The 72,089-nt window shown below is 38.7% G+C and overlaps 2 protein-coding genes across 3 annotated transcripts; both read left to right on the top strand.

The window, feature by feature from the left end:
* Positions 1 to 53,738: 53,738 nt before the first annotated feature.
* Positions 53,739 to 59,890, top strand: LOC145090325 (ethylene-insensitive protein 2.2-like). The gene is made up of 8 exons (XM_079028602.1): positions 53,739 to 53,986; positions 54,764 to 55,211; positions 55,298 to 55,384; positions 55,712 to 55,822; positions 55,918 to 56,130; positions 56,238 to 56,423; positions 56,532 to 59,033; positions 59,109 to 59,890. Exons 2-8 carry the CDS (start codon positions 54,960 to 54,962, stop codon positions 59,448 to 59,450), a joined length of 3,693 nt encoding a protein of 1,230 aa, XP_078884728.1. The 5' UTR covers positions 53,739 to 53,986; positions 54,764 to 54,959; the 3' UTR covers positions 59,451 to 59,890.
* Positions 59,891 to 63,631: 3,741 nt separating this feature from the next.
* Positions 63,632 to 69,590, top strand: LOC145090306 (CHD3-type chromatin-remodeling factor CHR7-like). 2 transcript variants are annotated; one of them, XM_079028597.1, is made up of 13 exons: positions 63,632 to 63,790; positions 63,908 to 64,032; positions 64,997 to 65,289; positions 65,455 to 65,521; positions 65,617 to 65,781; positions 65,878 to 66,135; positions 66,212 to 66,352; positions 66,466 to 66,762; positions 66,845 to 67,009; positions 67,583 to 68,519; positions 68,619 to 68,851; positions 68,936 to 69,128; positions 69,209 to 69,590. In XM_079028597.1, exons 3-13 carry the CDS (start codon positions 65,054 to 65,056, stop codon positions 69,373 to 69,375), a joined length of 2,859 nt encoding a protein of 952 aa, XP_078884723.1. In that variant the 5' UTR covers positions 63,632 to 63,790; positions 63,908 to 64,032; positions 64,997 to 65,053; the 3' UTR covers positions 69,376 to 69,590. The 2 variants fall into 2 exon arrangements, with proteins under 2 accessions (XP_078884723.1, XP_078884718.1); XM_079028592.1 differs by having other exon boundaries at positions 63,908 to 64,051.
* The last annotated feature ends 2,499 nt before the right edge of the window (positions 69,591 to 72,089 follow it).

Here is a 72,089-nt window from a genome sequence, read left to right as displayed (position 1 = left end):
AATCTTCATTGGGAGCTTGGCTTCAGCATTAATCTTTGATTTCTTAACAGCTTCAAGATGAACTTGATGAATCTTCATGAATGACTTCATCTCGAGCGGGTGGGCTTTTCTTCAAGATTTGACTCTGAACGCACATTGGGTGAGGAGGCTTGATGTATAGATTCTTGAAAGATAGCGCTTCAGCTTGAGAATCTACAGAGAGAACAAATCTTCTGGATCACTTCAGCAGGTACAAAGATAGCAGCAGATTGATTGAGGAGGCTTCAATGCAATCTGTGACATAATCTTCAAGTACAGCTTCACCATGCTTCTGCGGTTGACAGATTGAATGTCGAAAGAATAATCTTCATTTCTTGCTCCTTCGAATGTGAATTCTTTGATTCTCACAGACGAGGCTTTGGCTCAGAAATCTTCAACACAAACTCCATGAGTCTTATCTATACCTGAAATCACTTTTCAAGATAAAACAAAACTAAAAGAAAACTTAGCACACAAATGAAAACAGAAACAAAAAATATTTTTGGAATTTTGATTTTTTTGAACAAGAAATAAAACTATTTTTGGATTTTAAAACTTTTCTGATTTTTTTTTGAATTTTTTTGAATTTTTTTTTTAATTTTTAATTCTCCCCTAATATTTAAATTAGAAGAAACTATGACAAATTTAACAAAAATAAAAATGATATCTAACTTTAAGAATGATTTGGGATCAAAGTTTTTAGACAGCCTTTATCCACTTATCGGTACCTTTCATATTCACATCTTTGTCTGGTCGATCGTCGGTATTGTTGTCCACTTAAACACGAAAAATTGTGAAAAAATTAGGACATACTATAAGTGACAAGACAATGTGATCCTAAGTTCCTAGATATTATATCTGATCCTAAGTTTCTAGATACTATATCTTAAGGACCATTCAGCTGACGATGACCAGGGATATTGTTGTCCACCTAAATTGAGCAGCGAGATCTATAGACGATCTTTGAGTGTTCAATTTTAATTGTACTGGAACATGTTTCCCGCTTCCAGATATGCCCCAGCCATCAAGAACTTCCAGAGTACTCCTTACACCGGGTGAGCAGACAACCATTCAGAGAGAAGATAGATTCAGAATTCTATTACTTATTATTTATTTCTTCAGAGGGGTTGAGAAGTAGAAGGTTGCATATGCTGTTTACCAGGTCGGATTAGAAGTCGCGCAGAGGAGACAGCATATGGCTAACAGATAAGAAGTCTTTCACATATCCTACAGAGAAATAGAGTTGCATATGTTGTGTACCAGGTCGGATTGGAAGTCACGCAAAGGAGACAATATATGACTAACAGACGGAAAGAAAGAAAATGATATTCTACAGACCTAATTTATCGGAATTTACCAGTCGCCCCATCCAACCGGAATTAAGGACAGAATCCGCACATCGAGGAAAAGTTAAACCACGGTTCCAAGTACGGGTTCATTTAATGTGACGAGTAGATTCTCATATATATCTCCCTGCTCAACCTATCCAAGCGTCGTATTGTTAGTCTAAACGGAACTATCTAGGTCAAGATTTGTCAAGTCATTTGATTTCCTAAGTTCAATTCTCCCTAGTCAAGTCCATTTAAAAATTTTCGTGCCTACCGACGCATCAAACTAGAGCATAGACCCTTCAACTTCGGGTACGTTACGCAGACTCAGGTTGCCTGTTATCACTTTATCATATCACTTCCCAGAACATCTCCCTCAAGCAGCACATTTCATAACCAACAAATTTTTTTTTTGATTATCTGATTTTCTAATTTTTTTGGATTTTTAAAATTTTCTAATTTTTGTTTTGTTTTTATTTCTCCCCCTAAATTTGTGCATAAGAGAGAAACGAAAGTAAATGCGCAAATTTAAACTATCCTAAAAAAAAAATTAGTCTTTAAAGCGAATCAGGTTAAGAAAAACTCAGGAGTATAGAGAAGAAAACGCAAACCGTAAGTCACCGATTGAATTTGCATCCAGAAGGTCTGAGAATAGCACGCGTAAACTCAGAACAGTTCCGAAAATTCTTCATGTCGTTAAGCACAAACCCCGTTTGTGATCTCTTCCTTTCTTCCTTTCTCGCCAAGGACACATAGTCTCAACTAATGTCTAAATGTTGTACATTTGAGAGATGTCCCCTATCAAGTGCCAGGAACAGCCACTACCAACAAACCGAAGTCTGATGATATGTCTCCATAGCTGCTCCGACATAGAGCGGGATCAGTTGGTCTTTGGAACCCAGTCCATTTTGAAACTGGGTCGACCTTTGTCATCCTTGCACGGTACTCTCTCCCATGACATATCCTGTTTATCACAAACAGAAGATGAAGAAATATTAGAGTCATTAGTTGATTTGGGAGAGTGAGCCTTTGGAACCCATTTGTAGTTGGGTTTAACCCATTTCTTTTTCTATCTGATGGGTGGCTCAGCACTTGATTTTGAAGTTGATGTCGGCCGTTGAAATGACTTTGATTTTGACTTCATGGGAGCATCTCTTGGATTTGGTTTCTTGGCCGACATTCCCTTCTTGCCCTTGGGATTTTGATTCTTGGCCTTGTGGGATTGATTCTTGGCCTTCTGCGCATTCCAGTCATCATGGTCTGAACGCGACCTTGAGGGGTTTCTTTTGGAAATTCTCCATCTTGGCGTTTTCTGCCAGCCATGTGCATAGTAGGGAACGTATGCTCGATTAGGACAATTTCTGGCAATGTCTCCAGGTGTTCCACAGTGAAAACATGTCTTTTTCTTCACTGCGGAGTTGTTTCTTCCTGCCCCTGGTGGCGTGTCCATGCCTTGTCTCTTGTTGTTTCCACATGCACACTTGCAACAAGAACTTTGTTGCGTTGGAATTGGTGGCCTGTATTTCTCAACGGCAGGTTGATCAGAAGCAACTGAGTTCGAAGCAACAGATTCAGAGTTCAAGGAGATGTTGGTTTGTTCAATGGTTTTCTCCTTGTTCTCATCCTCTACTACTTTACCTGCACATGAAGTAGAAGCATTAGTATCGTTCAGCTCAGCACCCTCAGTTGGCCCTGATTGTTCAGTCTTAACTGAATCTGGAGCAGGGGTTTGGCCATACAGAGCAGACATTTCTTCCTCATTGGTCTCAAAGGGTGGGTTATAATTGTGATTAAAAGGAGGTGGCACACTGTGATACCCTAGACCCTTGGTTTGATTATCTTTAAAACTCAATTGATTTTCTACTAAGGACTCGACTGTCTTACTTGATGCAGTATAATTTTTGAATCTAACATCTGTTTTTCCACACTTTATTTTCAAAGCATCAAGTTCTTCAGTTACAGCAGCAAGTATGCGTTTAATGTGATCATAATTTTCACACTTGTTGTTGTACTCTTCTTGTAATTTCCTAAAGTCCTTAGTCTTGGCCTCTAATTGAGCTTTTAAAGGTTTCTGACCTTTCCTTAGAGTATAGCCTTCGTATTTGAGGTCCTCATTTTCTCTTTTTAATAAACCAATTTGTTCGCGAAGAAATTTAATCGTAGCTTCACAAGATGGAGTACACGTGTGTACAGCCGCACACCCTGTGTACGGCCGTACACAGGGTGTGCGGTTGTACACATGTGTATGGCTGGAGGTCCATATAAATTGAGGAGTGCATGTGGGAGAGAAAAAGAAGAGAGAAGGCTAGAGAAGAGAGAGAAAGTTAGAAAGAAGAAGTGTGTGTGTGTGTGTGAGAGAATCTATTGTAAGGAGCATAATTCATATTGAATACATCATAGATTCATCTTAATTCTTCTTCTCCTTCTCTTCTATATTTGATCTGACATCATCCAATTGATTGGGATTCCGCACCATCAATTGGATCTGATTGATACACAAGCAATTTTGGGGACTTATAATTGGTATCAGAGCAAATTTGGTATCAATTGAAGTTACTTTTTGAGTGTGAGAGTGCAAAATTTCACTGTTTTTTTAAGAATTTTGATCGAAGAACTGTTGAAGGTTTGCTGCTGACTATGAAGGTTTGCAGTTAAATTGAGTGTGCGGTGGACCGTGTCTAATTGAGTGTGTGCTGTTATTGTGTTTGCTGCCAATAGTGTGTGCGGTTAAAGTGTTTGCCGGTTAAAACTTCTGCTGTTGAGATTGTGTGCGGTTAAAAGCTATGTGCGGTTAAAAGTTTGTGTTGTGTGCGGTTAAGGTGTTATAATTATGTGCGGTTAAAGCGGGTGCTGTTCAATTTAGTGTGCGGTCAGCTTGGTGTGTACGGCTCAATTAAGTGTGCGGTCAGCTTGGTGTGTACGGCTCATTTCAGTGTGCGGTCAGCTTGGTGTGTGCGGCTCAATTCGGTGTGCAACTAGTTTAGTGTGCGACTGGCTTAGTGTGTACGGTTAAGGAGTGTGTGTTTAAGAGTGTTAGTGTGCAATTGAAAATTGCTCAAATGGAATCTCAAAACATGACTACTCATCAAGATTTGGATGCAATTACGGGAACAACTACTCATATTCCTAGATTGCTATCAGCTGAAGGATTTCCTGAATGGACATACTGAATTGAAAAATACATCAAAATGAAGGATTTCAAAATTTGGAGAAGCATTTTGAGAGGACCAATTCGGATTACTTCTACTCTAGAAGATGGAACGGTAATTGACAAACAGATTGAAAACTACACTGATGATGATTTTGAATGAGTTGAAGAACAAAAAAAGGCTCTTTCCACACTGACTATGGCGTTGTCTCCTGAAATTGCACAAGGATTTCGTGAGTATACATCAGCAAAAGCATTATGGGAAGCGCTTATAGAAGTTTATGAAGGAAATGAAGACATGAAGCAAAGTCGACAAGACATGCTCCGACAGAAATTCAACATGTTCAATTATGTCATGGGAGTGTACGGTTGAGAAAAAGAGAAGAGAGAAGGCTAGAGAAAGTTAGAGAGAAGAGTGTGTGTGTGTGTGTGCATGAATCTATTGTAAGGAGCATCATTCATATTGAATACATCATTAGATTCATAATCTTCTTCTTCTCCTTCTCTTCTTAATTTGATATGACATCATCCAACTGATTGGGATTCCGCACCATCAATTGGATCAGATTGATACACAAGCAATTTTGGGGACTTACATTCATATAACACATAACATATTTGCACATAATCACATATAACATTCAATTATCTATATACTTCATATCTATGTGTAAGATGAAAATAAATACACACTCACTTGTTAAAGTGGATGACTGAAAAGTTGGAAAACACCTCACTTTAGTACTTAGATTTTTTTCGATGTGACATAGGTTTATATCACTAAGTCTTAGTCTTATATTCCTGGTGACTAATGATAGTCTAGATTCCTCACTAATCCCAATGTCTACATTAATATCTATCAAGTAAGGAACAATCAGGTAGGATCATATCAGATGTAGAGTCTATTTGGTATATAAAGTATACTGTTTTGAAATCCCACTTTAAACACCTCACTAAATCCAGCCTAGACATCATCCTCGTAAGTAGTCAATCAGCACAATGACTGGTAATTACTGATAAATCTTTTTATAGGCTCATAGTAATGACGATGAACATTAATATAAGTTACACTGAAAGCGATATAAATGTAGCTTAACTTACAAAGATTTTCCTGACATAAGTCCAAAAACTATACTGGCAGAACTCCAGCCTGATAGATGCTAATGCTAGGCACTCAGGGGACTCACGGCTTCGTCGAAATCTTAAAAACTAAAGAAAACTTGGACTAAAGTTAAGAGAAACTCGAGAGAATGAGTCGGGATGGTGTGAATGTCGAATGAGGGGTTGCTACCTTTTATAGGCTGGAAATCGACTCTATGCAACACACATCTAATCGGGGCAGGTGACTTTGCTATAGTTATTGCTTGACATGTAGCGACTAACGGGTGGAGTTGCGTTACAATGTCGGTGCGCGTCGCACGCCTTGTTTGCACGCATGAACTTTTACAAAACTTCAAAACTTTGTATCTTCTTCATACAAATATCGTTCTTGATATTATTTATTTCCACACATAACTATCAATGAGATCTGCAACTTTTATTTAGACTCTGTTGGCTAATTTTACTTTATTTTTAAAGGTATATTTTTAACAGGCTTAAATTGTTAAAGTTTGGATAAAAATCAAAACTTTTTCATATGATATCCATTCTCGACTGTCTTTATATCGAAGAATAGGTATTAACGATACCTTCAACTCTCATTTAAATTGTTTTCCATAACAATCGACCGATTTCAATCTCGGTTTCTGTATCATACACCGTTATGCTGAAACTTTGAAAAATCATAACTTCTTCTCCAAAGTCAAATTTCAGAGTTCTTTATATGTACGAAATCCTTGTCACATATAATATAACTTTGGTTAGGATTATTTATCCTAAATAATCTTTTATGAAAATAACTTTTTATCGCTTATTATACCTTAACTGTCTATCCCAAAGTTACGGACGTCACATCATGGATCGCTATCATGTGTGATACTTGATTAAATGTACTATCTTTGTATCCTTGACACATTAGATCCATAGTGAGACTTATGTATAGGGAGTGTTGTTCTTTGATATGGTCAAATGTTATTCCTTAACTGGACAATTATAAAAGCTATTTTCAGGCATGGTGTGAACTATGGAAGAGACTTATATAGTCGAGATGGGATTTGTTCCTCTTATGTATTGAGAGTCAGACATCTAACACATGTTACTCAAAGTTGAACACCAAATGAGATTGATTGCGATACAAGTCTCATGTTCAACATGATGTATGTAACAAAGGGATAACTGATAAACTTACTGTAACACATGTTTTTGTTGGATTAGTGTCTAAGTCCATAACTATATTTGGTATGTACTTGACCTGGTTGTATCATCGTCCTTTTGGGTTACCTTCACAAGAGCAACTTGACTGGATGATTAGTGGAGAAAGAGGATGTTATGGTTTATTAATATATTATATGAATAATATACTAAAAGAGAAATCATATTAATTAATTAATATTGGTCAAGAATTAATTAAGAATTAATTTTGTGATCAAAAGATATTAAATAAACTTAGGGGACTGGAATTGCAATTATAAGATAATTGGATTTTGGGTTGTGGATCATATGGATAAAGGGGTGGACAAAATTAGGGTGTAAGCCCACCTTGAAATCGTTCAAGGCCTTATTCCAGAAGGTTCCATTGGACTGCTTAAGGCCTAAGTTATCCAATTAGGGTTTTGACTAAAACCCTAACAGCTCCAATATATAAGGACCCATAGGGCTTCAGAAATCGGCACCCATAAACCCTAAGAAGTCTTAGAGACAATTTTGAGCCTCTCATCCCCTCTCCTCCAAGACCATCCAATTTTCTTTGGTGTTTGTGATCCATTATAGGCATCACATTTGAGGTGCTAGGTTCTCATAAGCTAAAGATCTTCAAGCAACAATCAAAGTAACATTCTTATTGGTTATTTATGTTATTTTCAAGTTTTGTTGTATGCTAGATTAGGGTTTGTAAGCTTTGCATCATTTTCATGTACAATATAGAAACCTTGATCCAAAGCTTTAGGGTTTGCATGTGCACCATAGGACTGATGTATTGCTCAAAACCCATCCCTAGTATCAGAGCCTTGATTGGTTTCTATTGTATTTGATACATTGTATGATTATTCATTGCTTATAATCGAAATTTTTTCTTTCTGCCTGACAAACTCGTCGAGTCACCTGATGGACTCGACGAGTCAGATGAACTCGACGAGTCCGAATGGTGGCTCGACGAGTCGGAGAGTCGGACAGTGGAAATTTCAGGATTTTGGCCTATTTTGACTTGGGATAATTACCAAAAACGATTTTGATTGATAAAATCCGAATTTTATTATAATGATGCGATTATCCTTATCAAAATAGAAGATAATTGTAAATTAATTAGATAATTATTGTCTTATATGATAAACTTTAATTATTTGAATTATTTGAAAAAATTATCTTGCTATGGAATTGGATTAGGTCAAAATTAGATAATCACCAATTAATTCTTTAATTAAATTATTTGAATTTTGATCTGGAAAGTTTTGAAAAGTGTCAAAACTTGTCCTCAAGTTTTAAAATTTAAATTTTGATTAAAAAGTTTAATTTTGAAATATTTAAATTCTAAACCCTATAATTTTACAAGTTTAAAACTTAACCCTTATACTATTATAATATTATAAGAATAATGATTATATATATGTATAAAATTAATACTAGTCTTACCGTTAGTAGGCCTCATTCACGAAACCGATCTATAAAGGGGGTATAAGGTTGCTGCCTATAAAATGGCAGTTTAATGGCTGTCCACTTTCACCCATCGTTTCCTTGATTGGTGGAGGGTCATTAGCCGAACGGGTAGGATAGGGCAACTAATTCCTCATTAAAAGTATAAAGATTAATAAAGTAACTAAATGTTTTTTTATAAAACTCCCAATCTTAGTTACTTTAGAAAAAATGTGAAAATGATGCTATTCCATGAAATTACACTTTGTACCCTTGCCAAGACATTAGTGGAGTGTGTGTAGTTAACCAGAACACTAATTTGGGTCTAGCAAAGGTGGCAAACGGTGACTCGATGTTTGTCATAGATCAATGGAGCATGTGTGGCTAACCGGTACATTGATTAGGTGACTGTAACATTGAGGGCACCAGGTACATTTGTATGGTTATTCACACCTTATTTGTGATCCTCGGTATCCCAGTCACAAACTTGAAGGGCATATCGAGATTTAAACATGTCATTGATAAGTTCAATGAATCTCAAAAGATCTAGGAGTTTCAATACATTTAAAACTTAATCTTTTTTTCGTTTTTCATGGTGGAAATTAGTGAATCGTCATTCACTTACCTTCAAATTATTTACGATCTGATTACGGCATCCCTCTTCTAAATTGTGAATAATGTTGTTGGATCCTAGCCCTAATTTCTCATTTGGGTGTTTAATTGGGGATTGTTATCTAATCAAACTTTGACTCTCTTCTTTTTAAGATTTCTACCTCAAACAACAACAACGCTTCTGGCTCGAACTCTTCCGGCTCATTCTCACTCATGAATTTGTGTGTGAGGGTGATTTTCGATGGGTCCAATTTCAATGATTAGATCCGCAACATTCGAATGGTTACCTGCCACAAGGACAAGGAGTATGTCCTCGACAAGGAGCTGAAAGCAGTGAGTGTCAACACTGCTAGTCCCGAGGAGATCGTTGCCTTTGAGACTCATGAGCGCGATGCTACGAAAGTCCATTCCATCATGCTCGCGACTATGACTGTCAAACTCCAAAAGTCCTACGAGGACTACTACCCCTATGAGATGCATCAGGATTTACTGGACAGGTACCCCCAAAGTGCTAGGCATGAGAGGTACGAGATCATCACTTCGATGATCACTACCAAGATGAAGTACGGAGAGTCCGTCACGACCCACCTGCAGAAAATGTAGAGATATGTCGACCGCCTGCTGAAGTTAAATGTTAACTTCGATGAGGAGCTGGAGATTGATATCATTCTTCACTCCTTGCCTCCTTGTTATAACCAGTTCCGCATGACCTACCACATAAACAAGGAGGGGGTCATTTTGAGCAAGCTTCAAGGCCTGCTGAGAGCAACCTCAAGGATAAATCTGTTGCATTAACTCCTACTGTTGTTGCCCCTATCTTGGCTATTGGGAAGGGGAAGGTTAAGAAGAGGAAGGCTCCTTCCAAGAGACACCATAAGGGAAAGTCCCAATATGGCTCCTCTTCTAGTGTAACCAACGCTGGTCCCGCTGCACCCTCCTCCAACCCGAAGGATGCAAAGTGCTACTACTGCCATGAGAAAGGGCATTGGAAATGAAGTTGCCCGAAGTATCTGCAGGACATCAAGGATGGAAAGATAAAACCATTCCTTCACAGGTAGTTATGCTATTCAATCTAATAACTCATTACATGCTATTTCTTGGGTTCTCAATACAGGATGTGGTTTTCACATTTGTTCTGATTTACAAGGCCTAAGAAGAAGTAGGGATATGGAGCATGGGAAGATAAACTTGATCATGGGGAACAGAAGAGCGTCGTCTGTCACCAAGATTGGAGTTTACTCTTTAGTGGTTAGTAGTGGGTTAGGACAAGATTTGAATAATTGTTGCTATTCGCCATAAATGGAAAGAAACATCATTTCTTTTCATGGTTTATATAAACAAGGTTTTAGATTTTCGTTTAATGATGAAAAGCGTTCTATTAATGCTTTCTTTAATGGTGTTTTCTATTTTGAAGCATTACCTTGTAATGGAATATATGAAACTATGATGGTTGTAGACAACTTAGGAAATGATGTGTTGTATATCGATTCTTCCAATGATTTGGATAAAGCATGCTTGTGGCATTGTCGTCTAGGACATGTTAACAAGAAACGCATAGCCCAACTCCAAAAGGATGGAGTATTGGAGTCATTCGACCTTAGGGACGATGACGTGTGCGAGTATTGTTTACTTGGAAAGATGACCAAGTCACCCTTCACTGGTACTTGTGAAAGGGGTGAGGGTTTATTGGATCTCATACACACCGATGTGTGTCGCCCTTTAGATCCACCACAAGGGATACAAGTCGCTTCTATGTGACTTTCACCGATGATTATAGCGGATATGGGTATATATACTTAATCAAGCACAAGTCAGAAACCTTTGAAAAGTTCAAAGAGTTTAAGCAGGAAGTGGAGAATCAGCTGGGCAGGAAAATTAAGATGCTCCGATCCGATCGAGGTCGTGAGTACCTTAGTCTTGAATTCCATGACTACCACAAGGAATGCGAAATCGTTTCGCAATTGACGCCACCTAGGACACCGCAGTTGAATGGTGTGGTTGAGAGGCATAATCGAACCTTGTTGGACATGGTTCATTCCATGATGAGTCGTGCTTCGTTACCTATTTCATTCTGGGGGTAAGCATTAGAGATTTTCGCCCATATCCTTAACCTGGTCCCTACAAAGAAGGTTGCCAAAACACCTCACGAAATGTGGACAGGGAAAGTTCCCTCGTTGGCACATATCATGGTTTGGGGTTGCAAGGCTTTCGTACGACGAGAGACTCATGAAAAGCTCGAACCTTGTAGTAAGCGGTGTATTTTCATCGGCTATCCACATAAGTCCTTTGGATATCTCTTCTATAGACCGAGTGACAGTGTTGTCTTCGTTGCGAGAAGAGGGGTTTTCCAAGAGCAAGAACTCATAAGCCAAGGGGACAGTAGGAGGCAAATCGATCTTGAAGAGCTTCAAGAATCGAACGACGAAGGAACCTCTAACATTGGCATTCAACCAGAGGAGGAAACTCCTGTTGAACATGTTGATGAGTCCCTACCTCTTAGACGTTCCAGTAGAGTTAGTGTTCCACCATAGTTTTATGGTTTTCAAATCACTACTGAAGGTGATACGTTTATTAGTGATAGTACACTAGTAGATTTGGATGAACCTAGCAGCTACAAGGAAGCCATGGCAGGCCCGGAGTCTGTGAAATGGAAAAAGGCTATGAATAGTGAGATTCAGTCCATGTATGACAACCGAGTTTGGAATTTGGTTGACAATGTGCCAGGTCGTAAGACGGTCGGGTGCAAATGGATCTTCAAGAAGAAGACCGACATGGATGGGAAGGTACACACTTATAAGGCGCGATTGGTTGCGAAGGGATTTACTCAAACTCCTGGAGTTGACTATGATGAGACCTTCTCACCAATTGCGAAGATAAAATCCATTAGGGTTATGCTAGCCATAGCTGCGTTTCATAATTATGATATATGGTAGATGGATGTTAAAACCATTTTCCTTAATGGGAAGTTGGCTGAGGATGTTTACATGAGTTAGCCAGAGGGTTTTGTCAATGCGAAACATCCTAATAGAGTGTGTAAGCTTGAGAAATCCGTTTATTGATTGAAACAAGCATCTCGCAGATGGAATCTTTGTTTCAATGAGAAAGTCAAAGAGTATGGCTTCCTGCGAAGCGAGGATGAGTCATGTGTATATGTCAAATCCAGTGGGAGTATAGTTAGCTTCCTTGTATTCTATGTTGATGACATACTGCTCATAGGAAATGACATCCCAATCCTGCAGGAAGTTAAGTCATGGCTTGGGAAGTGCTTTGCTATGAAGATCCTCGGATAGGCTTCCTATATTCTGGGAATAAGGATAGTGAGAAACAGGAATAAAAGGATAATAGGACTTAGTCAAAATACTTACTTGGATAAGGTACAAAAACGTTTTAGTATGGATAATTTTCAGAAGAGGGAGTTGCCGATCCAAAGCAATACCAAGTTGAGTAAGACTCAAAGCCCGAGTACTGAAGCCGAGATAACAGAGATAAATCGAGTACCTTATGCTTTCATAGTTGGATCGATCATGTATGCTATGACTTGTACTCGCCCTGATGTGGCCTTCGCTTTAAGCATGGTCAGCAAATTTCAAAGGAACCCTGGTAGAGCGCATTGGACCGCGGTCAAGAATATTCTTAAGTACCTTCGGAGGACCAAGGAATGGTTTCTTATCCTCGATGGGAGTGATGGCTTAAGGGTACGAGGGTATACTGACACCAATTTTCAGACCGACCAAGACAACTTCTGCTCTCAATCGGGCTGGGTCTTTACCCTGAATGGAGGAGCAGTGACTTGGAAATGTTCCAAGCAAGAAACCGTGGCTGATTCAACGTGCGAATCAGAGTACATAGCAGCGAGCGAAGAATCGAAGGTGGCAATATGGTTGAAGAACTTCATCGGAGATCTTGGAGTTGTATCAGCCATAAAGGAGCCTATGGAATTTTTCTATGATAACGAAGGTGTGGTTGCCTAAACCAAGGAACCGAGGGATCATGGCAGATCCAGGCATATTGACAGGAAATATCACTTTATTAGACATCGGGTAGAATAGGGACTCCTCGTAGTAAATAGGGTATCGTCAAAAGAGAACCAAGCAGATCCCCTTACGAAGGGACTCAGTAGGGTTAAGCACTTGCAGCACACTAGGAGCATTGGGCCGAATGACGATATAAGTTTTAGTGATTAGATAGTTTTGAAACGTGTAATAGATAAATTGTAATTGACATTTGATGATTAAATAAAGGAGTATTATTTATAAGTAAAGTTACTGTCTTGTGTTAATTATTTACCTATTGTTTCACTTTACATGTTTTGACTTCCTGAATAATAAGATTATTCAAACAGTCCATAGTCATTCATATGTTGGAAGTAGATATGAAAGAAGACCGTCGTGAATTGGCTTGTAGACTATCTAAAGTGTATTAGACATAGTAAAAATTTGTTGCAACGTTCATGAATGCTTATGAAATAAGATTTGAGCATTGGATTAAACGCACGCTTACTTGTATCACTTCATGGAATTAATCATGAGTGATCGTAAGACGATAATATCATATAGTCTTTAAACCTAGATATATGGTTTATTATATGCGAGTTGGTTATGCACTGATAATGCGTAAACACATCAGTAACTTGATGTTATAAAACACATTGTTGTGTATGATTTGATGAGTGAATAGTAAATGCATATAAGTCAAAGTTTATCTGTTTCTTTTATCCTAAGAGGGTAAAAGCAATATTTGGGCCCCTCGATGATTTGGTTTGACTTATGTGTCGGGCCCGGTCAAGACTGAGTTGATGTGTTCAATTAAGTCCTATGTCATAAAAATCATAGATCAAGAAACAAATTGATCGACAATAAGTATAACTATGTTCCATGTAAATGTTCACACGATATCTTGAAAACGGAGGACTATATGATCCCTTATCTAAAGGATGAGTCAGAGTTCGACAGCGGCTTTTGAGAGCTACGATTGCTAATAGGATTTTGAAGTCATGCTTGCATCTATAGTTATTAGACTTATTCTGTCACACCCCAAAACCACGAACGGCGGAAACGTTCTGGGGTGGAGGACGTCATGTACAGTATCACAACAGTGTAATATAATAAACAAGCAACAACATCATCCATTGCATTATAAGTAGAGTTTTAATACATGTGTGTTCTTTCATAATGTACGACAATAAAATGAATAATCAAAATAAGGTGAGTCTTGTCTGTGCTCCATCTTCTCCGGTAACATGGCCATCGCACCTGTCTAACTGATGACCTGAGAATACAAGTTATTTTGAAAGTGAGTATCAGCTTTAAAGCTGGTGAATTCATAAGTATTTATGTGATATTGTCCTATTTTGGAATGTTGTTAAGAATGTCGTATAAATCCTTAAATAGAACAGTTGATATAAGTAGGAAATGCGGTCTTCTACAAAGACCCGAATGTTTTGTTATGGCCAAGTAAAATGATAGGTTTTCCCTTCTATTGACTAGTACTAAGAGTACTTAGTCTAACTCATTGTTTATGTGAATATATCACAAAATAAAGTAAAATAGGAAAATGATATGATAGTCTTCTACCAAGACCCTAATGTTCTATAAGTAAAATGATAGTTTTCCTTTCTATCGACTAGTACTAATAGTACTTAGTCTAACTCATCGTTTATGTGAATATCTCACAAAATAAAGTAAAATAGGAAAATGATATGATAGTCTTCTACCAAGACCCTAATGTTCTGTAAGTAAAATGATAGTTTTCCTTTCTATCGACTAGTACTAAGAGTACTTAGTCTAACTCATCGTTTATGTGAATATCTCACAAAATAAAGTAAAATAGGAAAATGATATGATAGTCTTCTACCAAGACCCTAATGTTCTGTTATGACTAAGTAGTCTTCTACCAAGACTCGAATGTTCTGTTATGACTAAGTAGTCTTCTACCAAGACTCGAATGTTCTGTTATGACTAAGTAGTCTTCTACCAAGACTCGAATGTTCTGTTATGGCTAAGTAGTCTTCTACCAAGACTCGAATGTTCTGTAAGTAATATGATAGCTTTTCCTTTCTATTGACTAGTACTAGAGTGCTTAGTCTAACTCATCGTTTATGTGAAAGTATCACAAAATAAAGTAAACATGAAAAATATAATCATGTAAGTGTTATTATCTTGGGTTACCAAGAAAAACACGACATCGCCGAAGCGAAAGATAGACCCTATGGACATCCGAAGAGTGTCCCCTCATCCTCTGTAGCGGCAGCAGGGTGGAGGGAGGGTTAGTCCCCGTATCGATCTCTTAATACAGATCGTCAACCTAATGATCCTCCGAAGATTCACATCTCATCCACTGTTGCAACAGTGGACAGAGGGATGGTTAGTCCCGTCACTGACTACTAAGTAAGTAACAACCTTAAACATCCGTAGATATTCATCGACCACTGGTGCTAATCAGTGGGATTCGGAATGGTAAGTCCTGCCGAATCATCCCATTGAACTGGGACAGGAAAGATAATTTACACAGTAAATACTAATAAATCATCCTCGTAATTCTAAGTACAAGTATCCAGGTAAGTAAATACAGGATAATGCACCTAAGTAACAGTGTTCCTGTATGGTATTCATGTAAGTGTGTTCATGTAACAGGTAAGTATATGTAACCATATTCATGTATCAGGTAATCCTAAGTAAGTGTACTCATGTATCATGTAAGGTATTGGTATAGACTCATGAATGAACTAACTCTTGTGTGATTCTTTGTAATAGTAATAATGTTTGATATCTTCTGACTATCCCTATGATAGCTAACTAGAAGGTAATTGGTTGTTTACGTAGGTTTATGCACTCTTGCTACCCAAGAGTATTGGAAACTAAATGAAGGGTGAAAACTATAATATCTAACATATATATGAACATATGCGCATAAGTATAGCTTGATTCAAGAAGGTAAAATAATGGTTTTGCAAGATATCTAGGAGTTTTGAACAATAATTAAGAGTGACTTGATGTCATTAAACATTTCAAAACTAATACTTTTGTTATCAAAGTATTTTAAGATAGAAAACCATTTCATGTGACACCTTTTGAAATATGTGAAATCTACCGAGTGAAAACTCAGTTATAAAATACATACGATTGATTTAATAACATACTGTTTTCTACTTGTATCCCCCCCCCCCCATTAAAGCATTTAAAATCATTTAAAACATTGATTAAGGGGTATGAACTCGCCTGTAGTTGGTGATTGGGATGAACTGAACGGTATAGGATTGCTAGGTGTCAAGTGAGGACTTGTACACACACTACGATCCTAATGAACATATAATCACACATATATGCATTCAATTAGTCTTAAATCACTAAATGATAAAGTTAAGACATCCTAGACATAATAAACACTTTATATAAGTGTTTTAAGCCCTAAGGATTGCATCTAAGCTATTGTGGGACAAGGTATTTGTGTTTAGGGTTCCAAAGGACCCCATATATGAGTTTACTCCTCATATACTAACACACATGGAGTTTACGGTTGTAAACTCTTGAGTTTACGGCCGTAAACTCCCAACCATGGGGTATTTGTGTGTTTTGAAGTCCCAAATGCTTTCTAGAATTATTCTAACTTGGTGGTTCCATCCTTGAAGGGGTTTAAAGTCTAGAAATACTCCAATTAGGAGTTTACAGCCCCAAGGCCATTCCCCTTGGAGTTTACAGCCGTAAACTCCCTTGGGGTGTTGTTTTTTGTTGTTTTCAAGCCTCATGCATTTGAAGGATAGGTTCTAGTCAATTGTTTAAAGCTAATGAGGACCCTAGGCACACTTTGGTGCCTTTGTTTGGTGTTTACGGCCTAGGATCATTACCAAGGCCGTAAACTCACTTCAAGAGGTGATTTTGATGCTTTCTAGTCTCTTGCACATGTGGTATAGGTTCTAGGCTTTTATTCCAAGCATATGAAGGCATTAGGCACACTTTGGTGCCCCTTTAGTGAGTTTACGGCCCATGAACCATGTCATGGCCGTAAAATCTCTTTGAAATGTGATTCTTATGTGTTTAAGGCCTTAGATTAAATGGGAAACAATTCTATGTAAAGGTATAGGGCTTTAGGTGTATTAATAACACCCTTTGGTCCATTTCCATGGAGTTTACGGCCTAAGATTGCTCTTGGGCCGTGAACTCCCATGTGTTTGTGTTATTTGATTGTTTTCTTGTGCTTAATACACCTACAATTGAGTCTAAGGCAGTAGCATAACATAAGGAACAAGCTAGGCTCGGTTTCGGGAGTTTACCGCCCAAGAACATCTTGGGGAGTAAACTCCTAGATCTAATGAATTAGCCATCTAAATCATGTTATAAGCACCTAATAAGCATTCTAACATTACTAGAAAGAGTTACTCACGTTTTGGTATAAAAACCCGAAGATCTGTGAGAGAGAAAATGGCTTTTTTCTAGTTGGAAATGTGAATAATGAATGAATTTGGTTCAGAAATCTATTTATGGTCCTGAAATATTTTTGGCAGAAAATATTTTTATTCCTGAACTGATCTCTAATATAATGGAGTGTTGGAATAACAGTGTTGCACAAAACCCTAGTGCACCCACTCTCCTGATATTTCCTGAAGTGTAAACCCTGAATTACTCAAACTTACGCGAAAAGTCTGAAAATTAACTGTGACTGCTATAAGTTCTATTTAAGTGATATAGTTTGTACAGAATGGAAATTTCGGGTTGTCACATCATCCCCCTGTTAAATGGAATTTCGTCCCGAAATTAGAATTCAGACAAGTAAGTACGTACGAATGATCGAGTCGTTATGTGAACTTCTTAGTCGATTGGTTCTCGCACTCCTAAGTGAAATCGGGTTCTCGGTTGGTATCCCAACGAACCTTCACTAACTGGCGACGGTGTTGCTTCGTCCGCTTGACCTCTCGGTCGAGGGTCACTACGGTTCTAATACGAAGGCAAGGATCTCGTAAATCTCGATCTCGTCGAGAGAAATTACGAAAGTCCTAATGGAAGGATACTGTTTCAAGTTCGAGACGCGAAGGGGAAAATGTACGTTACTGAGTTCGCGGAGTAGGTCTAGTTTGTGAAACGCATGACCGATTCTGGTAAGAATCTCAGAGGTCCTAACTATATTGGATTTTCGCTTTCTACGCTTTACGAAGCGTATTAAGCCGTTCCCAGAGTGAGGTTTCCTAAAGAATTTGGTCTCTCACTTGGAATTCCAAATGTTCTTTCTCTCGCTTACTTTCCAGTCAAGGGCCATCCCTTGCTGGGTCAAAGTCGAAAGGGTTCCTGAAGTTTACGGGGAGTTCCGAATGGACTATGATAGTAGGTCTGTAAGACCTAGAATTTGGCGAATTTTCCGTCGGTGACTATGGTGCCGACAAATTCCCAACGGTTTTGGATAATTTGACAGAGTACTCAAGAATTCCCACAACACTAAAAGTGTGTCTCAGGAAATTTGACTCTAAATTCCAAAACTCTTGTTCAGAGAACTGTGCGGAAAGTATCTCCGAGGGTAATGTTTCTATGGGTTCTTTCTAACTACGAGGGTAGATAAGTAAGTCATTACATGGAGAAATGACGAACTGATCCCAGTAAGAAAGGCGTACTCCACTCATTTAGCTCATGTATATTATGGACGTACTGATCCTATCCGAGGGGTATCACTACGGACTCGAAGTGTCCACATCGAGTTCGGAGGGTAGTCTTTAGGACATCCTTCCCTTACACTCGAACTGGTGATATTCTGATCTAAGGTCCATTTCTGAAGAAATTATTTCCCTATGTTTTCCCGATCAATTCGTCTATGCGAGGCAGAGACAACAATTTCTAAAGGAAATCTAAATGAAGTCTCCGGTCGTCGAGGTACATAAAATGCACTCCGTCGACTTCTGATAAGACTAAGGTCGGAGCTCTCAAGGGTGAGAAGCCTGGTCTTCTAATTCTATGGTTGAGTAGTTCGTTGTGTTGTCCGGGTTGTTCTTGTATCTTCCGTAGGTGTTTAGACTGAAGGTGATCTGGTTATAAGAGTCAAACTGGGTTCTAAGTTTGTTCCTATGCCAATGCAACTACTCGTACTCCTGGACAGTCTCCGTCTTGAAGTTCATATTAGAATTCATACGTGATTCAACGTTCACAATTTCGTGTATACGAGTCGTATATAATTAAGACCGAAAAGGTAGTCGAATAACTGATTCTTCTTTAATCTCACATCCCACCGAGGGAAAAGAAGTTAAAGTGGAATCATCAATTCTAAACCTGTAGAACATTGATTATATATCACTCTCATGTATACATTCTTCAGTGATAGATCACCCGTATGAATCCTAGAATTGAACTTGACGTACTGCATGAGCAATAATGTGGGGATTCCTTCGGAAAGGAAAAGAACTATAAGGTACTCCTTGTATGAGTACTTCGGTGTTCTGATATAACGGCTTTGCTAAAAGGCGATTTCTGAGAAAGAGATGTACTTATGAAGCCGGTATTTCGAAGATTAATTTACTGGAGTCGTATGATAAAGTCGGAAACATATGGAAACTAAAGACATTAGATTTGAACATAAGGTGTTACAGACAAAACACAACAGTGCAACCATTAACAGAGTTATTGTACTTAGGATTTATTACAAGACTATTGCTGTGAAATAAGGTATACTACAAAAGACAAGTATATACAGCACGAGAGTCCCTTAACGGACGGAATCTCGCAAAAGATTAGACTCTGGTTGCACTAGTTTTAAACATGTTTTTTGGTAAATACAAAATACTGACGATTTGGAGGGAACCTACACTATATTAGGTTCCTTAACTGCCTTTTTGCATTCTGAGGTCAAACTCATCCGGATTTGTCGTTGTCCTTCTCCGATGGGCAGTCCCTCTTGAAGTGTCCCATGACACCATATAGATGGCATATCTGAGAGGTTTGGACATTGGTGGTTGAAGAAATGTGTTGGATCTGGATCCTGCAGTGACTAGCAGTATGTCCATTCTTGTTGCAGTGTGAGCACTGCATCTCCCTACAAGGTCCATGTAACAGCCCGGAATTTCAGGTATCGCTTTAAAACTATTTTTGGAGGCATTTTAGGAAGGGACTCGGCGAGTTGGAGCCAGACTCGCCGAGTAGGACCGCAGACTTGGTCGCGGGTTCGCGACTGGACTCGACGAGTCCAGATATGGACTCGGCGAGTCGACGCTGTTCAGCAGAAACCCTAGCCGTTTGGTTTTGGATCGTATATAACGCCTCTTAGGCCGTCATTGTCCGTCTTTTGGTTGATTGAGAAGAACCCTAATCGTTGTGGACGTCTAGAGCAGGAGAGAAAGCCATTGGAGCTTGGAGGAACTTGTTAGGCAAGAAGAAGAAGAGTTTGGCCAAAGGAATATCAAGGAGGATCGAGTCCTGAGGTTTGGGGGACACAGAGGGTGCGTTTTCAGGAAGGTTGTAGCTCGTCGGATTGTGCACGAGTGAGTTCAGGATTTGCTAGCTCTCAGCATTCACGAGGTGAGTTTTCTCACTATACTGTACCCAGAAGGGTTTGACTGTGTGACCGGAAGGTCAGATATGATATGTGATATGTATGCTATATGTGGTAAGATATTTGTTATATGTGCTATGTATGTTATGTGGGCCGGAAGGCAATATGTTATGGGCCGAAAGGCGTGATGTTGATGACCGGAAGGTCAGGGCCTGGAAAGGCGTATGTGCGTAAGTTGTATATTGGGGAACTCACTAAGCATTTATGCTTACAGTTGTTGTGCATGTATTTCAGGTACTAGCGAGGACCGTGGGAAGGCGCCGGCGTGATCGATACACACTGAAGAATACTTTTATGATCTTGGGATTTTGAATAATTGTATTTGACAGAATACTTAAACTATTTATGCCTTGTTTTGAATGGAAATAATTATATTTTAAAAATGAAAAATTTGTTTGAAAATTTGCGTTGTTACAATTGGTATCAGAGCCTTGGTTTGAGGGATTCGGGTGCACCTTCTGGGGTAACTGAACTCAAACCGAGGATTTAAGGAAACTTTTTAAATAAAGGCATAAACTTTTGTAAATGGTTTCGTGGTGAGCAAGAAAGAAGCAGTGTGTACGATCAGTCAGCGCCCGAACGGTAAAGATCCCCAAAATACCTTATAATATTATATGATATGAATTGTTATGCATGCTAGAAGATTAGGTAATCATGATAGGACTAGAGTGCCCTGATTTGTGATGCCTTAGTCTAGGGAAGTTTGCCTATATGAGATGCTTTGCTAGTATGCGGGTAGATAGTGCATATCAGAAGTAGAGTACTCACTATCCGGGGTTCGGGGAGGAAGACTTGTGATGAACACTGATGCGGTGTGGTCGGTAGTATTGGGCCCGTACTACCGAGGACACCGGGTCAGGGGGAGGCCCAAGTAAGAATCCCTGGAGATCGGAGACTGAGTAGGGTTGCGTTATCGAGTGCAATTACACTCGCTGGAGTCTCTGATAGTTTTATGTTGTATGTCAGAGACATCATGGTTAGACCACGCCACGGAGCGAGTTCGAGCGGTGTGAGTGACGAGGAGATTCGTCAAATGATTCACGAGGAGGTAGCGGCGGCGATCCGGGCTGAGATCCCGGAGATGTTTGGGTCTATTAAGACCACCCTGATGGAGACGTTCGACGAGCGGTACGCCGCATTGACTGAGGCTGCAACCGCTGCAGCTACCGCAGCTGTGGCCGCTGCTAGGCCACAAGGGGGTGACTCGTTGCTGTTCCGAGAGTTCAGCAACACGAAGCCACCAGAGTTCGATGGGACGCAAGATCCGATTGCTGCGATGAGGTGGATCGCAGATATAGAGGGGTGCTTCTACACTTGTTCATGCCCGGAGCACCTGAGGGTACAGTTCGCTTTGAACCAGCTCCGTCTGGGAGCGAAGGACTGGTGGAAGTTCGTGACGGCGAACTTCACTTTGGCAGAGACTACAGCAGTGACATGTGAGGGGTTCACTGCCATGTTCAGGGATGAGTACGTTCCCCTGGTGGAGCGGGAACGATTGGTTCAGGAGTTCTTAACCCTCAAGCAGGGTACTGACTCGGTGGCGGCGATCACGCGGAAGTTTCATGAGAGGGCGATGTTTTGCCCCGAGCTGGTGGCCACAGAGCAGGCTCGGATGAGCCGGTACTTGGGTGTTCTGAGGAGGGAGATCCGGGAGTTTGTGTCAAACTCCACTTACCATACTTTTACTGAGCTTCAGGCGAATGCCAGGAAGCGTGAGATCGAGTTAGAGACTCAGGCCAGGGAGGAGGCCGAGTCTCAGCAGACAGACCGGCGGCCGGCTCAGTCTCAGCCGGCAGCCAAGCGGATCAAGTCCGCCGATTCGAGGACGGGAAGTTCGAAGAGCCGCACTTGCGGAAAGTGCGGCAAGGGTCACGATGGGGCGTGTCGAGCCGGTGCTTGCTACAAGTGCGGCAAGGAGGGGCACATTGCTAGGGAGTGCCCCAAAGGGTTTATGGTTTGCTTTCATTGCAACCAGACCGGCCATCGGAAGGCCGAATGCCCTCAGCTTCGTCAGGGATCTGCACCTACTGCCAGGACTACTGAGACTCGACCGGTGAAGGTCGAGGCCCCGAGGGCTCGTGGGAGAGCCTTTCAGCTGACTGCGGAGGAGGTCCGCGCTGCGCCCGATGTTGTGGCAGGTATGTTGTAATTCATGTATTTATTTTTAATGTCGAGATGTTATGCTTATGTTATTATATGCGTAGGTACTTTCCTTGTGAACTCTGTGCCTGCCTTAGTGTTATTTGACTCGGGTGCGAGTAGGTCCTTTCTGTCCTTAGCCTTTAGTCAGCATATCAGCGTTAGTCGTGAGTCGTTGAGTCGACCTTTGAGAGTTTCTATAGCTGACGAGAAAGTGATTTGTGCCACGGAGGTTCTTCGGGGATGTGTGCTAGAGATTTTCGGGGTGGAGTTCCCGATTGACCTGATTCCTATTGCGATGGGTGATGTCTGTGTCATCGTGGGCATGGACTGGTTGAGCCGATTCGGCGTTGTCATCGACTGTGAGCGTCAGTTGGTGACTATACGAGACCCTAGTGGGGGAGTTCTTTCGGTGTACGGCGAGGGTACCCGTTCAGGATCAGCTTTTTGTTCGGCCGCTAGGGCGAGGCAGTGTCTACAGCAGGGCTATAAGGGTTTTGTGGCGTATGTGATGGATACGCGGGAGGTTTCCGAGAGACCGAAATCAGTTGAGGAGGTTCCTGTGGTGCGCGAGTTTTCAGATGTTTTCCCCGAGGAGTTGCCGGGAGTACCTCCTGTGAGGCAAGTAGAGTTTGGTATCGATCTAGTTCCGGGGGCCGCGCCTATTGCTAAAGTGCCTTATCGTCTTGCACCTCCAGAGATGCAAGAGTTGTCCTCGCAGCTCCAGGAGTTGCTGGGGAAGGGATTCATTCGGCCGAGCAGCTCGCCATGGGGAGCGCCTATTCTGTTCGTCAAGAAGAAGGATGCTTCACACCGGATGTGTATTGATTACCGGGAGTTGAACAAGTTAACGGTCAAGAACCGTTACCCGTTGCCGAGGATCGATGATTTATTTGATCAGTTGCAGGGAGCATCTTGGTTTTCCAAGATCGATCTGAGGTCAGGGTACCATCAGGTGAGAGTGCGGGATGGGGATGTCCAGAAGACAGCATTTAGGACGCGATATGGGCATTATGAGTTTGTGGTGATGCCTTTCGGGCTCACCAATGCCCCGGCTGTGTTCATGGATCTCATGAATAGGGTATGCAGACCGATGTTGGATCGGTCAGTGATCGTATTTATCGACGACATTCTGGTGTATTCTAGATCTAGGGAGCAGCATGAGGAGCATTTGAGGGAGGTCCTCGAGGTATTGAGGTCGGAGAAGCTTTATGAAAAGTTCTCCAAATGTGACTTCTGGCTGCGGGAGGTCCAATTTCTAGGACATGTTGTCAATCAGAAAGGGATATTGGTCGATCCGACCAAGGTTGAGGCGGTGATGAGTTGGGAGGTGCCGAAGTCACCTTCTGAGATCAGGAGCTTCCTTGGGTTGGTAGGGTATTATCGGAGATTCATCAAGGATTTCTCCAAGATCGCAGTGCCACTCACCAGATTGACCCGGAAGGGTGTTGCATTCTCATGGGGGCCCGAGCAGCAGACCTCCTTTGAGACGCTTCGCCAGAGGTTGTGCGAAGCCCCGGTATTAGCTCTCCCAGAAGGGATGGAAGATTTTGTAGTATATTGCGACACATCGATTTCGGGACTGGGTGCAGTGTTGATGCAGAGGGGTCATGTGATAGCGTATGCATCGAGGCAGCTGAAGCCTCATGAGGCGAGATATCCCACGCATGATTTAGAGTTGGGGGCAGTAGTGTTCGCTCTCAAGATTTGGCGTCACTACCTGTATGGGGTTCGATGTACGATATACACGGACCACAAGAGCTTGAAATATTTGATGGATCAGCCCAACCTAAATATGCGTCAGAGGAGGTGTTTGGATGTGGTCAAGGATTATGATTGTGAGATCCTGTACCACCCAGGCAAGGCTAATGTGCTAGCCGACGCATTGAGCCGCAGGGCGGAGAGCACACCATTGCGAGAGGTATGCTTGAGACTGACTGTGATGACTCCAGTATTGGATGCTATTCGTGGGGCACAGACAGAGGCTGTGCGACCAGAAATATAGAAGAAAGAGCAGGTTGCGGGGTTAATTTCAGAGTTCGTTAAGGATGGGCGAGGGCTTATGACGTTTCAGGGTCGGATCTGGGTACCGTTCGTGGGCGGTACGCGTATTACCTTGATGGAAGAGGCTCATAGATCGAAATTCTCGATCCATCCCGGTGCTACAAAGATGTATTTGGATTTGAGGAAGGAGTATTGGTGGCCCTGTATGAAGAGGGACGTGGCATGGTTCGTTGAGAGGTGCTTGACCTGCCGTAGGGTTAAGGCCGAGCACCAGAGACCGCATGGCAAGTTACAGCCATTGGAGATTCCCGAGTGGAAGTGGGAACAGATCACTATGGATTTCATCACCAAATTGCCGAGAACTGTCAGAGGAGTTGATGCAATTTGGGTGATTGTGGATAGGTTGACGAAGAGTGCACACTTCCTTGCCATCAGTGAGAGTTCTTCAGCGGAGAAGTTGGCGGAGATATATGTGAGAGAGGTGGTATCTCGGCATGGGGTACCGATTTCGATTGTTTCAGACCGTGATGTGCGTTTCACTTCCAGGTTCTGGAAGAAATTTCATGAGGAGCTGGGTACTAAATTGCATTTTAGTACCGCATACCATCCCCAGACAGACGGTCAGAGCGAGCGGACGATTCAGACATTGTAAGACATGCTTAGAGCGTGTGTGTTAGACTTCGGGGGTAGCTGGGATGCGCATTTACCCTTGGCTGAGTTTTCCTACAACAACAGCCATCATTCGAGCATTGGTATGCCACCTTTTGAGTTGTTGTATGGTAGGAGGTGTCGGACTCCCATTTGCTGGGGAGAGGTGGGACAGAGAGTGATGGGCAGTACAGAGATCGTACTCCAGACGACAGAGCAGATTCAGCAGGTTAGGCAGAGGTTATTGACCGCCCAGAGCCGACAGAAGAGTTATGCGGACAGACGCCGGTCCGAGCTTGAATTCCAGGTTGGCGACTTCGTTCTCCTGAAAGTTTCTCCTTGGAAAGGAGTGATCCGGTTCAGAAAGAGGGGCAAGTTGGGACCCCGGTTCATAGGCCCATTTCGGGTAATTGCAAGAGTAGGTCGGGTAGCTTATCGACTAGAGTTGCCAGCAGAGTTGGGACAGATTCACAATACCTTTCACGTATCGCAGTTGAGGAAGTGCATAGCCGATGAATCGGCAGTGGTTCCGTTAAAGGATATTCAGGTGGATGCGAGTCTGAATTACGCCGAGAGGCCAGTAACTATCAGGGATCGGAAGATCAAGGTTCTGCAAAACAAGGAGGTACCTCTGGTGTTGGTTCAGTGGCAACACCGGAAGGGATCGGAGATGACTTGGGAGCCGGAACGTGAGATGCGGGAGCAACATCCGGAGTTATTCGCAGAGTGAGACTTCGAGGGCGAAGTCTAGTTCTAGTGGGGGAGAGTTGTAACAGCCCGGAATTTCAGGTATCGCTTTAAAACTATTTTTGGAGGCATTTTAGGAAGGGACTCAGCGAGTTGGAGCCAGACTCGCCGAGTAGGACCGCAGACTTGGTCGCGGGTTCGCGACTGGACTCGACGAGTCCAGATATGGACTCGACGAGTCCAGATATGGACTCGGCGAGTCGACGCTGTTCAGCAGAAACCCTAGCCGTTTGGTTTTGGATCGTATATAACGCCTCTTAGGCCGTCATTGTCCGTCTTTTGGTCGATTGAGAAGAACCCTAATCGTTGTGGACGTCTAGAGCAGGAGAGAAAGCCATTGGAGCTTGGAGGAACTTGTTAGGCAAGAAGAAGAAGAGTTTGGCCAAAGGAATATCAAGGAGGATCGAGTCCTGAGGTTTGGGGGACACAGAGGGTGCGTTTTCAAGAATGTTGTAGCTCGTCAGATTGTGCACGAGTGAGTTCAGGATTTGCTAGCTCTCAGCATTCACGAGGTGAGTTTTCTCACTATACTGTACCCAGAAGGGTTTGACTGTGTGACCGGAAGGTCAGATATGATATGTGATATGTATGCTATATGTGGTAAGATATTTGTTATATGTGCTATGTATGTTATGTGGGCCGGAAGGCAATATGTTATGGGCCGGAAGGCGTGATGTTGATGACCGGAAGGTCAGGGCCTGGAAAGGCGTATGTGCGTAAGTTGTATATTGGGGAACTCACTAAGCATTTATGCTTACAGTTGTTGTGCATGTATTTCAGGTACTAGCGAGGACCGTGGGAAGGCGCCGGCGTGATTGATACACACTGAAGAATACTTTTATGATCTTGGGATTTTGAATAATTGTATTTGACAGAATACTTAAACTATTTATGCCTTGTTTTGAATGGAAATAATTATATTTTAAAAATGAAAAATTTGTTTGAAAATTTGCGTTGTTACAGTCCATGGTGGTGATAATTGCATTTGATGCATTTTGGGAGTTTTCCAGCATAAAGTTTGGCTGGTTTGGGGACCATTGGGATGCCCGAAGGGATGGTAGTAGGAGGTACTGATGTCGTAGCTGTGAAGGTTGTTACTGGTGGTTGTTTCTTGTTTGCCCTTCGAAGCGACTTGTCCTTAGAGTTAGTCCAAGACTTTCGCTTGATACTTGGATTGGAATGATTGTTAACAATCCCGCTAACACCTGCGTCGTTAGCGTTCAGGTGGGTCAGAATAGCTGACACGGCAGCCGAGACTGCAGCTTGAAAGGTAGCTGCATCAATCTAAAGAGTTGGTGTTTGGTTGATGGGCTGATCGTTCTTCTTGGGAGCCATGATTCTGTTACTGAAAGAAAATGAATTTGTGAGCGAAAATGATTGAATCTGAACGTAGTTCGATCGCTCATGAAAAGAATAGAAGTATGTTCTCTAAAGTTCGATCTACATCCCCATGATGCAGTCCTAGTATGGAATGGAAGTATGTTCAGGAAAGTTCGACCTACATCCCTATGATGTAGTCCTGGTAAAGATCGGAAGTAAGTTTCTTAAAATGGTCTCAAGATGTTTGTCGTTCGATCCGAGGTATTGTTGGTTGGTGAATAACATGATCCAACTATTACCAGAGACTTGGAGATGTCTCCGAAGTTAAATTGCTATAGTCCAATGACTTGACTAGAGCATGTTCCAAATAGACTCTAACGAAAGTATGATAAGAGTATTCGAATAAAGAACGACACAGAAGTTAGCCGACTGTCAATATCTTTGATATTCATGATGTACAAGTTCGGGAAAATGACCTTATAAAAAGGTCTTACATCATATTCAGAGGAGATAGTTCTTGACAACATATAGACCTAACTAGAGTACTTATAGTACAAGATAGTTTCATAGTAAATGCCACATCGGGCATAGACAGGAACACGATTCCTTTCTAACAAGGAATATAAAGTAAAGCATCTACTACTGGCGACGGTCATCTCTCTGGTGAATTCTCAGTTCAGCCATTTGGTGTTCCACCTCAAGTAGGTGTCTTTCATACACCCTCTGGCGTACCCGGAGTTCCATGACTTCAGCTCGTGATTCAGCCAGTGCTTGCAGCAGGGTTTCATGATCTCTTTCAGACCTCTCACAAGCATGTTCAAGGCGACTGGTGCGAAGCTTATGCATTCCTCCATTTGTATCGACTTCTGCGATGCGTTGTAGAGCTGTCCTGCTCTGAATTTCGTTTCGGGCAACTCTTCGGATCAGAATTGGCATGATCCTGTCTGCTGAGCCCCCATTTCTCAGGTCATAGAAGCTTCGGTCACCATTAAATGGCATGGGCTGATCTTGTCCTTGGCTCCAAGTTTCCAAACATTCCACCCACCCAGGCGTCGGGCCTTGAAAAGTCGTATGAGGGTTAGGAATCGGGAAGGGAGTTGCCTGGGGTAGGTTCTCAACCTCGGGTTCGGAGATGGCATCGTCTGAAAGGTCGTCAGCATGGTGATCATTCAGAGGGATTGGATGATCATCATCTGGTTCTTCTCCAAACCATCCAGCAATCACTTCGTTCGGAAGGAACAGGTTGTCGTGGGGATGGAATCCATCCATGTTATCTACGCGAGAATTTGGAGATATAAGAAATAGCTATATAGACGAATTGACTAAGATAATTACAGTAAGACCAAGTACCCATATGGTATTTCTTTATGGTGGTGTTGGTAAGTTTTTAGACTTGTTGTCATATCACAACCATTCTTGGGCATATGCTAATCACTCCTCGGACCGGCATAGTTGATCAGGCTATGCCATTCCCAAGACTGACTATATATCCCCAGGCTTACTTGTGATATTCAACAATCATAATACTTTTGTTCTTGTCATTGTGACACTGATTTTAGTATGAATGCAGGCACGTATACTTACTTAAATATTTTATTATTTAGAAGTATAAATCTTAGACAGAGTGTTTTTAATCCCGATGTATTTAGAGTTAGAATATCTTTTATGGGTTGATATACTATATTCACTATAAACAATGCTCTGATACCAATCTGTCACACCCCAAAACCACGAACGGCGGAAACGTTCAGGGGTGGAGGACGTCATGTACAGTATCACAACAGTGTAACATAATAAACAAGCAACAACATCATCCATTGCATTATAATTAGATTTTTAATACATGTGTGTTCTTTCATAATCTACCACAATAAAATGAATAATCAAAATAAGGTGAGTCTTGTCTGTGCTCCATTTTCTCCGGTAACATGGCCATCGCACCTGTCTAACTGATGACCTGAGAATACAAGTTATTTTGAAAGCGAGTATCAGCTTTAAAGCTGGTGAATTCATAAGTATTTATGTGATATTGTCCTGTTTTGGAATGTTGTTAAGAATGTCGTATAAATCCTTAAATAGAACAGTTGATATAAGTAGGAAATGCGGTCTTCTACAAAGACCCGAATGTTTTGTTATGGCCAAGTAAAATGATAGGTTTTCCCTTCTATTGACTAGTACTAAGAGTACTTAGTCTAACTCATTGTTTATGTGAATATATCACAAAATAAAGTAAAATAGGAAAATGATATGATAGTCTTCTACCAAGACCCTAATGTTCTATAAGTAAAATGATAGTTTTCCTTTCTATCCACTAGTACTAATAGTACTTAGTCTAACTCATCGTTTATGTGAATATCTCACAAAATAAAGTAAAATAGGAAAATGATATGATAGTCTTCTACCAAGACCCTAATGTTCTGTAAGTAAAATGATAGTTTTCTTTTCTATCGACTAGTACTAAGAGTACTTAGTCTAACTCATCGTTTATGTGAATATCTCACAAAATAAAGTAAAATAGGAAAATGATATGATAGTCTTCTACCAAGACCCTAATGTTCTGTTATGACTAAGTAGTCTTCTACCAAGACTCGAATGTTCTGTTATGACTAAGTAGTCTTCTACCAAGACTCGAATGTTCTGTTATGACTAAGTAGTCTTCTACCAAGACTCGAATGTTCTGTTATGACTAAATAGTCTTCTACCAAGACTCGAATGTTCTGTTATGGCTAAGTAGTCTTCTACCAAGACTCGAATGTTCTGTAAGTAATATGATAGCTTTTCCTTTCTATTGACTAGTACTAAAGTACTTAGTCTAACTCATCGTTTATGTGAAAGTATCACAATATTAAGTAAACAGGAAAAATATAATCATGTAAGTGTTATTATCTTGGGTTACCAAGAAAAACACGACATCGCCGAAGCGAAAGATAGACCCTATGGACATCCGAAGAGTGTCCCCTCATCCTCTGTAGCGGCAGCAGGGTGGAGGGAGGGTTAGTCCCCGTATCGATCTCTTAATACAGATCGTCAACCTAATGATCCTCCGAAGATTCACATCTCATCCACTGTTGCAACAGTGGACAGAGGGATGGTTAGTCCCGTCACTGACTACTAAGTAAGTAACAACCTTAAACATCCGTAGATATTCATCGACCACTGGTGCTAATCAGTGGGATTCGGAATGGTAAGTCCTGCCGAATCATCCCATTGAACTGGGACAGGAAAGATAATTTACACAGTAAATACTAATAAATCATCCTCGTAATTCTAAGTACAAGTATCCAGGTAAGTAAATACAGGATAATGCACCTAAGTAACAGTGTTCATGTATGGTATTCATGTAAGTGTGTTCATGTAACAGGTAAGTATATGTAACCATATTCATGTATCAGGTAATCCTAAGTAAGTGTACTCATGTATCATGTAAGGTATTGGTATAGACTCATGAATGAACTGACTCTTGTGTGATTCTTTGTAATAGTAATAATGTTTGATATCTTCTGACTATCCCTATGATAGCTAACTGGAAGGTAATTGGTTGTTTACGTAGGTTTATGCACTCTTGCTACCCAAGAGTATTGGAAACTAAATGAAGGGTGAAAACTATAATATCTAACATATATATGAACATATGCGCATAAGTATAGTTTGATTCAAGAAGGTAAAATAATGGTTTTCCAAGATATCTAGGAGTTTTGAACAATAATTAAGAGTGACTTGATGTCATTAAACATTTCAAAACTAATACTTTTGTTATCAAAGTATTTTAAGATAGAAAACCATTTCATGTGACACCTTTTGAAATATGTGAAATCTACCGAGTGAAAACTCAGTTATAAAATACATACGATTGATTTAATAACATACTGTTTTCTACTTGTATTCCCCCCCCCCCCATTAAAGCATTTAAAATCATTTAAAACATTGATTAAGGGGTATGAACTCGCCTGTAGTTGGTGATTGGGATGAACTGAACGGTATAGGATTGCTAGGTGTCAAGTGAGGACTTGTACACACACTACGATCCTAATGAACATATAATCACACATATATGCATTCAATTAGTCTTAAATCACTAAATGATAAAGTTAAGACATCCTAGACATAATAAACACTTTATATAAGTGTTTTAAGCCCTAAGGATTGCATCTAAGCTATTGTGGGACAAGGTATTTGTGTTTAGGGTTCCAAAGGACCCCATATATGAGTTTACTCCTCATATACTAACACACATGGAGTTTACGGTTGTAAACTCTTGAGTTTACGGCCGTAAACTCCCAACCATGGGGTATTTGTGTGTTTTGAAGTCCCAAATGCTTTCTAGAATTATTCTAACTTGGTGGTTCCATCCTTGAAGGGGTTTAAAGTCTAGAAATACTCCAATTAGGAGTTTACAGCCCCAAGGCCATTCCCCTTGGAGTTTACAGCCGTAAACTCCCTTGGGGTGTTGTTTTTTGTTGTTTTCAAGCCTCATGCATTTGAAGGATAGGTTCTAGTCAATTGTTTAAAGCTAATGAGGACCCTAGGCACACTTTGGTGCCTTTGTTTGGTGTTTACGGCCTAGGATCATTACCAAGGCCGTAAACTCACTTCAAGAGGTGATTTTGATGCTTTCTAGTCTCTTGCACATGTAGTATAGGTTCTAGGCTTTTATTCCAAGCATATGAAGGCATTAGGCACACTTTGGTGCCCCTTTAGTGAGTTTACGGCCCATGAACCATGTCATGGCCGTAAAATCTCTTTGAAATGTGATTCTTATGTGTTTAAGGCCTTAGATTAAATGGGAAACAATTCTATGTAAAGGTATAGGGTTTTAGGTGTATTAATAACACCCTTTGGTCCATTTCCATGGAGTTTACGGCCTAAGATTGCTCTTGGGCCGTGAACTCCCATGTGTTTGTGTTATTTGATTTTTTCTTGTCCTTAATACACCTACAATTGAGTCTAAGGCAGTAGCATAACATAAGGAACAAGCTAGGCTCGGTTTCGGGAGTTTACCGCCCAAGAACACCTTGGGGAGTAAACTCCTAGATCTAATGATTTAGCCATCTAAATCATGTTATAAGCACCTAATAAGCATTCTAACATTACTAGAAAGAGTTACTCACGTTTTGGTATAAAAACCCGAAGATCCGTGAGAGAGAAAATGGCTTTTCTCTAGTTGGAAATGTGAATAATGAATGAATTTGGTTCAGAAATCTATTTATAGTCCTGAAATATTTTTGGTAGAAAATATTTTTATTCCTGAACTGATCTCTAATATAATGGAGTGTTGGAATAACAGTGTTGCACAAAACCCTAGTGCACCCACTCTCCTGATATTTCCTGAAGTGTAAACCCTGAATTACTCAAACTTACGCGAAAAGTCTGAAAATTAACTGTGACTGCTATAACTTCTATTGAAGTGATATAGTTTGTACAGAATGGAAATTTCGGGTTGTCACATATTGAAGTGGGAGACTGTTGGATTAGTGTCTAAGTCCATAACTATATTTGGTATGTACTTGACCTGGTTGTAGCATGATCCTTTTGGGTTACCTTCACCGGAGCAACTTGACTGGATGATTAGTGGAGAAAAAGGATATTATGGATTATTAATATATGATATGAATAATATATTAAAAAAGAAATCATATTGATTAATTAATATTGGTCAAGAATTAATTAACAAATTAATTTTGTGATCAAAAGATATTAATTAAACTTAGGGGACTAGAATTAAAATTATAAGATAATTGGATTTTAGGCTGTGGATCATATAGATAAAGGGGTGGGCGAAATTAGGGTGGAAGCCCACCTTGAAATCGTTCAAGGCCTTATTCCAGAAGGTTCCATTGGACTGCTTAAGGCCTAAGCTATCCAATTAAGGTTTTGACTGAAACCCTAACAGCTCCACTATATAAGGACCCCTAGGGCTTTTGAAATCGGCACTCATACACCCTAAGAAGTCTTAGAGCCGATTTTGAGCCTCTCGTCCCCTCTCTCCAAGACCATCCAATTTGCTTTGGTATTTGTGATCCATAAGAGGCATCACATTTGAGGTGCTAGGTTCTCATAAGCTAAAGACCTTCAAGCAACAATCAAGGTAACATTTTTATGGGTTATTTATGTTATTTGCAAGTTTTGTTGTGTGCTAAATTAGGGTATGTAAGCTTTGGATGATTTGCATGTACAATAGAGAAACCTAGATCCAAAGCTTTAGGGTTTGCGTGAACACCATAGGATTGATGTATTGCTCAAAACCCATCAGGTTTTGAATCACTTCATTATTCGAGGATGTGGCCCGATCATCGATTATCATAAGGCTTGGGATCTTGGGAAAGAAAGGATTTGGCCATTTTTGGATGAGGATGTTAAAGTCTAAGTGATCCGAGTGTTCGATGGTGTTTCGAAGCCCAAGGGCATAATCAAATTTGTTATCTCGGTCCTTTATGAATTTTGGGTTTGGTTTGGGGAACTTCAAGGCTATGAAGGGTTGCTAGAAGTGTAGGTCTTCTCATCACCTTTCTGTGGATATAAAGAACATCGAAAACGGAGTTCAAACGAATAAGTTATGGCCGTTTGAAGTTGAAGTGGTCCAGGTTGACTTGTTGACCACGCTCATTTAAGGCTCACAAAGTGAGAGGCACCTGATGCCCCAAAACCTAAACTTTTTGGTATTTAAAGCTATAAGATGATTAGGGTTACTCCTCCTCAGTCTCCTTTACTCCCAAGACCTCTAGAAACCCTAATCTCAGCCCCCATTGAAGTTCTTGGCCATTCTTGGTATTATTTAAGATCTTTTGGGTATTTGGATCCCTTTGAGGAAGAAGAATGTCATTTGTGGTGTGTTTGTTGGCATCTTGGCGTCATCATCGGCTAGTTGTGGAGCTTTTGGACCTTTGTAAGTCTTGATATTGGCGGTTTGGGGATCTGGCAGCCAGCATCCAACGATCGTCTTTATGTTTCGACAGTGTGAGGTGAGTTTTCCTGTATTTGTGGTTCGAAGGCACCAATGTCGTCCCATTGGACTGATATCTTGTTATGCATGTTTTTGTGTTGTTGGGATTTGTTAGATCGGTATCCTAGTAGATAGGATGTTTCTATACTTAGTAATCTGTAGATCTGTTTGACTAGATGTAAAATGTGATATGATTATTTGTTATATGTGCACATGTTTGGTCGGTGGATGAGGCTTCACTGCTTTGTGCGTAAGCCAACAAGCCGGGGCATTCCATCTCGATGGTTAAGGGCCTAGGGTATTCCAACTCGGTGGTTGATCGAACCCATAGTATGTTGGCATTCTAACCCGATGATTGAGGGGCCTGGGGTATTCTAACCCGGTGGTTAATTGGACCCATAGTATGTTGGCATTCCATCTTGATGGTTGAGGGGACTGGGGTATTCTAACCAGATCGTTGATTGGACCCATACTAAGTTGGCATTTCAACCCGATGGTTAAGGGGATTGGGTATTCCAACCCGATGGTTGATTAGATCCATAGTATGCTGTTATTTGTATATGTTATCCATTTGTGTGTTGGTACTTTGGGGGAACTCACTAAGCTTTGTGCTTACAATTTATGGTTTATGGTTTTTAGGTATTTTAGAGATTCGCGGCAAAGTGAATGCGTGACCGTACACATCTTGATTTTATGTCATTGATCTTGGGAGGCACTGATTTTCAAATAATTTTTTTAGAACACCATTTTGTGCACATTTTATTAGTAAAAGGGTCGTTTTGAAAAGTTCAAAATTGATGAAATTTTTGGGATGTTACAATTTGGTATCAGATCCTTGATTCGAGTTAATTGGAGGAACACTCGTGTGAATCCAGACTCAAACTAAGGGGAAAAAAGATTTTAAATATAACTTTGAAAGTTACTTTTGAAATAACCAAAAGAGGATGTGATGTGTACGATCAGTCGGAGCCAATAAGTAGACCCCAAATTACCACACTATTATTTGATCTTGCGATATGTTAGAACAACATGCTAGTGATAGGCTAGGGATCTTCGGGAATTGCATGATAGAACTGCCTGATTATATGATGCCTGATAGCCTAGGGTTCTTTCTTATATGAAATTGACATCATTATTGTAGTTTCTTAGTGTATCATCATAGTTGTACATAATTAAGATTCTATAGCCTGAGAATATTTGGTTTGGCCATATTTTATGTTCTTGTTTGATGAAGGGCTTAAGGTAGGATCTGATAACTGTCTATAGGATCTAATGTAATGTATGACTAGCATACACGAGTGTTGCAGGGTTGGTGGGAGTTTCATGAGTGGGTGCAGTGTATAGCGGGTCAGCGCGAGGAATGATTAGCCACTTTGGAGAGAGTGAGAGTAGGGAGAAGGTGCACCCGTGGTGTGGGCAGTTTGAGATCGAGGATTTCGTTTGAGGATCTGTCAGATTTTATTGCGTTTTAGTGTCAGTCGGCTCTCTGCTCGAATGCTTCTTGCTTTGTGCTTTTTGGGACCCATGTCGATGAGAGTTAACCATCAAATGAGTACAATAAATTACATGCTATGAAGGTTAAATAATCTTAGAATGAAGGAATCGGACCTATTACGCAACTCTCGTTTGAGTCCAATCATTGTAGGGCTGAGTCCTTTAGTCGAAGGATTGTTTAAACTTGGTTGCATGTAATCGTATTCGTGAAGTAGTTAGCTAGCATTGGTGGGGGTTCTTCAGTAGCTGATGGAAGAGGTGTGGGTGAGTCTGAGGAGAGTCTGGGAAGTATTTCAGTGCGGTTGTTTCGCTGTATAGCGGGTATTCGAGTCGCGGGACTCAAGAAGGGGGCGATGATTATGATCGGTTTGGGTTTTGTAGCTGGAAGTGGGATGGTTGATTGATGGATTGGAATGTTTTTATTTATGGAAAGGGTTATGCCCTTTCAGTTTTTTTGAGTTCGGAGAAGGAGTGAGCAGGCTCGTAACTTCCAGAGTTAGGAAGGGTAGTACCTGCTTATGCTGGTTTAAATTATGATTTGGTTTCAGCACCAATGGGTGGTAGTTTGAGCCCTAAGTGGGGAGGGGGGAACTGGGTTTCTTGGGTTGAGTATTTTAGCCGTTGAGGGATTTGCCAATTCATTTTTTGGATTGTTGTTTTCAGATTAGTTGGGCGGATGTTGATCGGTGGATCTTTTCCAGAAGCAAGTATGTTCAGTTCCATGTGAGTCTTGATTCCCTAGATTTAATGTCAATGTGTCCTTGACCACTGGTTATGGGGTTCATCATTCAATGGAGGTTCACTCGAAAGTTTAATTGTGTTAGTAGAGATACAGTGGTCGGGCTAATCTGTCATCAAGTTCATTATATTGTATGTTTCCTTGGTCTTTAGGTATGTTTACCCTCAATGGTGGAGTAGGAACCTGGTTCATAGCAGACTCAAGTTTGGTAGCAATCATGATCACCTTGGGAGTCTTTTCGAGCTAGTTGCATAATGGTGGAATCCATTCAGTCTTAATCAAGTATGGGATCTTGTTTCAACTGATCGTGAGGATGTTTTTTGTTATTGATTGGGGTGTTATTTCTACTATCTATGGTATTTCTTCTCTCCTTGGATGAGATTATGGGTTTCCTAAGCATATGTATGGGGGTATTTCATGTGAGCTGGGCAAGATAGCATTGGAGCACTTGGTTCGAGTTATGTGCATGGTTCTTTTGGGTTATAGCCTTCGAGTTGGACCAATAGTGCAACCGTTATCCTATTCTCGGGTCGTGTGCGACCATGTTTTCATAAGGTTTTACTTCGGTAGCAGCGCGATCATGCTCAGTTGGTGTTGTGAGGGAGTGTATTAGGTCCCTTTAAGCGAATCAAATGAGGTAGGTATCTTCAAGCCTGGAGTCATGGGCAAATGATGCGATGACAACAAGGTCAGTATGATACCGGGAGCATTCCAGCATGGGCTGAGCGCCAGGGAGGGTATTCCAGACTCATGTTGTGGGCTCGGAGGCAATCCAAATCTATGCTGAGAACCTTGCATAGGTATTCTAGTCATGGGTTGTGGGCCTAGTGAACATGATTGTTCATTTCTCCTGTTTGTGGTACTTTCGATGTTGACGTGTTGATGGGAGTCGGGCGAGTCACAAATCTGTTGATTGATTAAAGGGAGCAGTAAGGGTTGTGGGGAGTATCAGTCAGGTATCAGAAGTCTATGTGGGATGTGTGCATTATAATTTCGATGGTTCACAAGCTGATGTTAGGGGTTTGATTATCAAGTTGGGACTTGGTTATAAGTTCGCAATCATAAATCTCTTTTATAAACATCTCAAGTGGTTTTTCAGGTGGGTACACCTTAGCAGATATGGGTTGGATGTAATGTAGAAATTCTTTGATTGAGCGTCCTTGCTCGTCGGAGCAGTGGTTGCTAATGGCATGACAGAGAATCAAGGGTTATTTAAGGTTGTGGTACATCATATGGTTTGGTTTTGGTTGAAGTTTGTAGTCGGTATGTTTTGAGGATCATTTCTACATGTCTTTGGTAGTGTCCCCAGTTAAGGACTGGGGGTAGATTCAAGTGGATACTCATCAGTTTTAGGGAAGGCTCTGCGAGAAGATATTATGAGTGGCCATTTTCGAGTAGGCTTTTGGTGGAAACTCGTGTTAGGAATCGCGAGTGAATCCGTGCAAGGTCTGTATCCAGAGAGATGTAGGTTAAGAAATTTTTATTTCAAGGCATCAACTGGAGGGTTCAGGACTTAGCTTTTGTTTTTGTGTTATGGGATGGTTTTATCTGTGTGAAGGTCGGGCAAGCGATGAGGTTTCAGCATCTTAGCAGCAGCATGTCGATCCGACGATTAAGGAAATTTATATCTTGTATCTCTTTATGTTCATGGAATTTTTATCATTGGGAGTTGAATAGATAATTTGATGGATAAGTGTCATAGATTTAGCATTGGTTCAGTTTGGGCGGTCTATCAGGGAGTCAGACCAGTTCGAGACTTAAGGTTTCACATAAAATAGTTTAAGTTTCTGCATGGGATTGTGGATTCATCTTCTTCGAGTGGCAAGTTATGTTGGGTTCAGTTGTCTTGGGAAGGCAATTGTTTGTTCAAGGTTGTGTTTGTGTCCCTCATGGTGTTGGGCACGCCAGGAATGATAAGGAATGATTTCTGGAACGAAATCGAATTTAAATGGAGGAGAGTTGTAACACCCGGTTTCGAATCACTTCATTATTCGGGGTTGCGGCCCGATCATCAGTTATCATAAGGCTTGGGAGCTTGGGAAAGAAAGGATTTGGCCCTTTTTGGATGAGGATGTTAAATTTTAAGTGATCTGAGTGTTCGATGGTGTTTCGGAGCCCAAAGGCATAATCATAATTTGTTATCCCTGTCCTTTATGAATTTTGGGTTTGGTTTGGGGAACTTCAAAGCTATGAAGGGTTGCTAGAAGTGTAGGGATTCTCGTCACCTTTTTATGGATATAAAGAACATTGAAAACGAATTTAAAACGAAGAAGTTATGGCCATTTGAAGTTGGAGTGGTTTGGGTTAGTGATCGTTGACTTGTTGACCACGCTCATTAAAGGCTCACGACGTGACAGGCACCTGTTGCCCCAAAACCTAAATTTTTGGGTATTTAAAGGTATAAGATGATTAGGGTTGCTCCTCCTCAGCCTCCTTCACTCCTCAGACCTCTTGAAACCCTAATCTCAACCCCCATTGAAGTTCTTGGCCATTCTTAGTATTATTCAAGAGCTTCTAAGTCTTTGGAACCCTTTGAGGAAGAAGAAGATCATTTGTGCTGCGTTTTTTAGCATCTTAGCGTCATCATCAGCTAGTTGTGGATCTTTTAGACCTCTATAAGTCCTCAAGATCGTGTCTTTCCTTTCCTTGCTTGCTAGATCTAAGTTTCCATGCATTTTATGGCTTGTTATGTTGGTTAGCATGCATAGGATCCATAAAGTTGGCAAATTTATGGATCATGGTGGTATCTTAAGTCTTATAATTCTTAGATCTGGATTTTGGTCATGGTTTTGGACTCCATGCTTGAGTCTTGGCCCTTTTTCATTCATTTTGACCTAAGATGGAGTTTGAGTCATGCATTGGACATGCATGACAGAAAAACTTCGGTTTTATGGTACTTGGGGTCAAGGAGGACCCTCTAGACTTTCCTATGTTAAGGCTTAATGGATTAAGAGCTTAATGCTCATTTTTCGTCAGATCTGGCCTCATGATGTGAGGAATAAGGCCTCACGACGTGATAATGTGTTCAAGGAAGTTTTTGGACAAAAGTCACGACGTGAGCATAAGGTGCTCACAACGTGAGCATCTCCTGTGCAAGTTTTGGGCTCTTTAATTGTTGGCAAGCTTGGTCTTAGACTTATCTTTTGCTTTGGGATCATAATGGACTAAGGATTTTAGAATAATGGACTTCTGGTTGGGATTGCCCTAATGGCCTTGCATGGCGAATTGGGCCTCCATTGGGCCCAATGGGCTTGGGGCAATTGTGGGCTGTCACACCCCCAAACCGAAATGGCAGAAATGTTTGAGGGTGGAGGACGTCATGTATAGTATCAAGACAATTACATCATAGTAATCAAAGTAAACACAACCATTACATTGAAAATATAGATAATTACATCGGTTTATTTCATAGTTCATATGCATCAAAAGTATAACAAAAAAAATAAAGACGTGACTCTATACACTCTGACTTCTCAAAATGTTGCAGGAGTACCTGTTTACAGATTTTCTGAGAATACAAACGATTTTGAAAAGAGTATCAGCATAAAGCTGGTGAGTTCATAAGAATATTTTGTAATGAAAACTTGTCATTGAAATCTGTATAAAAGTGCTTGTATCCTTTCCAAGAAAATCCAATATTTTCTAACATATAAGTTTGTTACTATGCTTCATATAGTACTAGTTTGCATGTTTGGTTACTACCAATTGTATTGTACATTGTTGCTTTGAATGAAATCCTTTGTATGAAAACCAAGGATATTGCCACTAATGTATGGAATGTTCTGTTTGAAAACCCTGGTTACCACCAGTATGTATAGTAGTTTCATTACTTAAAATAAAACCATGTATCGTATCCCTTGGAATCTTCCAGTGTAATGTATAGTAGTTCTATTAATTAAAATAAAACTAATAAAGAATGAAATCCTGTAAACAATAGTTAGTTTATACTATTGTGACTCGTATGACCATGCTTGATATGACTGATGACCTCTACGACGTTCTTCAGGCGTCAGACGGTATGATAATTGTCACCCCAGGCATGACTGCCTAGCTGTAGCTAGCAGTTTAGGTGTGGGCGGGGTCGACCATAAGGGTGTGCAGGGTGTGAATCCGCACAGGGTCTCGGAAAAAATAGGGCCCGGATTTAACAAAATTAATATTATATACTTAAAATATTTATATATATATATATATATATATATATATATATATATTTGTTTCATCAATAAGAAATCATAAAATGTTACTTAGTTCAACCGGCAAAATCTCACTCCCTGTGCGTGCTATTTCTTGTTTGATGTTGGTTCAATCCTCGCCCTATTCAACTTTATTTCTTGTTTGATGTGGGTTCCATCCTCTCCCTATTCAACTTTTTTATTAAATCAAATTTTTTTTCTTTTTTTAAATATATAGAAGTTACATATCAACCCCTCAAATTTAGTAGTTAATTCCATTTAATAAATCAAGTTCCATAAGTTACAAGTTTGGTCCTCCTAACTTTTATAATTTCACATTTTGAGTTATTAAACAATTTTTTTTTCGTTTTCACTCGTACGATTCATCATAAACTATTTTGTTTATATACATACATACATATATATATATATATATATATATATATATATATATATATATATATATAAAATTCTTTTTATATAATCTTATTATTAAGGGGCCTTTTTTGCGTGTTTGCATCGGGCCTAAGATAACTCGGGACTGGCCCTGGGTGTGGGATTGTCAGCCCCAAATAGATCTATTCACAATTCTCACGCTCTCCCTCCAGGAGACTCTGGTTACACTAAATGAGAGGATTTAACATGTACCCCGAAAGGTACAATTGAAGAGTTGTCTCACAATCCAGTATTAACCAGTTTACGTGTGATTTTGAATCGTTCTCTTGTATTTGAATTCATTTGTATACTTTGTAGAGTAGTAAATAATTATTTAGTAAGGTACTCTTGATATCTGAAGTATAGCATTGAATATCATAAACTAAATCAGTTATAGTTCATATGTTTATTAAGGTAATTCTGTATATTGAAATCCCAAACTATACCTATTATAGTTTGCATAAATGTTTGTACTTGATTGGTGTTTTGATTCGAAAGCTTTGCAATTATGATTGTAAATTTGAAAACGTCCCTTATGCTCAGCATGTTACAAAAAGGATAAAATATCCAAATATTTTATAAAAATGTGGAAATCATTTGATCGTCTCAATTTCATAAGTTTGAATAGTCGAAATTCTTTTGTATACGTTCACAAAATCATTTGTGTTTGGCTTGTATTCCCCCTGAAAACATTAAAAATAGTAAAAGCGTAGGGGTATGAACTCACAGATAGTTGTGTGAACGTGTCGGACAACGAAACTGGAAATGAAGGACCTCGGGTTGTTGTACGCGGCACTTAACGGGATCCTAATAACAATTAAATACATACATGCATTTTATTAGCGAAACCATTATTTATTGTGTTGGAAAAACACTTGCTTTTGGTTTAGGAATGTTACCGGGACTCAATTGAATTGGAGAAAGCGAGTTTTCAGCCAAGTTTACTACTTAGGAAGGGTTTGCGGCCGTGAACGGTTTACTTCCCTTGAAGGGTTCACGGTCTTTGAAGATTTGAAGGGTTCTCGGCCTGAAATATGAAGATTTGAAGGGTTTTTGGTTGTGAACTCAAGAACATCAATGTTTAAATTGATGAAAAGGCTAGTGTTTGATGCTCCCAAATGTGTTCCAAGGCGGATAAAGTGGTAGATGAAGAGAAATCTCGAGTTTTTATTGGGTTTTCAGGTGAGGGTTTCTAGAGAGAGAAAGTGTGTTTGTTACCAGAAAATGTGAATGAGGGTAGGAACCACGTATTTCTAGGGGGCTTATGGTCGGTGGTGGGGTCCAGCCGTGAATGGTTCACGGCCGTGATCGGGATTACGACCGTGATTTGGTTCACGGCCGTGAACATCAGTCAGGCCGGTTTCGCTTATTTTCTAAGTATCTCGGGTTTTCGCGTGATTTCGGTTCCAACTCTTATACAAAAATTTAGTTAGATAACTTAAATGATTTTCTAAATCATAAGAATTTGACGAAACTAAATAAAATTCAAATTTATTTAGCGGAATCGGCTAATGTTAACGGAAAAATATTCGGGTTGCCACATCATCCCCCTGATAGAAGGAATTTCGTCCTGAAATTCAAACACAGAGTACAAATCACGGACTCAGAAAAAGATGAGGGTACTTCGGTTTCATTGAATCTTCTCGCTCCCAAGTGAATTCAGGTCCCCGCTTGGCATTCCAGCGGACCTTCACTATCGGTATGGACTTTGCTTTGTTCGCTTGATTTCCCGATCCATGATTTCGATTGGTTCTTCCACGAAGTTAAGTTTCTTGTTCATCTCGATCTCATCAAGAGGGATCACAAGAGTGTCGTCGGATAGACACTTTTTAAGGTTCGATACGTGGAAGACAGGATGAATGTTTCTAAGCTCTTGGGGTAAAAAAAGTTTGTATGCGACGGGACCGATTCTAGCGAGAATCTCGAACGACCCAATGTATCTCGGATTCAGCTTCCCATGCTTCCCAAAGCGTATCACGCCCTTCCATGGTGTGACCTTCAACATAACACGGTCACCAACCTGGAACTCCAATGGTTTTCGCCTTCTGTCAACGTAACTCTTTTGTCTATCCCTGGATGCTTTTAGTCGCTCTCTAATTTGCACAATCTTTTCGGTGGTTTCGCAAATGATTTTCGGGCCTGTGAGAGTGCTGTCGGAGACTTGACCCTTAGCCAGCTGCGTGTCGCCAACTTCAACCCAGCACAAAGGGGATCTGTACTTACGACCATAGAGGGTTTCAAATGGCGCAGTCTTGATACTGGTATGATAGTTGTTGTTGTAGGAGAACTTGAGTAAGGGAAAATGGGTGTCCCACGACTTACGAAAATCTATAAGACATGCTCTCAACATGTCTTCCAATTTCTGGATGGTCCTCTCACTCTGCCCGTCGGTTTATGGATGGTAAGTTGTGCTCATATCCAACTTAGTTCCAAGAGCCTTCTGCAGTGACTGTCAAAATCTCGAGGTGAATCTGTTGTCCCGATCGGAGATAATAGACACATGCACACCATGTAGATAAACTATCTCTTGAATGTAGATTCGTGTTAGTCTCTCCATCTTGAAGGTTTCTTTGATTGGCAAGAAGTGGACGGATTTAATCAATCGATCGACAATTACCTAGATGGTATCGTACCCATTCGAAGACTTGGGCAACTTGGTGATAAAATCCATCGCAATCCTTTCCCACTTCCACTCAGGTATTTCAGGCTGTTGAAGTAGAATTGAGGCTTTTGATATTCCACCTTCACTTTTGCACAAGTCAGGCACTTGCCCATGAAGGTAGCGATCTCTGCTTTCATGTTTGGCCACCAATAGAGCTTTTTGAGATCCATATACATCTTATCCAAAACTAGGTGAACCGAGTATCTAGTCCTGTAAGCTCCGTTCATGACAACCTGTCTATAACCGCCGAACTTTGGGGTCCAGATCCGGTTCATGAGATGATAGACTCTGTCTCCCTTGATCTCTAGGTTATTTCCATTCCCATCAAAGCTTCGTCTGACATGTTCTCTGGTTTCAAGGCTTCCAACTAAGCCTCTCTTATCTGAGCGGATAAATGGGAATGGATGGTCATTGTCAGTTCCTTCACTCTACGACCTGAGTACTCTTTCCCGCTGAGGGTGTCTACTACCACGTTGGCCTTGCCTGGATGATAGCGTATTTCACACTCATAATCATTGAGTAGCTTCATCCATCTCCGTTGACTCATGTTTAATTCTTTCTGATCAAAAATGTGTTGAAGGCTCTTATGGTCAGTGAAGACAGTGCACTTGGTTCCGTAGAGATAGTGTCACCATATCTTTAATGTAAAGACTACTGCTCCCAACTCCAGGTCATGAGATGTATAATTGGCTTCGTGTGCCTTCAGCTGTCTCGAGGAATAATCAATGACTTTTCCTCGCTGAATGAGCACAAAGCCTAGGCCCTAATTGGATGCATCGTAATAGACAACAAAGTCTTCCGTCCCCTCTAGCAGAGACAGGATAGGTTTGCTACACAAGGCCCACTTCAATGTTTGAATTACAGTGTCTTGATTTTCTCCCCAACAGAAGGGTACACCTTTCTGAGTTAGGGTGGTTAGAGGCTTAGCAATCTTGGAGAAATTTTGGATAAATCTGCGATAGTAGCCAGCGAGACCCAATAATTGACAGATCTCTCTGGACGACTTCAATGTTGACCAATTTTCAATCGCCTTGATTTTGGAAGGGTCCACGTGTATGTCTTCCTTGCTAACCACGTGACCAAGTAAAGTTACCTTTCTTATCCAAAATTCGCACTTGGAGAACTTAGCATACAGTTTCTCCGCCCGCAAGGTTTCTAGCACTAATCTCAAGTGCTGCCTATGATCTTCCTCGCTTCGAGAATAGACAAGTATATCATCAATTAATACTATCACGAACTTGTCTAGAAAGGGGAGGCACACCCGATTCATCAGATCTATGAATATCGCAGGTGCATTGGTCAGGCCAAAGGGCATCACTACAAACTCTTAGTGACCATATCAAGTCTGAAAGGCCGTCTTGGGAATATCACCCTCATGGACTCGCAACTGATCTTAGTTCTATCTTTGAAAAGTAATTGGATCCCTGAAGTTGATCGAAGAGGGCGTCAATTCGGGGAAGAGGGTAGCGATTCTTGATGGTGAGCTTGTTCAGTTTGCGATAATCTATGCACATCCGAAAGGATCCATCCTTCTTTTTCACAAATAAGACCGGGACTCCCCAGGGTGAGAAGCTCGGTCTAATGAATTCTTTGTTGAGCAGTTCATTAAGCTGGCTGGATAACTCTTGCATTTCTGTAGGCGCTAGACGGTAAGGGGATTAAGTCGATTCTGAACTCGACTTGGCGTTCGGGAGGGATTCCGGGGAGATCTTCGGGGAAGATATCAGGAAATTTGCAGACCTCGGGGATGCTCCCAAGATCCTTAACTTTCTGTTTTTCATTAACGACATGGGCTAGAAACGCTTGACATTCTTTTCGAAGATATTTCTAGGCTTTGATGCATGATATGATACAGAGGTCTTTGCTGAGCTTTATCGCCATAAATGATGAGGGCTTCGTCATTAGGCAGATTGAGGCGAATGGGTTTTTCGAAACAAAGGATACCGGCATGATGAAGACTTAACCAGTCCATGCCGATAATGACATCGAAGCTTTTTATGGAAACTGGCATGAGATCGATTGGAAAGGAATAATCATTTAGGGTAAGGGTACAGCCTATGAATATGTCGTCGGTGCTCTCTTTCTTACCGTTAGCCATCTCAATGAATGTTTCGGTTAAAGGTTGGGATTTATGCTTGAGTAGATGCTTAAATGCAAGACTAACAAAACTTCTCTCTCCACCAGAATCAAAAAGGATGCATGCATAAGAGTTGTCGAGAAGGAACGTACCCGTTACTATGGTGGGATCTACGATAGCCTCCTCCTGGCCCATAGCTAGCACTCTCCCCGTGTTGCCAGTTGTTGCCTTTGTTCAGTTTCTCTTGAAGTGCCTGGTTTCACCACAACCATAGCAGGCTTGACCAACTCCCGCTCCAGGAGCCTGATTGGTTAGTTGGGCTGGTGTTTTGCAAAAGCGAGATGTGTCCCCCTTTTTGCCACAACTATTGCACAACATTTCACGGCACGCCCCGTGATGATGGAAGTTACACTTGTCACACTTTGGGAGGGTACCAGCATATCTACTGGCAGGTGCTTGAGTTGTGGGGGCAGCGACAGGAGTAGTAGCGGCATGCACAACCACTACTTGTTGTTTCTTTGAGGGTTCCTATGAAGACTTGCCCTTGTGCTTGTTCCATAACTTTTTCTTTCCACCACTCTCCTTGGGTGGTTTGTGGGTGGCTGGCACGGGATCCTGGCGACCTCCGTCATCAATCAAAGTCCGCGCTAACTATTTGGCACTGTCAAACGCCAGTGGTCTTGCAGCCATGATATTCCCTTGAGTTGGGGGCGTCAATCCCCATATGAATCTCTCTACTTTCTTGCTCTCCAGGGTGACCATTCCCGGGCAGAGAAAAGCAAGATCACTGAACCTCTCAGTGTAGGTAGTAATGTCGAAGCCTTTCATCTTTAAATTCCAGAGTTTCTCCTCCAGCTTCTATATCTCGCCTCTTGGACAGTACTCAGCAAACATTAGTTCTTTTAGATCCTCCCAACTCATGGAATTAGCCACCGGAAAAGTTAGGGATTTGACTTGGCCATTCCACCAAGTTAGTGCTCTGTCGGTGAAGGTACATGTTGCAAACTTCACCTTGCTGGCTTCTGGGCAAGCACATATCTCGAAGATTGACTCTATCTTATCGAACCATCGAGTCAAGGTAATGACACCTCCAGTGCCATCGAAGGACCGCGACTTAACATTCAAAAAGTCCTTATATATACATTCCCTGGTGTGACCATGGCTGTCTCCAAGATTGGACGTTAGGGCACCACTACCCGCCCCACTTGTGCCACTAGCGTTGATCTGATACATTGCAGTAGCCACAACGGCTGTCACAGCTGCTTGGAAGACATCTGGGTCATACTGAGGAGGTAGCGGTGTCGGATCTTTCGAGGGATTGTTGTTCTTTCTGTTGGATCTCTTCCTCAAAGGCATCTTATTCTAGAAGAATCAAGAAGAAGAGGGTGGTAAGTCCTCTAGAATTTTAAATCAAATGATATGGAACAAGTCATATCTCAACCTGATAGATACGGTGTTCTACTAAGCGATATACAATTAAAAGCTATCAACACAAGTGAAATATCGCTAGAAAAGAGATAAGTAGCAACACTTGGAATAAAATTTCTATATTGAATTTGTCTCTAGCTAAAATACTCCTATAGTATTTTAAAGTGGTATGTTTTGTTCTATCGATCTCTTGTTGGATAAAGTTGGGTAAGTTTTAGGTCTGTAGTGTCCAACATCCAATTACTTTTGTGTTGTTCTACTTATGGCATTGTTTATGGTATGTATATATACTTGTATACTTCATATAAGATACTTATATTTTAAAAAGTATACTTTTATTTCAGAGCAATTCGGCCCCTTAGCGTTTATAGTTGTATACCATGTAAGGTTTGGTATATACTTAGTTCACTATAAACAATAACTCTGATGCCAATCTGTCACACCCCCAAACCGAATGGCAGAAACGTTCGAGGGTGGAGGACGTCATGTATAGTATCAAGACAATTGCATCATAATAATCAAAGTAAACACAACCATTACATTGAAAATATAGATAATTACATCGGTTCATTTCATAGTTTATATACATCAAAAGTATAACAAAAAAATAAAGACGTGACACTATACACTCCATCTTCTCAAAATGTTGCAGGAGTACCTGTTTACTGATTTCCTGAGAATACAAACGATTTTGAAAAGAGTATCAACATAAAGCTGGTGAGTTCATAAGAATATTTTGTAATGAAAACCTATCATTGAAATTTGTATAAAAGTGTTTGTATGCTTTCCAAGAAAATCTAATATTTTCTAACATATAAGTTTGTTACTGTGCTTTATATAGTATTAGTTTGCATGCCTGGTTACTACCAATTGTATTGTATATTGTTGCCTCGAATGAAATCCTTTGTATGAAAATCAAGGCTATTGCCAGTAATGTATGAAATGTTCTGTTTGAAAACCATGGTTACCACCAGTATGTATAGAAGTTTCATTACTTAAAATAAAACCATGTATCGTATCCCCTGGAATCTTCCAGTGTAATGTATAGTAATTCTACTAATTAAAATAAAACTAATGAAGAATGAAATCCCGTAAACAATAGTTAGTTTATACTATTAGGAGTCGTATAACCATGCTTGATATGACTGATGACCTCTACGACGTTCTTCAGGCATCGGACGGTATGATAATTGTCAGCCCTGAATAGATCTATTCATAATTCTCACACTCTCCCTCTAGGAAAATCTGGTTACACTAAATGAGATGATTTAACCTGTACCCCGAAAGGTACAATTGAAGAGGTGTCTCACAATCATGTATTAACAAGTTTACGTGTGGTTCTGAATCATTCTCTTGTATTTGAATTCATTTGTATACTTTGTTGAGTAGTAAATAATTATTTAGTAAGGTACTCTTGATATCTGAAGTATAGCATTGAATATCATAAACTAAATCAGTTATAATTTATATGTTTATTAAGGTAATTCCGTGTATTGAAATCCCAAACCATACCTATCATAGTTTGCATAAATGTTTGTACTTGATTGGTGTTTTGATTCGAAAGCTATGCAATTATGACTGTAAATTTGAAAACGCCCCTTATGCTCAGCATGTTACAAAAGGGATAAAATATCCAAATATTTTATAAAAATGTGGAAATCATTTGATCATCTCAATTTCATAAGTTTGAATAGTCGAAATTCTTTTGTATACGTTCACAAAATCATTTGTGTTTAGCTTGTATTCCCCCTGAAAACGTTTAAAATAGTAAAAGCGTAGGGTATGAACTCGCAGATAGTTGTGTGAACGTGTCAGACAACGAAACTGGAAATGAAGGACCTCGGGTTGTTGTACGCGACACTTAACGAGATACTAATAACAATTTAAATACATACATGCATTTTATTAGTGAAACCATTATTTATAGTGTTGGAAAAACACTTGCTTTTGGTTTAGGAATGTTACCGAGACTCGATTGAATCGGAAAAGCGGGTTTTCAGCCAAGTTTACTACTTAGGAAGGGTTTGCGGTTGTGAAGGGGATTATGGCCGTGAACTGTTCTCGACCGTGATCAGATCTTGACCGTGAACGGTTTACTGTCCTTGAAGGGTTCACGGTCTTTGAAGATTTGAAGGGTTCTTGGTCGTAAACTCAAGAACATCAATGTTTAAATTGATGAAAAGGCTAGTGTTTGATGCTCCCAAACGTTCTCCAAGGTGGATAGAATGGTAGATAAAGAGAAATCTCGAGTTTTTCTTGGGTTTTCGGGTGAGGGTTTTTAGAGAGAGAAAGTGTGTTTGCTGCCATAAAATATGAATGTGGGTAGGGACCACGTATTTATAGGGGGGCTTATGGTCGGTGGCGGGGTCCAGCCGTGAATGGTTCACGGCCATGATCGGGATTACGACCGTGATTTGGTTCACAGCCGTGAACATCAGTCAGGCCGGTTTCACTGACTGTAGACTGACTGTAGACTGTTATATGATTATCTATTATATGTGCACATAGGATGTTGCTATACTTAGTGATTTGTAGATCTGTTTGACTGACTGTAGACTGTTATATGATTATCTGTTATATGTGCACATGTCTGGTCGGTGGTTGAGGCTTCACTGCTTTGTGTGTAAGTTAATAGGTCGGGGCATTCCAACCCGATAGTTGAGGGCCTAAGGTATTCCAACCCGATGGTTGAAGGGCCTGGGGTATTCCAACCCAATGGTTGGTTGGACCCATGATATGTTGGCCTTCCAACCTGATGGTTGAAGGGCCTGGGGTATTCCAACCCGATGGTTGATTGGACCCATAATATGATGTTATTTGTATATGTTATCTGTTTGTGTGTTGGTACTTTAGGGGAACTCACTAAGCTTTGTGCTTACAGTTTATGGTTTATGGTTTTCAAGTGTTTCAGAGATTCGTGGCAAGGCGAAGGCATGACCGTACACATCCTGATTTTATGTCATTGATCTTGGGAGGCACTGATTTTCAAATAATGTTTTGAGAACACCATTTTGCAAACATTTTAGTAGTAAAAGGATCGTTTTGAAAAGTTCAAAATTGTTGAAATTTTTGAGAGGTTACACTTACCTTATATACCAATTGAAGCTTTAAGATTTTGGGAATTGGATGCTGATGAATGACATTCTTCGTCGCATGTTATTGGGAGCAGTGAAATATTGCTAGACGTTTCACCACTGTCTATATCAATCTATGATGAGTCGATGTGCAAGTGAGAGGTTGAAAATTTTTATATGCCCAAGAGTCATTATAGAATAATTTTACTAATAACATATGACCCTATAAGGTCACATCTTATAACAAATTACTACTAACTGATTATTTATTAGAGTAATTTTGATTATTAATAAATATTCAACACTTGTATTTAATTGGAAAAAACATTATTTTGTGAAAATAATATTTTCCAACATATTGAGAATTATTGTTTCTAGGAAATAATAATAAAAGAGAACAAAAACTAGTTAAATATCATAAGGTATGATTATAAATGTTTTGTATAATATTTTGGCCTATTTGAGTAACCATTAAGTTGCAATCTAACTAGCTAGTTATGTGTTAAGTATTAAGTACTCCACCTTTTGTCTTCTTTTCATGAAAGCCAAAAAGCTAGAGGATGGAATGAGAATGATTTTGCTTTGTTTATTGCTTCCCCATGCTTGTAAAAAGAGGCCATGCTTTACTTTATGATTTGGTCTGACTCTTGCAATATTTCTTAGTATATAAAGAAGAAAGGGTGATAAAAAGTAGCTAATTTTTGAAACACTTCTCTTCTTCTTTTCCTCCCAATTACCGAGAATTAAAGGGCTTCCTCCCTCTCCGTATCTTACACTTTTAGTGTATGTTCTTGGATGATTAAGTTGCTTCTCCTTAAGCATATTTTAGTATATGTCTTAATGGATTAAGAACAACTTAATACAAGTGAAGACTGACATGTTTTAGTTGTTAATTCTTGCTTTGGTGGATACATTATAGATGACTTCTTCTTTGGAGTTGAATGTTATCTTCGTCAAGTTCCTAGTTGCCCAAATGAGCCAAAGACTTCAAAGCTTGTAGCCTTTTATTTTCTATGGTTATTTAATCTTTCTAAGTATTGCAAAATGATAATTTATGGGTAAAAAGGTTTTAGTTTATTTAAATTTATAAAATGTTTTCGTTGCTAACTATGTCGAATTTGTCACTATAATTAGACTATTTTTTAATAAAAACCCAACAATGTCATCATACATATCCTCAATAAGCACTTTAGCATGGGATATAAAAATATGTATGATGTTGTGTTTTCTCATGCTTAATATATACCATGATCTCCTTATATTTGACAACATATAAAGAAACTTTACGTTTTTAGGGTTAATGTCATTTTAGCCCAACAAAATTTTCAAGTTTATTTTAAAACGTCTTAATTTTTTTTTTGGTAATTTAGGGATTAAAATCTGTTTTTACTTGTTAGTAAGGTCACTTTACCTACTATAACAGGTTTCACCTCCTCCGACCTCCTCCTTTGGATGTGAGTTTGTCTAGCAATCATCCAAACAAATCACAGCTAGGTAACAAAACCATAATTTTTTTCCTTTAATCAAACACAAGTCATAAAAATCAAACAAGGGCTCATCACTCCTAATCTAACACTATGCCCTAATTTCACCGGAAGGATGTGATAACAGTTGTTGAATTATCTCCATGTACACAAAGTTTACAAGGAATTTTGCTAGTAATGTTGCCTAGTGTCATATCTGCTTGGCATAGTCAAATTGAGGCTTATAAATGGAGCAAATACAAACCGACATCTAGAATTTAGGTTTGATTTGTTCATCACATGGGGAAAAGATGCATACAGGGCTTGTATAAGATACATTAAGGGTTATACAATTTGACTTTCAACAAAGAGAACATCAACTTGAATGCTTCGTAAATCATACGAGGAAATTAATTGGGATGGCCACACCTTCAACTACCTTGTTGCAGATGGATTTAAGGAGTCCCATGGCTTATCTTAAGGGAGTCAAGGAGGATTTCACTAAAAAATATGGAGGTGGGAAATATGCTACTAACAAAGTCATGTAATTTACTAATAAGACTATTCATACACCTGAATCATATCTTCAAACCTTCTTCATCTTCTTTACAATCTTCAGTAAAAATCATAAGAGATTTGACTTTTCCCAAGTCACCTGTCATCAATTTCTTCTCACAAACAACATCTAGTTCGTCTAAACTTTGACCTGAATGAAATCTATTTTTCGTTATCTCATTATCATCTCTGGTTCCCCTTTAATTTCTTCAACTCCATTGTTGGATTCATCTCTGATTCTGTTTCCTTTTCTTGACAATGATTTCACTTTCTCCACTTCAATACTTAAATCAATACTCGTACTCCCTTTTCTTGATAAAGATCGAGTTTGATATGTTTCTCTAAACTGGACTTCTCTTAATCCCATCAATGGAAACACTCTGTTCCTTACAATTAGATTTACATGTTATCCTCTTTCCACCGCCACCAACACCATTAGAGCCGTGTTTAGATCTTAAAACTACCTTCTGCATGTTAACAATCTCCCTAGTAGTCTTAATTGGGCTCTTATTCATTGACTAGGATAAAAAATGGCATGCTACATTATCTTGTAAGTGGTTGTCCCATTCTCCCTTCCAAAAATGACTTATTTGACAGCTAAAACGAAAGTTTAGTGACTTAGGGTGTTTTCGGCAAAACTAGTTGGTAACGGGTAACGGGTAACAGGTAGTGGGTAACTGGTAGCAGATAGTGGTTAGTTGGTAGCTAGTAACGTTTTGTTAAAGGCTACATGAGATGACTTTTGAATTTGGAACGTTTTATTTAAGCTAAATGTTAAAAACTTGTATGCCTTGTTCCCGAGTTCTACTTAAGGAGAGAAATAGGAGGATACCGAAGGAAAGTGAGGGGTGTTGAAGGAAAATCATGTTCTCGAGTTTCATTAATGGAAGGAAAGTGAGGGGGAGGGAAAGGATTTTGGAGCCATATTTTCCTTCCAAATTTTTCTCCCAAATTGGATGGATTTGAGAAGAAAGTGAGGGGAAGGAAAATGTTAAGTTTTATTTTCTTTTGCCTCTTAACTCGTGAACACAAAAAACTTAAATTTTTTTTATTTATTTTTTATTTTCTTCGAACTTGAGAACACGAAATAATGAATATTTCTCTTCACCTCATTTTCTTTCTGTCAAAATTGTCTTTTCATTTCATTTAATGAATTTACAAAAAAACTCTGGAATAAGACGACATTGTCAAACTGAATTTTTTATTTAAAATGGAACGTTCTATTAAACGTTATAAGTCAGAAACTTACCAACACTCCAAAATATTTTGTGGCGAACACCCCAATACAAAAGAAAAAACAAAATTACTTGTGATAAAATGATATTATCCCAAGTTTTTAACCACCAAAGTGAAGAAGCTTTCTTTCTTCCATTTTTATTTACCGGTAGTCACTTGCCTTCTCTGACTCAAAGATAGCTTCCGTCGGCCACTGCTAAAACAATTATTACACCATTTAATAGTATTCAACCATTTAGTATTCGTTCATATAGTGTATGTATTCTCTCTCTCCTCCATAGCCATATCCACAGTTAATTACCCCATCTCTCTCTCTCTCTCTCTCTCTCTCTCTCTCTCTCTCCTGGAGAGATCGTTTTCTCTCGCACCTACGATCTTTATTAGACCCCATCTGATCTAACTCTGACCAGATGACATATTATTGATCTTCTTCAGCTTTCATTCAACAAAACCCACAAAACGAAACATCTGGAAGAACAGCCATCAGCAACAAAGGTAACGGCTTTGTCACGGCAACAAAACCCTAGATACAGATTGATCAATGTTAACAATCCACCGAGTTTGACTTTTTTCTTCAAGTCATCTGACATGGGTTTTTGCTTGTATTCACGTAGTTTTCTGGGTTTCTAAGAATAGATATAGATACACAAATCTTATCAGATCCCGGTATTTAAGCCTTAATGCTTAAGCTCTTTACGGCTCTGATTATCTTTCTTGAATTTGGGGTTTTGGGGTTTACGGTGACGATGAAGATCTGATTTCCTTATTAACTTTTATGGTCTTATGGCTTTCGCTATTTGTTTTCGAGTAATTATGTAATTCTTGCGAATTGATTTGGGTTTTTATGAAGTTAATTTGAAAAGATTACAACTTTGAGTAACTTTATATGAATTCGTTTAATTTCTGATATCAAATTTCTTTCCATCCTTCCCGGGAAAAAAAGTATTTGGAATCTCAAAGACAACTTTTTTAATCAATTTTGCACACGATCAGCCACAAACAACCTAGCTGACTAATTTTGAAATCTTTAAAAAAGAATGGCAATTTGGAATATAAAATTGTCTCTCATTGGCTTTTTTCTTCTCATATTGGTCAAACTTGATGAATAGATGTTCTAAACAAACTTAAACTCAAAGATCCACGTCTTTTCAATATGCTTTGTTTATCATGATATTTCCTTTAACCTTGCTTAACCTAATACATTTATAATTATTATTATTCGTTACATTTGTTTTATAAGTTATAACATCTCCTTTTGTTTTCATGAATCAGGATTTACATTCACTTGATTTGATTGATTCATGTCAAATTTAAACAATAATCATTCAAACTTGACATGAAGGTGGTTATGATCGTGACCACAACAAGTGTCAAAATCTTGCTATGTCAACAACTATCATGTGATTGAATTGAAACCCCTTGACATGACTACAATCTTGTTTCACCATTATTAAAACTTGATTCAGAAATGGAGACAACAGACACAATGATCATAAAACAGCAATCAAACATGACACAAAGATTACTTCCAGCTGTTTTACCCGTTCTTTTTATAGCAATTTCATATATAGATCCAGGAAAATGGGTTGCAACCATTGAAGGAGGAGCCCGTTTTGGCTATGATCTTATCATACTTATGTTTATTTTTAGTTTGGCTGCTGTTCTTTGTCATTACCTTTCAGCTTCTATTGCCATTGTCACAGGAAAAGATCTTGCACAGGTATAACTTCTTTATAATATTACATCTTACAAATTTCATATTTTGTTAATGAGGTCACTTTTTTTAATTTGTTTATGATGATGTAGATTTGCAGTATGGAGTATGACATGGCAACGTGTGTGTTCTTAGGGATTCAAGCAGAACTATCTATGATCGCATTAGACCTATCTATGGTAGCTTTTTTTATTAAATTATTTAGGTCAATTTATAGAAAAACGTATATATTTTCGGAAATCTTGCAGTTTAACCATTAAAACTTTTATCTTTTTCCAATCAAACCGTGAAAGTTTCAGACTTTTTTCCAAATTAACCGTTTTGACCTGTTATATCATGTCAAAATAATGGTTCATTTGTAAAAAAGTTTGAAGCTTTATGGTTTGATTGGAATAAATAAAGTATTGGTTAAAGTTAAACTGCAAATTAGCCCGATATGGGAATATGTAGTGGTGTTTTTGTAATTTTCCTTTTTACTAACATATAAACTTTTTCAAATTTGAAAGATTTTGGGCACAGCACATGCGTTAAATCTTACATTTGGAATCGGTCTCTTTTCTTGTGTTCTTTTGACTTCAATTGACGCGTTTCTATTTCCGATTTTCTCGAGTTATTTGGTAAGTTAAATCTTTTTTTAGTTGTAAATGTTATAACGTATATCTTTTTTGGACATGTTTTGACTTTTGATTTGATAATTATAATGATTATTTAGGAGAATGGAAAAGCAAAGTTTATATGTATACGTTTAGCAACCGTTGCTTTACTTTCATATGTTTTTGGAGTGTTGATGAGTCAACGTGACACGTCACTTTCCATGGGTGGAATGCCTACAAGGTTAAATGGGGAAAGTGTGTTTGCATTAATGAGTCTTCTTGGTGCTAGCATCATGCCTCATAATTTTTATCTCCATTCATCAATCCTTCAGGTATATAAAAGTACTTTTTTACCCTTTATTTGTTAAATAATGCATTTTGTTTTTTTCTTTTCTTTATATAGTTTCATTGAGTTTCTCTTTTTTCATACGTTTTGCAGCAAAATCCGGGACCCACACGAGTTTCAAAGCAAGATTTGTGTCATGATCATCTTTTCGCCATAGCCTGTGGTTTCAGTGGCATTTTCGTAATTAATTATATTCTCATGAATTCAGCAGCGAATGTGTTCTACAGCACTGGCCTCGATTTACTTACTTTCCAAGACGCGTTGTCTTTAATGGATCAGGTTACGTTTTTTTATAAATAACATCATCCCAATTCTCAAGATCTCTTAAATATTATGAAACTATAAACATTCTTCTTAAATAGTTTATCATTTATTAATAAATTCCAGGTATTTAAGACACTCATGGCGCCATTTGCTTTAATTCTGGTTCTACTACTTTCAAATCACACAACAGCTTTGACCTGGAAGTTCAGTGGTCAAACCGTGCTTCAAAACTTTTTCAAAGTCAACATTCCGGGTTGGTGTCATCACTCAACAATCAGATTAATCGCAATAATTCCCGCTTTATTGTGTTCATATCATTTGGGAGCTGAAGGTTCATATCAACTCATGGTGTTCACTCAAATTATAGTCGCCCTTTTACTTCCATCATCTGTGATCCCACTTTTTCGTGTTGCTTCATCAAGATCAATAATGGGTGTCAACAAAATCTCTCAATTTGTTGAGTATTTAGTCTGGATCACCTACATTGGAATGCTTGTTTTGGGGGTTGTGTTTGTGGTGGAAACCGTGTTTGGAAACAGTGATTGGGCGAGTAATCTGAGGTGGACAATGGGGCCCGGGATGTCGGTTCCATATATTGCAGTTCTTGTAACTGCTTTTTTTTCCATCTCACTTATGCTTTGGCTTGTTGTAACCCCATTGAAATCTGTAAGCACCCGACCCGATTTAAAACGGGTCGAGATTCAAGAAACCCGGCCTACAAGAGTCGATGATTTGATTGAAAAGCAAGAAACGGTAACGGGTTTGGGTTTGACCCGTGAGAATGAATGTGATTCTGATTTTAATTTGCCCGAGGAGATTCTGGATTATGAAAACGGGCCTCATTTGACTACCATTGAAGAAAATTCTTCGGATCTTACGATTGTGGAAACAGTGAAGAAAGAAGACAATGATGATGATGATGATGATTCAGTTGAAAAGAGATTGATAATTGATGGAAGTTCAAGTATTTTGAAAGATCATGAGCGGGACCCATGGGAGCCTGAAGAAGAACAACAACCAAAAGTCGTGTCTGTAACTGTATTGAATCAATCAAACCAATTGAATCAATCTCCAACTTCTAATGGGCCGGGCTCATTTAGGAGTCTTAGTGTCAAAACAGACGATATGGGAAGTGGGCCTGGAAGTCTTTCAAAGCTAGCGGGCTTGGGCCGGGCCGCTAGACGACAGTTGGCTACAAATTTAGACGATTTCTGGAAACTTCTTTTTGATTTACATGGTGAAGCCACACAAGATGCTAAAACGAATAAACTCGATAAGTTACTCGGGATAGATTCTAAAGTGAAGCCCAGCCCAGGCCCAGGCCCAAACCCAAACCCAAACCCGGTTATATCCAAACTGGTAAACCCGGAAACCAAATTTAACGGGTTTATCCCGAATGTGTCAACCGGGTTATCCGATTCAGTTTATGTGGTACCTCGTGGGTCGTCTTCTCTGTTGTCAAACTATCAACAATTACTCGATGCATATACTCAAAACCCGGGCCTCAATATGGACCCGGAGAAACGTTACCATAGTTTACGCCTACCACAAGCTTCCGGTGGGTATACGGATCAACCCGCTACTGTTCATGGGTACCAAATTAAATCCTTAATCAATCAAACTAAACAAAGAAATTCCGATTACTTCCAAATGGACTCGGTTTCTCCTAAATCACCATCAATTGGGAATGCCTCATTGAACTACAAATCTCCGGTTTCTTTAACAAGAACCCAACAAAACGGGTTACGACCCGCGAAGCCGCCGGGTTTTCCCGACCCGGTTGTGTCCAGAAACACCTCGATGCAGCCTGAAAGAACTTATTACAATCATCAGCCTGCGGGCCCGGTTGAGAATGTGCACGAGAAGAAGTATTACAGTATGCCAGATATTTCCGGGTTGATTCCTAATCGGGAGTCTAAAGTTTTACCCGAAAGAGAGAGCGGGTCGAGATATGGGCAATTGGTGTATCCGGGCCCAGGATCAGGCCCAGGCCCAGGCCCGTTGTACAGGTCCGGGACAATCTCGGGTTATGGCGGGTTGTCTTATTCTAATTTGTCCCGGGATGCTGCTGCTTACCAACCCGTTTCCAGTTACGGGCCAGGGATTGGGTTAGGGTTAGGGTTCGGGTCGGGGTCAGATACGTGGTCAATGTGGTCAAAACAACCGTCTGAACAATTTGGTGTGGCTGAAAAGGTTAATTTGAACACTCAAGAAGCTTTTATTACATCTGGAGTAGATGCTGAAGCAAATCTTTTGAAGTCATTTAGGTTGTGTATTGTAAAACTGTTGAAGCTTGAAGGGTCTGAATGGTTGTTTAAGCAGAATGGTGGGTTAGATGAGGATCTTGTTGACCGGGTGGCTGCCCGGGAGAGATTTCTGTATGAAATTGAGGGCAATGAGGTGACCCGGGCAGCTGCCCGTGGTGGTGGGGCCAAAGTTGATGAAGCTGAATACAATAAGTATTTAGTGACATCGGTTCCAAATTGTGGTGAGGGTTGTGTATGGAGAATTGAGTTGATAAAAAGCTTTGGTGTTTGGTGTATACATAGAATTCTCGAGCTTTCTTTAATGGAAAGTAGGCCCGAACTTTGGGGGAAATACACATATGTTCTCAATCGTCTTCAGGTAGAAAATTATTATTACTATTATTATTATTATTATTTTTAAATATGAATTGATTAAATTGTTTAATTTTTGTAGGGAATAATTGAGCCGTCATTCTCGAAACCTCGTACACCATCAAGTCCGTGTTTCTGTCTTCAGCTTCCGGAAGCATACCACCTGCGATCATCTCCGCCCAAATCCATCACCAGTCTGCCACCTCCGGTGAAACAGAGCAGAGGGAAAACCACCACCGCCGCCAGTCTGTTGGACATAGTAAAAGACGTGGAGACCGCCATCTCTTGCCGGAAAGGCCGACCAGGTACTGCCGCCGGTGACGTGGCGTTCCCGAAAGGGAAAGAAAACCTGGCGTCTGTTCTCAAAAGATACAAGCGGCGGTTGATGGCGGTGGCTCCGGACGGGTATAGCCGGAGCCCGTAAGTCTCCGGCGACTTTTGTGTGTTGGTTTATTGAGTTGTTTGATATTGATGAACAGCTCGAAGTTCTACTCTTTTGTTATTTAGCTTCTTCCAGGTTTTAGATTTTGTGCATGAGTACACGTGGAATGGTGGATGTTGCTGTAAAAGCCTGTAACTGTTGAAGAATGGGAAGCAAGGAGGTTGATGATGAAGATGGTGGTGGACTGGTGGTTTTTAGATTTGGGTTTGAAGTAGAATAATGGAATGTTTTTTAAGGTTTTTTTTTTGGGTAGATCTGAATCGATGTCGTTATGTTGTGTAAATATTTTTATGCTAGCGACATGATGTTCTACTATCGAAACGAGACATGTTTTTGGTTTGTTTTTCTCACATAGAAACGAGTATAAACTGAGTCGGATGTTTCAACGTGATTTTTAATAAATTATTTGCTTTATTTGATAACGTCTAAAGCGAGTCAAGGTATTCGTTAACAAAAAGATAAGTATTATCAATTTATGTTGGGCTGATTCGGAAAACTTGTATGCTTTTGCTTTTTATTTTTTTTTAAAGTTGTTTGGGTTAAATATGGTTAAAGAGAATTTTATAAAGATAAAAATAAAGAGATTTATAGTTTGGCGTATTTTCACAAACAATTTGGTACATTGGCTAAAAAGACACGCAACTCAATTTCATATACCATTTTTTTTTTTCTTTTGAATCGGAAGAGCATGCAATTGGATTTTGAGGGTGTCGGAGATTGATTGATCAAACCGGCGAAGGTTAAACATGTTTTTCTTGATATTTTAGTGAAAAGCTCATAATTTTCGTTGGGTTTACACTCCAAACCAGAAGAATGCTCGAGAAAAACCGAAACGTGTATAACTTTTTCTTTATAAAAAGATATTAGGAAGTGTTGAAAAGATATCTGAGTTATGTTATTTTTTTTAAAGGCGAAATGTCATGTGAATTTTCTTTTATCCCTTTGATTCCAAAAGTTGCAACCCCAACTCTTCTTACCGATTTCCGTCCTATTAGTTTGATTGGTATAGTATAAGATTATTACAAAATATTTGCCAATTATTTTATCTCAAGTGGTTGATATTGTTATCAGTAGAGAGCCGACAATGTTTATTAAGGAACGCCGAATACTGGGATAATGACTTAAAAAGGTAATGTATTTTTTGATTTGTACACATTTAGTCACTGACTTTATTTTCGTCCACATTTACCCTTTCAACTTGTTAAACTTTACACATTTAGTCCTTATGACCTGCTACTCCAGGTTAGTCGGTAAAAATGATTTAATAGAGTAATATATTTCTCATTTTGTACACATTTAATCCTTAATATTTTCGTACACATTTAGTCATTAATATTTTTTTGTTGCAAAATAAGTCATTTTTGTTTTTGTACTAATTTAATACTTATGAATGATTTCTTTAGGTTTTTCTCACGACATCTTACGTGTGATAGTCATATGGTGGTGGGATAGGTTGAGGTGGTCCTGCTATACGTTGTAGGCTAAGATACATGGTGCGGGCCGGCTGAAAGGTGTAGGCACGGAGGCTCGAGAAGAGCGGTTGGGTTAAGGCGACATGCCAACAAATCCTGGGTATTCCAGTCTAATGACTGATTGGACCTATTGCATGTTGGCATTCCAGTCCGATAACTGATTGGGCCAAGGTATTCCAATCTGATGAGTGTGGGCTCGTTATGCATGATAATATGTTTGTTGTATCGAGTATTTTGGGAAAAATTTACTAAACTTTGTGTTTACCCAGTTGTTTATGTTTTCAGGTTCTATCATTGATCGTAGGAAGGCGAAGACATGATTGTACACACTCATCAACAATATTGAGGAATACGCATTTCTTATATTACTCTGATTTTCGATAAATGTATTTTGGAATAAACTTTTTTTTTCTTAATAATGGATTTATAATTAGGAACTTTTGCCTTATTTAAAAATGAAATTTTTTGGTTGTGAAAATGAAACGTTAAACATAAACATCAACAGCTTCACACACTTCATCAATGATTGTCCCACGTAAGATGTCGTGAGAGAAACCTAAAGAAATCATTCATAAGTACTGAATGAGTACAAAAATATTAAAGACTAAATGTGTACAAAATGAGAAATATATTACAATATTAAGTCATTTTTCCTGGCTAACCTGGAGTAACCGGTCATAAGGACTGAATGTGTACAGTTTAACAAGTTGAAGGGGTAAATGTGAATGAAAAAAAACTCAATGACCAAATGTGTACAAATCGAAAAATATATTACCCTTTTAAGTCATTATCCCCCGAATACTTGACAAATCACTTATTGTAAATGAGACGGTGGAATAGTATAAAAATGAGAAGAAAACAACTTATGATTTTTAATGTTGAATTAAATAAGACATTTTTAATGTTGAATTAAATAAGACATATGATTCTGTAGTTGAGATTATCTGAAGCAGATTAATGAGTTTATGGGTTTTGATTAGAGATGGACTAGTTATGTTTCCTTTTTGGCTAGGGTTTCTATTCTTGTTAATGAAACTCATACAAATGAATTTTAATTACAAAGATGCCTTAGACAAGGAGATTAACTTTCTGTTTTTATTTATTCTCGGATAGAAAGCAAGGGCTTTATTTATTCTCGGATAGAAAGCAAGGACGTATCTCATAAAGAAGAGGTAGGTCCTAGGATTTACCTAAAATTTCAATTTCATTTATAACATATACCACAAAAATTAGGAACTACCTTAAAAAAAATAAATGACCTATCTTGAGTTTGTTTGTTTTTTAAAATATCTTAAAAAACCATTTTAAAAAGAAAAAAAAGTTACAAGGGGCAATTGTGTTGTTATATATATATATATATATATATATATATATATATATATATATATATATATATATATATATATATATATATATATATATATATATATATATAGTCTTTATCAAACAATAAGATATCAATACATTAATAATCAACTAGTTTTCCATTAAAATGTTCGGTTTTTTTCAGTTATATTTCAGTTGTTTTTAAAAAAAATTAATCGGTGGTGTCTGATCGGTTTTTTCCGTTATATTTCATTAAATCGTACACGACCCGACCCGAGCCGATCCCCCACAAGTGTTGTTGATTTTTTTTTATCGGCTTCACTTAACTTGGGAACCACGTGATATTTTGTTATAGATTCGCCACTGATAGAAAGGTTACGTGTCACCATTGAAGATGTTGTGGATATAAATTTCTTTCATGGAGCTAAAGTTAGGAATCAGATTTTGCAATTTCCACAATTTTATGCATGTTATTTTCATGTGAGAATGGTCACAAGAAAACATCTCCAATGTGGTTCGGCTGTTGCGATGTTTTTTGCTTGACATCCCGATTGAAGTTGAACATCCACAAATCTAACATGTATGGGGTAGGGGTTAACTTTAATGTCCCTAGAACATTGCAAATGTGTGACGGAATGTAAAGTTGCAAGATTACCATTTGTATGGCTAGAGCTCAAGGTTCAAAATCTGATTTTTATTATTATTGAAAATACTAATAAGAAGCTGATCAAGTAACAGATAATTACAAAATGATGGCACTAATTGGATATAGTTTCAACCTAATAATCTAATTTATTGTTGATCAATTAAAAAAAAAAACTTCTATAGTTGATTAATTAATAAGAGATGTTTATTTATATATATACAATGAAATTGTGGTATAACTAATTTTAAGTTAATTTGGTAAGCAGAAAGTAATACTATTTAATGTCCAATAATAAAATATTCAAAGTTATTGTAATGGAGGCTGGAGCATTAGTGCATTACATTGATTTAAATAAAATAAAATAAAAAAGTTCTTTCTTAACCGCATACAAATATAGAGTGACACATTTCGTGTGTGTGATAATTGTCTTGTACTTGTTATTTTTCAATTTATGAAAAAAAATCTTTTGTTTCATTGTGAAATTAAATGATGTCATAATGATAAACCTTTTGTACTCATATAATTTTTAATTAAACCCAAAATTTTAAAATAAATCAGAGCTTTGATTAACTTATTAGTATTTTTTTATATTTAAAAAAAATTATAGAATAGTATTTAATTTGATTTAATTATTTAACTTTGAAAATAGGATTTTCTCCTCCAGCAAAAGTATGTTAAAATGGAAAACCCGCAAGGCCACGACGCAATTCTCTGACTGACATGCCAGAGATTCTTCTTTCTGTTAACCGAATGATACCTTCATCTCCATGATCAAATGAATCAATGGAAGTGTTCTAAAAGGTAAAAACCCTAAAACCACCTCCAGCATTTCGAATTTTCTGATGGGTGAGGACTGAGGAAGCTGCAATTATTAGAATGTACGTGAAAATAGTGATCAATTCGAAAATAGTGATCAATTCCCACTTAATGATTCTTCTTTTAGTTTCGTATTTGGGCTGTTCATAAGAGTTCTAACTCGTTTGACATGGTATCAGGACTTGTTTTCGAATCGAAAATACTCCACGAATGATTTAGTCGCTAATGTTGAAGCAGATGATTGCTCGAGTTACTTGAGTCTTTCCAGAAACAGCTTCATCATCAAATTCTTCCATCTTCTGTGGTAAAACCAAACTGACCTCGTGAGTAAATGTTTGCTATATGCACAATGTTCTGTCTCAATTCTGTGCTATTTATATTTCCTTTTTGCTTCTCTCTGTTTTGCTGAATCAATTTACTAGTTGATAGATTCATGTTTAGATCATACAAATATCATAAAAAGCGGCAGTGATCCAACTGAAAACTCTACAAATACCAAATTATCACTATCTCCGTACGGTTCTTACTCTTCCCTCCAAATTCCATCACCACCTCCACCACCGGCGGCTGCTCCTATATCACAGACGCTATAGGTGCGATCTATCCCTACTATGACTCAGACCAAGGATTTTCCTCTACTCGATTTGTTTATCTTCAGTCCAAGCTTCATGTTTCGCTTGCAGGGGATATCACAGTTTTTGTATAGTGATATATTGATATGTGAGTTGTATTAGTTGGTAATAGGGTTTATTAGCAAATGCCTAACAGCCTGAATATCCCTTATATGTCTCTCTCTTCGCTTTGTAGAAAACAGTATATGTTGTCTATGTATGTATATGTGTGTTAATTTAGGGGTTTTTGGTGTTTTATTGATTATGCCCTTTTTGTATAAACTATTATACGAGTTTACACAGGCATACATATATACATATATATGTTATGTATATGTACGAATCTATATGCTATATATACATGTTTATTCATCTGTATATGCTTGTGTTATGTATGTATGTATGTAAGTCCATGTTTGTGGCCTTACCAAGAAACCCTGTGACTTTAAGCATGAAATTCCATGCATCTGTATGAAGCTTTCTGCATTTCCTAACTAAATTTTGGCATTATTGTTCATAAATTGTGGGGAAAAAACTGATGCCATTTTATAGCATGACATATACAAAGATCTATGGCTGATAAAGTATAGTAAATATGGATATTCAATAGAGTATTGAAAACAATGTTGCTAACGTAACAATATCCAACTTGTGTAGGTTGAAGAAGATCTAATACAGAAAAACAACCAACACCTGTGTAGAAGAATTACTAAGATGAACAAAGAGAATTTGTTTTCAAGTATTTCAATGCCAAAGAAAAGAGAAAGGTTTGAAGAAGGGAAGAGATTAGATGCATACACATACAAAAAGTTGTTCCAAATTGCTGGGAAAAAGATGAAGGAGATGTCTCATGGATGTGATCATATTACCACATCTGTTGCTTCAATGAAAGTTGATGGAACAATTGTCATGAAATCTTGCTCAGATTCTAAACATGAAAAAAAGCATAGGTAAAATATCTTGAATCTTGCAATACCTTAATGTGTTTTTTGCCCTGATTTTGATATGATAGATTTAGTATCTTAAGATCATAAACCAATTAGAGCTAACATATTAATGTCTTTTTTTCTTCTTTTCAATTTTATTCCATATATGAATTACATTGCATTTTTCAGGGTTGCATTGGACTCTAAAGAAGTTTGTTTTGACAATCAAGAATCTGCAAAAGAACATCCCCAAATGGTATTTTATTTCCTGTAGATTTTGTTCAATCTTAATTAGCTATTAATCTAGAATTTCAATTTATGATATTTTCTCTTTTTCATGCTCTGACTTAGGATTGTGATGAGAATGATACTACGCTCAAAACGGGCCCTACACCCACACACAGTGCTGAGCTGGCAGAGTTTCAATTGAAGGTATCAAGTGAAGTCCATGATCATGTTAACAAACTTTGTGATTATTGGAAAAAAGGTCAGAATTCTGTCTTCTTTGATGGACAGGTGAACCAATTTCTTGTTTATCTATATATTATACTTATTTCCTTAATGGATTCATTCATATTATGCTTTAAAAACATTATATTTTGGATGTTACAGGATCGGATAATTAAAGTGGTGTTTTTTGTATTATCATTGCTGGAAAAAGTGAAACAACCTATTTTAATTTTAACTGCTTCAAGATGTCTTTCATTATGGGAATCTGAATTTTCCAAATGGTCAAATTCAACAAATGTTGTAATTACATACAAAGAGAACAAAGATGTGAAGGATGCCATTAGATCATCACAACTCTACACTGAAAATGGATCTTTAAAGTTTCAAGTCATTTTATCTTCTCCTGATGCCATTGTTGAGGTACAAAACTAATCATCAGAAATACATAAATCAATTCATATAACCTTATATGGATTTTAATTTTACTTTGTTACAGGATTTTGAAAAGCTTGATCACATAAAATGGGGATTGATAGTAATAGATGAATGTCAACGCCCCATAATCTCAAAACATTTCAAGGAAATTAAATTGCTTGTGTCAGATATGAAGCTGCTAACAATTACTAGTGAAATATTGGTATGTATATATATATATATATATATATATATATATATATATATATATATATATAGATATTTTATTTCAAAAGTTATTTTCATATTATCATTAGCTAATTTGTGTAATTTCAGGATGTGAAGCATAGCTACCAAAATTTTCTTTCGTTGCTTGATTCCAAATATGAAGAGACACACACGGATGCTGACATGGACGCCAACACATTGAAAGAAAAACTATCGCCTTTTATTGCATTTGAATTGAAGTTTAATTCATCTGAAATTGAAGAATACTGGGTCCCAGTTCATCTTTCTCATATGCAAATCGAACAATATAGTTCCTTGTTGAATTCCAACTTTGAGTCACTTTCACTTTCATCATCTTCAAGGAACAATGCTACACTTCATGACATTCTTACCAAAACTCAGAAGGTTTGAATTTGTTCTGAATTTTCTATTTTTGTAAATAATTCTTAAATTAATTCGCTCCGTTGATAATTATTTATTTTCACAGTGCTGTGATCACCCGTATCTCGTGGACCCCACTCTGCGTAAATCTTTGAAGAAAGATGTTGACAAATTGGGTGCTGAAATTAATGCAAGTGGGAAACTTCAACTTCTTGATAAGCTTTTGTTAAAAATCAAAAGATATGGTTTGAGAGTAATTGTTCTTTTTCAGGTAATTTTTGTACCTTTTAACTTGCAGGAATTAATAAAATGACACTTTTGGTCCCTGTAGTTCTATCTTTCCGGAATTACATTTTTGGTCCATGTAGTTTTAATTTGCATAAATCACATTTCTGGTCCCTGTAGAGTTTTAAATTTCCGGAATTACACTTTTGGTCAATGTACTTTAAATCTACTAGAAGGAAATAAGTAAAAAGACACTTTTGGTCCCTATAGTTATAATTTTCCTGAATTACATTTTTTGGTCCCTGAAGTTTTAGTTTGCATGAAATACATTTCTGGTTTAATTTTCCAAAATTACACTTTTGGTCCATGTAGTTTTTAATTTGCAAGAAATGAGTGACTTACACTTTTGTTCCCTATAGTTTGCAACGTTTTGCACTTTTGGTCTAGGTTTTTATATTTCTTTGAAGAAGACTAAATTACATTTTTGGTCACTGTGGTTTCTATAATTACTTATTTCATCTCTTTTAGATTACACAAGTAATCTTGCATACCAACTTTTATATTGTTTTATCCAGTCAAAAATATAAGATTAATAATCTTTTTTTAACATGGGATGCAGTCAGTGGTTAGTTCAGAAAAGATAACAATTGGAGATATTTTGGAAGATCTTGTTGATAGAAGATTTGGGCAAGATTCATACGTACGTATCCAACCAAAGATTCTTTCAATGTCAAAGAGAAAAGAGGCTGTAAACATGTTCAACAACATCAAAAGTGGAGCGTTTGTTTGCTTATTAGATTATCACGATTGTCAATCAACGATTAGGCTTTCATCAGTGGATATAGTCATACTATTCAACAGCGACTGGAACCCTTCAGATGACTTAAAAGCCCTTCACAAGCTTTCTCTCGATTCTTCTCATTTACGAATCTTCCGCTTTTATTCCTCTTTCACCATTGAAGAAAAATCTCTCATTCTTTCAAAACAAGGCACGATTCTCGACAGCAGAACAGCTCGCATTAATTACAATACTTGCCATCGGCTCCTTTCATGGGGTGCATCTTACTTGTTCAATAACCTCTCCACCGAGTCAAACTCAAAGTCAAAGTCAAATTCAGACACTAGTTTAGATGATTTGGTTCTCGAGTTGTCATCTATGTTTCTGAATAAAACTGAGAATACTGATCGTTTAAAAAGCTTAATCATTTCAAAGGCATTGATACACGATGGAGTTTATTCTAAAGATATCTTATTGATGGGTGAAACTGAAGCACACACAAACGAAAGTTGCTCAATTGAGGAGTACTTGATGGAAAATGAACCAAATAATTTTTGGAGTAATTTGTTCAAAGAATCTCATCGTATCCATACACCGCAAAAATCGTCTAGCAGGCTGCCTCGGAGGGTAAAAATGTCATTCCGCAACCCTTATTACTGGTTTGGAAGATTTGAAGTTGAAAGTGAAAGCGATACAGAGAATACTGAGAAGAATGTAATTTCTTCAACTTTTGTGAGAACAAAAATGAGGAGTAAAAGAAAAGCACGCAAAATGACAGGTATACAAGAAAATTGGAGTTTAGAAAACAATATATGTTTGATTTTTATCTTTTATATATCTTTTTAGTGTTATTAATTTGGTGACATTTTTCATACAGGGGCATCCAAACATTTTTTTATACAACATTCAACACAATCACCAAATTCAATTCCTTCATTTTCAAGTACAAATAATGTTGGTGGATCCCCAAACAATCAACCTCCACAACCACAAACTTTACCCATGATACCATCGGTTTCTGATCAAAATTCCATTACTACCCCTCTTGAAACAGAGCTACAAAACATCAAGAAGGAGCAAGAGCAAGTCACAAAGCTACATCAAGAAAAGGTTTCCTATAAAAAAAATTGAACATACATGATACATGATACATAGCCTTTTTCTATAATCTAATGATTATTATTTTATTTGTAGAAATCGATGCTAAATTCCGAGTGTGAAAAGGAGATGTTAGAGATACGGAAAAAGTACGATGGTTTGATAGATGAATCTGAGATGTGTTTAACAAAGAAGATGAAGGTTCTAGAAGGATACTATGATCTTGTGTATGCCAATAAAGTATTGGCTGAGACTTTGACAAAGGATTGTGATGATTATCTTAATAAAGGTATGGAAGTTGGAATCTTTTTTATTCGTCTTTTTAAACATCAATTTAATCATTGTTTTGTATTTGAATTTTGATTACAGAAATGAGGGGAGTGAAGATTGTTGAAATCCCTGCATCGACACTTGTACAATCACAGAACCGATGTACAACAAGTGGTCATACTTTGCGTGCTCCAGCTCCTCATTTAAGGTCAAATCCGTCATTATTTGCATCATTTCAAAGAATGCCAGTATTGGGTTCAAATTAGGGCACTCGCATTTTTAGAGCTATATCTTTTAGTTGGAAGTATAGTATATACACATACATATGTACACATTTCATGTCAACATTATCTTATCATAGGTTGTTACTTTACAAGGTAAATGAGGACAAGGTTTACAAGTACATATACTCTATCTTTGTTTCTAATTATCTGCTATTGTAAAGAGATGAACATTACAAATATAAATTCTGCTTTTCCTACATGTGTTTATGTTTGTGATTATCTTTTATTTTCATGAGGTTTGTTGGCTAAGATGAAAGGACAAATGAATATACACTTTAATTATAAGTATTTGATTTGTTCGTTCCTCTTGTTTTAGAGTATAAAAATGTGAGTTAAATCTTTGGAGGGTGTGTTGATATGAGAGATTAGTCTATGTGATTATAAAAATTTGTGATATATCTATATAATTCTTCACTAGAAGGGTTGTTAAAGTAATTAGATGATTCTTGGGGGATCTATCTATCTTGGTATTATATAGGTCACCATGTCATTAAAGTTGAAGAAAGGAGAGAACAACTCAATTGTGTCATGTTTGTGTGTTGAACCTTTTACCATGCTAAAAATAAGAAGGAAACGCACATTATATACCTTCGGCTAACACTTTCACTTGTTCCCCTTGTATTTTGTTACTATAGTAATAATAATTTGCTTGATTTTCCAAAAAACTTTCACTAAAAATGTGGAGTACATTACTCCTAAAGTGAATTAGGAAAATTTAAGGTGTCAGTGTAAAAAAAAAACTTATAGCTAGGATCTTAGAATTGAATCGTATCTTGTCTTTTGTTAGTTTCGGTTCACCTGGTTTATGGATCTCTAAACCATAACAATTGCCTACTGAATTAGTTTGGTTAGTCACGTCCTAATCATTCTAACTCATAACAAATATTGTTATAATTGATTGATTGGTTCGGGTCAACACTCATTCTTTTGGTAATTTGAAATGAATGGAATCGGGTTGAATGGATTCTTCAACATTTTTTGTTTAACATTTTTTTTTATAATTTATTAGTGTTAAATATGATTATGTATTATTGTTTAATATAATAATATAATAGAGGTTATCTCTCTCTCTCTCATATATATATATATATATATATATATATATATATATATATATATATATATATATATATATATATATATATATATATATGAGAGAGAGAGAGAGAGATAAGTTGACTGGACAGTTCTTGCATCTCTGCAGGTGCTAGACGATAGGGCGACTTGGCTATGGGGTAGCCCCTGGAACTAAATCTATTCGAAACTCGACTTGGCGTTGCGGAGGTAATCCTGGAAGTTCTTCTAGAAAAATGTCGGGAAAGTCGCGTACTACTGGAATGTTCTGAATGTCCTTCGTTTCTTGGCTCACATCGACCACATGAGCAAGGAATGCGCGACATTCCTTTCGCAAGAATTTCTGAGCTTGAATGCTCGAGATGATACAAAAGTTCGTACTAGGTTTGTCGTCGTAGATAACTAAGTTTTCGTTGTTAGGGAGGTTAAGACGAATTGCTTTTTCAAATCACATGATGTCGGCGCGAAGAAGACTCAACCAATCCATACCGATAATGACGCTGAAACTTTTAATTGGAACCGGCATGAGGTCTATCTTGAAAGTATGACCATCTAAAGTTAGAGTACAACCTACATATATACAGTTAGTACTTTCTGTTTTCCCGTTTGCCATTTCTACAGTGAATGATTTATCTAAAGTTCGAGGTTTTTGTTTAAGAAGGTGTGCAAATTTCTGGCTTACGAAACTTTTCTCCGCTCCACTGTCGAAGAGTATGCAAGCATAAGAGTTATCGAGGAGAAACGTACCAGTAACTATCGTAGGATCAGCTACGGCTTCCTCGTGGCCTATGGCCATAACTCTTCCTACTCCGCCTGCTATCCCTGCCTTAGGGCAATTCCTCTTGTAGTGACCCACTTCGCCGCAGTTGTAGCAAGCTTGTCCCACACCGGCGTTAGGAACTTGAGCGGTCGGCCTTGCTGGAGCTTTGCAGAAACGGGCAGTATGCCCTTTTCTGTTGCAGTTAAGGCACTGCATTTCCTTGCAAGGTCCGTGGTGATGGAAGTTGCATTTGTTGCACCTCGGAAGATTACCAGCGTAAGGTTTCGCTGGTAAGGGATTAGCAGGGGCAACAGGGGATACCGTGGCAGCATTGATTGCCATTAGTTGTTGCCTCTTTGAGGATTCTTGTGAAGCCCCACCTTTCCTCTTGTTCCACCCCTTCTTCCTGTTGTTGTTGTTTCCCTTTTGTGGTTCGGGGGTAGGATTTGTTGGGTTCTGATGTTTTCTGTGGTCTATGAGAGATTGTGCCAGCTCTTTGGCACTGTCAAAAGTAACAGGCCTGGAGGCTAACACACTTGACTGGATCTGGGGCGACAGTCCCCAAATGTATCTCTCTATTCTCTTGCTCTCAAGAGCAATCATATCAGGGCATAGAATTGCCAGATCACAGAATCTATTAGTATAGGTTGATATGTCGGTACCAACCATTTCGAGACTCCAGAGTTCCTGCTCGAGTTTTTGAATTTCCCCTCGAGGACAGTACTCTCTCATCAGCATGGCCTTCAATATTACTGGAATTACAGATGTAACAAGTTCGGGAAAAATGGCCTAGTAGGAGGCCTTACATCAACCAAGATGGAAAATTTTGACAGAACTACGACCTAATCGAGACCTAATAGGT

This window comes from Lactuca serriola, chromosome 1, assembly GCF_051521515.1.
Source record: "Lactuca serriola cultivar US96UC23 chromosome 1, Lser_US96UC23_V15, whole genome shotgun sequence".
NCBI lineage: Eukaryota > Viridiplantae > Streptophyta > Magnoliopsida > Asterales > Asteraceae > Lactuca > Lactuca serriola.
This window is presented reverse-complemented; position numbering and strand designations above follow the sequence as displayed.

Bases quoted from the DNA above. Each gene is read 5' to 3' on its own strand.
- LOC145090325 (XM_079028602.1), top strand. From the start codon at position 54,960: ATGGAGACAACAGACACAATGATCATAAAACAGCAATCAAACATGACA. The intron at 55,823-55,917 runs GTAAGTTAAATC...ATGATTATTTAG, and splicing joins CGATTTTCTCGAGTTATTTG to GAGAATGGAAAAGCAAAGTT. The intron at 56,131-56,237 runs GTATATAAAAGT...TACGTTTTGCAG, and splicing joins TCCATTCATCAATCCTTCAG to CAAAATCCGGGACCCACACG.
- LOC145090306 (XM_079028597.1), top strand. From the start codon at position 65,054: ATGAACAAAGAGAATTTGTTTTCAAGTATTTCAATGCCAAAGAAAAGA. The intron at 66,353-66,465 runs GTATGTATATAT...GTGTAATTTCAG, and splicing joins CAATTACTAGTGAAATATTG to GATGTGAAGCATAGCTACCA. The intron at 68,852-68,935 runs GTTTCCTATAAA...TTTTATTTGTAG, and splicing joins CAAAGCTACATCAAGAAAAG to AAATCGATGCTAAATTCCGA.